This window comes from Danio rerio, chromosome 12 (assembly GCF_052040795.2).
Source record: "Danio rerio strain M-AB ecotype USA chromosome 12, GRCz13ab, whole genome shotgun sequence".
Classification (NCBI taxonomy): domain Eukaryota; kingdom Metazoa; phylum Chordata; class Actinopteri; order Cypriniformes; family Danionidae; genus Danio; species Danio rerio.
Window position 1 is genome coordinate 8,171,662 of NC_141032.1, and position 72,089 is coordinate 8,243,750.

A 72,089-nucleotide genomic window follows, 5' to 3' on the forward strand; every position below is an offset into this window, starting at 1 on the left:
TGGAGGTTCAGCAGTCTTTGACTACATTTGTTCTATTTAAAAGGGAAATACCAGCTAATATGATGCTTAAATTTACATAAGACAAAAACTATTTGTTAATTTTTGTTCTGTCATTACTTTTCAGTATAAAATAATTAGCTGTTTAAATTCCAAAAGCATTTCACACTTATTTTTAAGTCCAAAGATAAATGGATTATATTGTTTTATTTTGTGCTGTATTTGGTTACTGAGCAGCGATAAATAACACTTTAAAATATAAGAAGTTTTCATGTGATTCTATAAGCTAGTAGTATTTTGAAATAAAAGAGCGCTTAATAATCATGATAACCGTGATTATTCCTCAGACTATAATCGTACAACCAAAATCTCTAATCGTTGCATCCCTAATAGTAAGTATATTATTATCCTGGTTTATTGGCGCCCTCTGGTGGCTACAGGTGATGTGTGTCTTTATGTTACAAAATGTTGTGTTTTGTGTTTTTTCAGATCCACTTTAAAGCCAGAGGCTAAATTTTAGGCAGTCGGTAATTATGTTTGACTTTGACTTATTCGCCTCTGTATGAGATCTTTCATTTAGTGTTTATGGAAAAAATGTGTCTCCACTTGTGTTTTCCAAAGCCCAGACTGCAGCTGGATTATTAGTCTTTCCTCTTAGTCAGCTGTTATTTTTATTTCCAACAGACAGATTCTTTTTAACTGAATTTTTTATAATAAGCTGCTCAGCAAATAAACTTCAGAAGCATCAATCTTTCAAACTGACATGCAATTGTACACATAAAATGATTAAAAAACAAGTTGTGTAAAAAACAAACTCACAAACAAAATTCACGATTACAGATTTACAGACTTTTAAGTTGATATCTATACCTCTCTCTCTCTCTCTCTCTCTCTATATATATATATATATATATATACACACACACACACACACACACACACACACACACACACACACACACACACACACACACACACACACACACACACACACACACACACACACACACACACACACACACACACACACACACACACACACACACACACACACACACACACACACACACAAGTGGTTCTCAAACTGTGGTACGTGTTCCACTAGTGGTAAGCAGGCTTCCTTCTAGTGGTACGTGGAGGAATTGCTGAATAATTCAAGTAAACAAATTAACACCCTTTGACGCATACGATAAATCCAATGTGCTCAGTAAATTAATTTTAATAGGCTAAACCTTTTATTTTATTTTCCATTTTCCAATGTTTGTTATGTATTCTAATTCTAGCATTTGAAGCTAATCTCCTCCCCATATTTGTAACGGTTGTTGGGAGCGTATCCTCTATGTTTATATCTCAATGTTGACAGGTATAGTTTAATCACTTGCTTTTCTGACACACAAAGCCTATAACACGCAGTAAGCAGATCTAATTTCTAAATTAAATATGCAAATCAAAATCATAAATTCAAAGTTAATGTTTAGACTTCAAAAGATATACAAATAAGTCATGAATCTACATCTATCTCAAAATGTTTAAAAAACATTTTATATATGAATATGAACACAAATAGCCAATATTTATGAGATCCAAGGAACATTTCCAGGTTTTTATGAATAGGCTACTACATGTTAATACTTTACATTGAAGTACAGCAGTTTTCTTATTACTTTTAGAACATTTCCAATTAACTTTTAGAAGCACATTTGTAAGCACAGGGCAGTGATAATGTTCAAGCTATTTATTATAATAAATAATAATTAAATATTCATAATAATAGAAATTAATCTGCCTCATTTTTTAACTGTGCAGAGCTTTAGCTGCTTAATTAGCCCTACTCGCTACTGTATTTCAATCCTGGTCATTATGGTAGTACTTGAAGAGATTTTTTTTTTTCTGAGGTGGTACTTGGTGAAATAAGTTTGAGAACCGCTGTCCTATCCTATACAATGGCATCATTTTTATGCAAAACAAAGTTAGTTTTTTAATTGTTTTATATTTATAGATGGTTATGAACTTGCTATTATATGCAATAGGGTTGATGCAGAGCTAATGTTTCATCCCATACTGATAAACTTCCGGAGACTTTTTATTTTATTTTATATGGTTCCTTTTACGGTTCCAGCATGGATGTTGTAATGTAATGTAATTAAAATACAATCAGTTAAATAGACTTTGGCATTTATTTAATTTTACATGTGTAAAACGAGACAAAAAGCTGTTTACTCGCACACGCCAGGGTAGCGCAGAAACTCCATTAAATATACTGGAATAAAATAAATGTTCATATTTTAAAGACAGGGCAGGGAAAAATATTATTTAATGCAGTGCTTCTTATATAATCTGAGACCCACTCTATATCGGATATCACTCAGCCAGTGGAGATCGGTGATATTGTAAGAAAACAGACCTTAAACGCGACGATTTTGAAATGACACAGTTCACCGGAAGCTCTTAACCCAGCTTACTGACAAATTAAAAGTCCTTTAGCATACTTCTGCATATACCCTATTGGTATATTAAAATTGAATGCTTTTAAGTCGGTTATCTGCATGCAGTAAAACGCCTAGCTAAAAGCAATATACTATACTTTTATCCATTCACTATGATATTATAATGAAAATATACTACTACAAGGGCGTCACGGTGGCGCAGTGGGTAGCATGATCACCTCACAGCAAAAAGGTTGCTGGTTCGAGCCTGGTTATCTGCATGCTGGTTAAAGGATGCCATTGTATAGTATAGGCAAGGGGTCACCAATCTCGTTCCTGGAGGTCCGGTGCCCTGCAGGGTTTAGCTCCAACTTGCCTCAATACACCTACCTGGATGTTTCAAGTATGCCTAGTAAAACCTTGATTACCTTGATTGTTCAGGTGTGCTTGGAGATAAAATATGCAGAACACCGACCCTCCAGGAACAAGTTTGGTGATCCCTGGTATAGACTATCAACTTAGCTGGCATATCTGTGTTATGTTCTCCCCATGTTCGCGTGTAAGGTCATCCGCTGTGTTAAAACTTGCTGGATAAGTTGGCGGTTCATTCCGCTGTGGCGACCCCAGATTAATAAAGGGAATAAGCCGAAAAGAAAATGAATACATCACACACTCTCCCTGCTGAAAAAAACAGCATATGCTGGTAAGGCATGTTTTGATGCTGGTATGCTGGTCTCAATGCTGGTTTTGCTGGTCTCAATGCTGGTCTTAGTGCTGCTCCTGACCATCATTGAGACCAGCAAGACCAACATTGAGACCAGCAAAACCAGCATCAAAACATGCCTTACCAGCATATGCTTTTTTTTCAGCAGGGCTGTATCTATTAAACCACTTGTTGTTTTACCTATTGAGAGTTTTGCATTAATACCTGTTTAACTGTAGTAACATATATTGGATGTAGAATGAAACTATGATTCAGTGACATGTTATACATCTTCCTATGCAAAATGAGTGTAGATTTTAATCGCCACAGAATGAATTGATACAATACATTAAATTGTTTTGTGATACCTACAGAGGTAACTGAATGTCTTATTTTGAGATTGTTTGTGACGTGTCGCTTTAAGGTTGCAGAAAATGACAAACAGTTTTACTACAGTTGTTGCCAGTCCTTTTATTTTAATTGGCGTTGGCATAAGCAAATTACTTTCACGTATACAAAAATAAACAGAGAATAAAGCAATAAATCAATGTCTTACAAACAGTTTCTCAGTACTAAATGTAATATTGTGCAAGCTTACCGTTCTCATCCGTTCACACCGTCAAGAAGTTTGCTTGACCTGATGCTGCCTCTTCTCCATCACCTGTTAGTAATCAGGATATTAAATGTACAAAATAGCATTACGCCCTCCAGTGCTTACAAAAAGAATTACAAGCAAAAATAAATAAATAAGAACAAATTTATTACGACTCTAACAAGTTAAGTGCAAAAATTTTTACGTTTTTTACACCGTTTTAAAGGGTGTAAAAAAACCCTTTGAGGGTTAAACTCTAGTAATTGGCCTTTTAATCCCAAATAATTGACCTTACTGTAAAATGGTTGGGTTATACCATATTTGGAAAAGGTAATGAGTATTAATGAGCTCTAACCTTCATGCATAGTATTAGGTACTCAAATATACACATGCAAATGTACACTTACGGCCACTTTATTAGGTATTATTTGAGTACAGTGAACTTATTGTCGTGTTCAAGAAACCAGTCTGAGATGATTCAAGCTTTACGACAGGATGTGTTATCCTGTAGCCATCAGAAGATGGGTACACTGTAGTCATAAAGGGATGGACATGGTCAGCAACAATACTCAGGTAGGCTGTGGTGTTGACACGATGCTTAATTGGTATTAATGGGTCCAAAGTGTGCCAAGAAAATATCCTGAACACACTATTACACCACCATCACCAGCAGCCTAAACCATTGATACAAGGCAGGATGGATCCATGCTTTCATGTTGTTGATGCCATATTCTGACCCTACTATCCGAATGTCGCAGCAGAAATCGATACAAATTCAGACCAGGCAATGTTTTTCCAATCTTCTATTGTACAATTTTGGCATTAACAAGCAGTCGAACAGGTGTACCTAATAAAGTGGCCAGTGAGTGTATACTTCACTTTGTACTTAACACTATTTAAAGTTTATTGGTACTTTCACTCCAGAAAAATCACAGTAAAATCTGATGTGACACGAGGCATAAATGTGCATTAAACACTTACGTTCAGAAGTCTACATGTGTTAATTGTGTCATTATAAACAAATGCGGCAATAAACAATATACAGGGTAAATTAACAAAAGGCACGTTTAAACAAACCTTATGCCTATAATCTGTATATCCCGCATTTTGCATTCTCCATAGTCTTTTTTTTTTTTTATTCAAACAAACTTTTATTTAGAAAAGAAGAAATTTACAATATAAATCAGGAAGTAATTTGTACAAGACTGGAATACAAGAATATACAATTGCAAAGTAATAAGAACAATAACTAAAAAGAAAGGAGTAATAAAAAGAATAAAAAAGAGAACGAAATGAGGAAGGGGGAAGTACAAAATTAAATAAAATAAAAAAAATAGAGAAAGCATTAATTACTTACACACTGAAAGCATGATATTTTCATAAGATTCTATTAACTTGCAGAATTTCTTGTTGTTAGATAGCATTCTCCATAGTCAAGCATAGCTGCCTGCTTCACAAAACTGCTCCTTCCTAATAACTTGTTTTCAAAATAAGAGTCACACATACATGGCAAGTATAAAACAATCTTCATTCTTGTCGGCTTAGTCCCTTTATTAATCTGGGGTCGCCTCAGCGGAATGAACCGCCAACTTATCCAGCAAGTTTTTACACAGCGGATGACCTTCCAGCCGCAACCCATCTCTGGGAAACATCCACACACATTCACACACACACTCATACACTACGGACAATTTAGCCTACCCAATTCACCTGTACCACATGTCTTTGGACTGTGGGGTAAACCAGAGCACCTGGAGGAAACCCACGCGAAGGCAGGGAGAACATGCAAACTCCACACAGAAACGCCAACTGAGCCAAGGTTCGAATCAGTGACCCAGCGACTTCCTTAAGTGAGGCGCCTATGCCTTGCCTAAAACAAGCTTACATAAGCTTAAAAATAAGGGAAACTGATCATTGTTGTATTCTCACAAGGAAGCGTGGCATATTAATGATGCTGCGGGGATCCTCACAGTCTGTGTTCTGTTCTGATTGGCCTGTTTTCACTGGGATTTTACCCTCAAAGGATTTACATGAGAATGAGGAAAAAAATGCTGTCTCATTTCCCTGTACAGAGCTCATATTATTCAGCTACATGTAGGTGTATCCAGATTTTCATTCTATGCAAACTTTACATTTCTTCTTAAATTGTATCTGATACATATTGTATTTCAGAGCTTTGATTTAATGTAACACCAAATTTGGGTTCAGCCTTTCCCTAGTTCGATAACGAACATTATGTTTTGCATCCGACCCAAAATAAAGAAAACTTCCTTTCATATTTAAAGTGATCTTTGGACTAGTTTTATGCCCGCACAACACGCGCATAAAAAATTATAAGCCTTTTTAATTAGTGAGGAAAAGGTAAAAGTCCCCACTAGTGGTTCATTTTGATATTACACTATGTATGTGAGGCAAGGAAAACTGGCCACACACACAAACACACATTTCTGTGTAAGGTGTTCCTGTACAACCTTGATCTAAACCTGCAGGTAAACAAACACTGGTGCCTGCATAAATAGACCTCTGATTGCATTCACTATGGTTCCTGTATCCATGGCTGTCAATTGAAACCCAGTGCTAATCTTTAGAGTAACCCAGGCTTTGTTAGCATTTTGCATATAATTAGGCTATATTTAAATGTAAATTCATAAACATTATAGGGGTGGTCCGCTACAATATCATATTTTTAACTTTAGTTGATGTGTAACGTAGCTGTGTGAACATAAACAACATCGCTGAATGTAATGCACTCAAAGTTATATGCAAAGGGAGACATTAGCTTCTACAAAGTTAGCTTGGCAAAGCCTACAGTAAACGAATTTGGGGTATACAAAAAATACATTGGGGCCTGTGAGATCATAAATGCTTCAGGTTAGGCACATTCACCATGCGCACACACCCTGCGCAGTGAAAGGGTGTGGCCAGAGGCGCTGAAATGTTGTAGCAGAGAAAGCTAAAATGGCGTCCAAACGTTGCTATTTCCGCAGAGCTTCTTCTGTTTTTGTATTTAAGCTTCCAAAGGACATGACACAAAGAGAGAAGTGCTTACAGTTTAATTTTAATGATGTTCCAGAGAATTATATAAAATATATAGCTAGCATTTGACAAAGGAGAATCTATCCAGAATCTCTCTCAGTTCCGTGCTGGATTCGGCGAAAAACTCCTCCAAGAGACGAAGCTGTGGATTGTGAGCCACAACCTGCAAGTGTTTTTATTTTGTTAAAATTGATCAATTATATGCACGGTTTCTAGCAATAATGGTATGTTGTAGCAAGGACGTAACCAAGGATGTAAACAACAGGAAATGCTGTTTGGCACCGCTAACAATTTAGCTACAAATTCATATTCATCAGTCAAACCGCTGTAAACACCCACAATCTTCACCAGCGCTGCAGTGTCTCTCTATGCGGACGCTTTTCCTGCGTTTTACATCTCAAATAACGAACTCGCAAAAGACATGTGAACGTTTCATATGACTACCACATGCTTATAACCCGAGTATATGTGAAGAACACTTGTCAGATTTTATTTTAGAGAGCAGGAGTGAGTTTCAGCTGTGTGCTTTTCATTTTTCAGGCAGCTACCCCTCTAACTGCTTTTCTGTTTACACAGCACTAAAGTGCGTGCTTGTAGGGGCATGACGTAGAGCTGATCCAAAAAATCACAGCACATTATGCTAGCTGGCCAATCAGAGCCTCTTGAGGGCGAGTCGTTTTCATATTAGCCAAGTAGCTGTATATAATCAAAGTAAGATATTCATTCATTTATACGTTTTCTTGTCGGCTTAGTACCTTTATTAATCCGGGGTCGCCACAGCGGAATGAACCGCCAACTTATCCAGCAAAGTTTTTTACATAGTGGATGCCCTTCCAGCTGCAACCCATCTCTGGGAAAAAAGTAAGATATATGAAAAAATAATGTGATAAATGAAGCATGAGCACACATTGCTTCGCATCTCAAATACACTCTGGACCACCTCTTTAATATCATCAACAGTTTAATAATAAAAAAACATAAAAAGAAACATAAATAACAATGGCAGTTTCAAAGATCTATTACATCCGAAGGTGCCAAAACCAAATGCTTCCAGTAAAGAACTTCCTTCTTAACAATAAAAACAGTGTTGCTTGAATATTAATAGAATAAATCATTTCAAGTAACATGTCTTACACATACAACAAACAGAAAGCCACACAAACACACAGAGTCTACTGCAAAAATGTGTAAAACAGTCAATAAGAGCTGGTATTTCAAAAAAGTACACAATTAAAAGAGATAAACAGCCATAAAAAACAACCTGACAGCACTTTCACAGAGACATATTGCTTTATCGCATGTGGTTTTTAAACAAATCTGAACGACAGACTAATAAAATCTATAACAAGGCAACAAAACAAGGCATAAACTAACTGAAGCACAGCTAGTCTAGTGCTGCATGTCTGTGAACAGGAGAGACAGCATTTACAAACACAATAAATTAACCCAAAACTTTGGTACAACACATGAATTAACACCCGTCTGAATACTGCGAGACGCCTTTCGGATTGTTGAATGCACCATCAAACAATACAAAGATGACATGTGTAGTATAGTGAAGTCTTAACATGTCCATACAAAAAAAAACAAAAATAATACATCTTGAAAAACGTTTGGTGACACATGGCACTGAGGAATCCTTTCTCTACTGATTTCAATACCAACCTGTACAGTAAACAACGGCCAAAGCATTGCGGATGCAGGACCAGAGCCTCCTAAAACAAGGCCACAGATTAACGAGTCCTTTCCTCGTTTGCTTCAGTGTAACGTTCAGAATCAAGAGCTTTTCATAAGAGGCGAGTGTGAGCTTGATCTCGTGCTTCAGGCTACGGTTGCAACTTTATCATAGTCATTAGTGTATTCTTTGTCTGGCGTCTTGGTTTCTTCCTGGTTCTTGTTCCAACAGGACAAAGCAGAAAGGAAAAGGCCAGCTCCTCCCAGCAGCACGAAGCCTCCGCTGAAGTAAAACGCCAGATCGTAGGAGTGCATCCAGTCATAAATCCAGCCTGGAGAGAGAAACACAATGGAAGATAAGGTTACATGCTGTGTCTCTATTCAGAGGTAAACTACCTGGAGATCGGGATATCATTCAGGATGCCGTTCCTGTTTGAATTCACGTCCTGAATTTGAATATACAGTATATCCAGTGAGGGAATTAAGTAATGGACGCCACCATTTGTCTCAGAAAACAAAATTAATTAGATAAAAATGTAAGGCATGTGTAATAAATTAAATGATGTAGGGGAAAAAGTTGAACACATGAAGGAGGTGTAAAAACACATGGAAAGCCCAGACAGCAGCTGAAATTTCTCAGTATTTCTTCAGCAACCCTCTGCCCTTCCTTATTGTAAATGAATATTTGCGCTCTTCAGAAACCTATTGGCCCATTTCCACAGAGTGGTACGGTACTGGACGCTTTTATGGCCATTTCCATTGTCAAAAAGCGTACCGAACTATACCGTACCCCTTTTTCGGCACCCGTTCAAAAAGGTACCAAACATGAGAAAGAGTACCAAAAGGTGGGGCTACACGCGCAGCTGAACGCTGATTGGACGAGATTTGTCACGATCTCGTGGAGCTAGACAGAATGAAAACAAAGAAACCGCCATGTTATACTACACAGCTGAAAGATTACACGCAAATTCTATGCGCATATAATAACGAGCCAAGGATGACCCTGGCTAAAACGAACCTTGTCGTTGTCTTGATGAACAGCCACAAAGCCAAGAAGATCAAAATCTGCTGTGTCCTGTTGTTATTTTACGAGGCCGTCTGAAAGTGTGAGCGGTTTTTCGCTTTCTGCAGGGATCTTGAGATCGCATCTATATTTGATATAACGAACTTCTTGAGCTGATGATAATAACGTGTGTGTGATTATTGAAGTGTCTCCGTCATCTGATCCATTCAGAAAGAAAAGGACAAACGCGAGAATGAAGCATGAAAAAAAGAAGCTGACAAAACACAGGAGCAAATTGCTTCAGCAACCTGAATCATGAACAAACTGCCATGTTTATCATCGCCTTTTGGACTATTATGAACTCGGAATGACAGAATTACTCTCTAACAGAGGCTACATGTGCCGGTGAAGATTAGAGACACAGATGAGAGGTTTGGTTCAGGGCTATGTTGCGTGTTGTTTTTGAAGGACTAAATGTATGACTGTGAGTAGTTTATCTGTAATTGGTAACATATCAGAGACTGTAAGGGTCTGTGTTCATATATGTCGCATTTATATATTTATTTTATATAATTGCAGACGTTACACTAGGCCAGGGCTATTCAATTAGTTTGTCATGGGGGCCGGTTCATGAAAAGCATCCCAAACAATGGGCCGGAGAGATATGACTTGCAATATGAGTGATGACACAACAGCATATAAGAGCCCATATGCTGTATTTTTGCTCTTTAAGACACCCAGATTGGCTTTTTCTACATTAAAATGTAAATATATTGTATTTTGATTACATAACATCACTGCATTGTACAATAGTTTTTTTTTTTTTCAAACATTCAAGTGTATTTCAGAGCAAAACAAAAGTAGTCTTCTTCATTCAGACACATTCATATGTTGTTTTGAACTGCATAACAATTATGGATGAACGATTATAGATTTTGGTTGTACGATTTTATATAGTCTAAAGAATAATCATGGTTTTACAGTTATCACGTCTAATGTAAATTTAAGCTTTATACTGGGTAAGTGCATAGATATTTAGATTAATTGTTGTTGCCATCTGCGTTCATACATACATAATCATATTAATAATAATTCATCTAACATATGTTTTGTTTGTTGTAACAGATATTAGCCCCTTTCACACAGTGATACCGGTAAATATATGGAAAATTTCCGGAACGACTATACCGGTAAATTAAAAAAAGCGCTGTTAACACAGACGAGGACGTTACAGAATTTTTCCAGAAAAGAGCATTCACACATCAATTCCAAAATACAGGTAATTCTGACATCATTAACCAGAAATGAGCTCTAAACGGCTACGCTTGTATTTGTAAACATTTAACTACATCACAAACTCTGTGGATGGATCAGTGTTGTGAACAACTTCAATGAAAACATATAGAGAAACACTTTCGCATGTCGACATGATATCGGTGTGTGCTGGCGCTCATGGGCTGTTTCACGGGCACACGCAAAGCTTGAAGGTAAACAAACAACGGCTTTTCATAAGCATCTTATCGATAATTATTACACGTTTGGCATTAAGATGAACATATAAACATTATCTGACTAATTTCTAGCAGCTAAATGTGTCTGGAAAAATATTCAAAGGCTTTTATTCTCATAAACCGCGCAGACATGAATGCATCTGAGTGTACTGACTGGCTAAAGCCGACGTCTCACTTTAACACGTTCTAGACGTGCACGCGCTCTTTCCGGCAATCTTCCTTTTGCGTTCACACAGCGCAGCATTCCGGAAAATTAACGGTAATGTTACAACTTCTCGTTCCGGAAAATAGCCAGAACGAATTTTCAAAAAGGGCCTGTTCACACAGAAAAAAGGTGTGTATGTGTAAAAGGGGCTGTTATCTGCTGCGTGTGCCCGGAAAGACGCAAGCGTGTTGCTCCACTTGTGCGCGCGTGTTGTCATATATTCTTACATTAGAAATAACAAACTTGCAAGCAGAAAAGACGTGATATGGGAACAGCCGCTGCTATAGTTAATCCAGTGTGCGTGCGTATCAGGCTCGGTGTACATACTTGGAACTTAAACTAGCGCACAGTAGGCAACTTGGCATAACTTTGTTTAATTGCAGCAGTTTCGTTTTGTTCTGTGCAACAGAAATGCGGCTTAGAGAAGCCTTTACGAGTAATGCGAATTAAAGCGCAGTTAATAGTGCACATCCAAATGTACCACTGGAACGTTTTCGGCAGCCCGCGCCACTCGCTATAGTGACTCACGCTCTGCACAGCCCCTGCAGCTCGTGCTGTATTGAACAGACGCACGTCACTTTATAACTATATCAGCGTTTTTTCGACTGAACTAAATTAATTTGTTTCTGTCTTGGTCACACTATTTGGAGGGCTAAAACAAATTGCCTCGGGGGCCGGGTTCGGCCCGCAGGCCGCCAATTGAATAGCCCTGCACTAGGCTATTTCGTTGTCATTGATCTGCAGTTATAATCAAATCATGTTCATAGAAAAGTTAGCAATAAAAATGTATAAACAAGTATTTATGTGTATAAAGCATCTGTTTTGTGAGAAGTGCTTCTCATATGATATTTGAACTACCTGTACAACTTTACTGTAGACATTTATTAGAGGGATAATGACACTGACTTAAACTTTCTGTTGTACACCACACCCACCAAATGGGTACCCTTGGTAGTGGAAACGCAAGCCTGATTAAGGTGACCCGTACACAAACACAAACCGACACAAACCGACACAAACCGTACCGTACAGCACCACTCAGTGGAAACAAGCCATATGGGTGATGTTACGAATACTAAGTCCAAAGCTTTACAGTCCATGCTGTGAACGCCCTGGTGGAATAAACATTTTTCGGATACAATGACTTATTTTACAAGTGGCTAGGACAGCCAATCGTAATGTTCGGACCGAACGTTTTGATTGGACAAACTTTTTTTGGTGCTACACCTTCCACAGAATATTGAAAACACATACATTTGAATTATTTAATTTAATGACAGGAGGAGAAATTCAACCAGCATAACAATTTGTTTTAGGAGACAATCTTACCTGCGACTGGCGGTCCGAGCATTATACTAAATCCACCAAAAAACATCAAGATGCCGTACGCCTCAGTCAGTCGATCCATCCCCACAACCTTAGTGGTCATATAAGGTATAACAGACCAGTTCCCAGAGAAAAAGCCCAGCACTGCTGAGATGACCTGCAGCCCAGCGTAGTTCTTGGTGACAGGGATGATGAGCAGAGCCACCCCTGTACCCAGCAGGGTGACCGCATACAAATAAATACTGTTCATCCAGCGAACGTCCATCATGACGCCCAGCAGCAGCTTTCCAACTCCAGCAGCGATGGACATGATGGAGACCAGAGGGATGGTGCTGATCCCAGTGATGAGACCCTCGCTTTGAGCCAAATCCTCTAGAAACAGGAGCGGAGTGTACGCTCCCAAACAATACGCGAATAAAGACACGCAAGTGGCCAAGAAGACTCGGTTCTGAAGCACTTGGCCAATGGAGTGCAAGTATTCAGAGTATTGCTTCTGCTTCTTCTTCATGAGCCGCACCAGCGTCACGTAATTGAGGAGTTTTCTCTTTTCGTGCGTGTCTTTGGTGTCTCCTGTGATGAGGACGATAGATTGGGTTTTTTTGACGGGGTCTTCCACCACAGAAGTTTTTTCCAGAACGTTCTCCTCGGCTTTCTCGACCATCGCTGCTCGTTGTTTCAGGTAGTAGGCCGGCAGGTGCAGCGGGCGCATGAGTCCGGCGCAGGCGATGATGTTTAGTGCAAAACAGCCAATTAGTAAAAGGCAGCCGTCGAGTCCGAAGAGTGCAATGAATTCATTCTGCGCAGCAGCGTAAAGAAAACCTCCCACGCTGGTACCTGAAAACATGAGATAAAGGGGAACGAGTGTTATAATGGGATTAAACTGTTTTATTAACCTTTATTTTTAATGGTTTTTATTTTAATGGCTTTACTTTTATTGGTTTTTATTAGTGATGGGTCATTCTTGAACGATTCGTTCATTTTGAACGAATCTTCAATATTACTCGGGAACTACGAATCCTCTCAGGGAGTGATTCGTTCATCCGCGCGTACGCACATTTGTGCAGGTGGTATCAATCATTTCAAGTCTTTTGAGTCGTTTCTCTCGGAAAAGCAGAGGCCAATCATATGCTTTACAGCCGGAAAAATAATTGATCCGTTCATCTCTCGAGTCCTCTATCGGGTCTGAGTCATTCGTTCACCACGGGCCAGTCATATGCATTTAGAGTCGGGAAGAGATTTGATCAGTTCACGTCTCGAGTCCTCGGGTTTGAGTCATGTGATGAACAAACGACTCAAGAACCAGAAGACTCGAAAGGTGAATTAATTATCATGGCTCCTATCGGCTCAGACTGTGTACATTGGTTAGGATTATATGTGACTGTCAGTGTAACGTGAACAAACCACTGACATTTGAAGACATGAAGAGGTGAGCTGAGCAGAGACAAAAATGCCTTTATAGACAAAAGAGCAGGTACACATTGAATTATTATTTTCTCCTTCTTATAGTATTCTATTTATGACTTATTTGTTGTGTGATCGGCCTTTTGGGCTAGTTGTAGATGTGTTTGGAAGCAATTCGCAGCATTTTAATAATAATTTGGCAAATTGAACCAAATGAACGAAATGACTCGAAAAAAAGATTTGTTCATCTTGATGAACGAGACTCAAAGATCCAAGTCAGTAAAATGATCCGAACTTCCCATCACTAGTTTTTATTGTAATTTTATTAGCAATTTGTGATGTGCTTTATTGAGAATAATAAATCATAAATATATTAAAGCTGAGTAACTTTAATGTGCATTTAGACTTATGTTTAGCGTGCTGACGTATTGCACTATATAATAATACAGGGATTTTCTGTGGGCCTCAGCGATCCTGCAGGTGGGCCGCAAGATAAAGCTTAAAATGAACTCAAATATTATACAATAATTTTTGGATTTCAATATTAATACGCTACTACAGTATTTTAAAATGATCAAAGTTATGAAGTTCTCCAGTTCTTTGATTGATTACTTCAAACTTAGTGTAAAAGTAATATATTATTATATATTATAAATTAGATTTTTTAATCGAAAATCAAACAAAAAGTGCTCAGGGGTAGCTTAATTATTGTGTGGGTGCTCTTCGAGAAAGGGATTCATTCCTTTAAGGCTATTCCTTAAAACTGTGCCTATGCGTTTCAGCAAACACTTATATGTATAAATTGAATATTATTTTATATTTTTATAGTAACAATAATTATTATTAAATCATTTAGAAATAATTATGCATTTTAAATATTAAGTATTTAAATATTCTTCAGGACGAAGATAACAGAGGTAAGAATCTCTGGTTATTTATAGTGACTTAGGAATAGTCTGATTGGTGAATCATGTGTTAGTGAATGCGGAATCAGCCATGGCCAGTCATAAGCATGTGATTCAATTAACCACATAGCAGTCACAAATGTACATTATGTACATTTAGCGCATTATGAACTAAGTATATGTAAAAGCAAATTAAATTACAGTAATGAAAGTGGTTCTTTAAATAGTTTTGTACTTGCTTTTGAGCAGTTTTGAGTTCACATTTGAGGCTCATGCGGAAAAAAAAAGCTTTATTTTTGTCAATACGTTTTTATGTGTGCTTTTTGCTAAAAAGATTATTAAAACTTTTGAGAAACATATAGCGTCAAGCATGTCCACACACTCAACTGGTAGTAAATTATATCTGACTGATCATATATTTACCTGTCGTAACAATGCCGAGAGCAAGTCCACGTCTTTTGTCAAAATACTGGCAAGTGATGGTTACAGTAGCAGCATAAACAAGTCCACAGCCAAGTCCTGCGGAATAAAACAAAATTGAAGATGTTATATAAAAGGTTTGTCTGCTTATATAATTTTTATTAAAATCTTATATTCAAATACAGTATAATGAACAGATTTAGGTGGAGGCTTGAGAACAAGACTACACTGCGGGAGAAACTGCAGAATATGTAATAATACATTTATAGGTACTTAAGTGTTGTTACGATACTGGAATATGATACCAATTAGTACTGAAATTTGAAAAATGTCCATTTCCCACTAACATTTGAGCGCTGTTGAGTGAGTTCTTAAACACTGCTGATTTTCCACTCAACACAAATCAGCAATTCACCAAACTCACAGCTGCTTACTGATTTTAAACACAGTTAGAGGAACACTGGAGTGTTTAAAGCTGTGAAGATCAATTGATTCATCAGCGGGTCGCTCATATGTCAGCTTATAAACAGACCAGCTGATCTTCACGGCTTTAAAACACTCCAATGTCCCTGTATCTGTAATTCCTTGGTAAACAGCGGTTGGCCTTCACAGCCAATTACAGTCATTTCTGTTAAGCACGTGAACACAATGGAAAATAAGCAGTGTTTAAGAACATGCTCAACAGTGCTCAAATATTAGCAGGAAATGGAGGTTTTTGAAATTTCAGTATCGATTAGTATCGAATTCCAGTATTGTGACACTAAACACTAAAATGCAAAGTTCGGAACAATTTTTTGTTTTAGAAAGTCGTATGCTTATTGAAGATACATTTATGATTTTGTTTGATCATACAATTAAAATACACTAAGAATTATGTTGAGTAGTGGCAGATGAATATTAAAATCCACAAGAACCGAAAGCTGAAGCCGTTTTTTTTTTTTATAAGGATGCAGTTCTTATATTAAAACAGTGGGCGTGGCTTGTTTTTTCTGCTGCGAGTTGATTGGATGTAGTAAAGTAGACATTTCATTCAGAAAGATTGGGAAATGGGTTTTAGAATTCAATTTAATTCAATTCAGCTTTATTTGTATAGCGCTTTTACAATGTAGATTGTGTCAAAGCAGCTTCACATAAATGGTCAAGTGTTGTTATCACAACATAACAGACACCCTCTTCTCACCATTTCTGTTTGTTGTCAAAACTGACAGTTGGCGGGGCGTGGTTAAGTATGTTAGCCACGCCCAAAACCTCAGACAGACGTAATCTGAGAATTTAACTGAAAACAAACAGGAAGTGAAAAAGTAAAAAAAATTTGGTGGTAAGTAGGGTTGGGCAATGTCGATTAATTTGGCATTGTACAATGTCTAATGAGAAACATCACGATGGACGATGACAGTGAATTGATTATTTATAAATATTTTATTAATTCAAAACAAATTAAATATTTGTAGCCTACCATTTCCATTTCAAGTACCTGACCCGCATGGTCTATGTTTTACCCATAACCACATCAAAAATAAGTAAAGATGTAAAAGTTGTACACAAACTACCACCTGTCATTCACTTTCCCCGCAGGACTCTGGCATGAATAGGCAGAGCAATCTGTGTCGTTATAATGGCGTCAACAAAAAAGTAAAAGGTGCACAACCAATCGGAACCAACCAACAGTATCTGAGGTTTTCGCTAAAATTACTAAGCATAAGCGAGAAAGCGAACGATTGAAGCAGTGTACTGACGCTGTGACACGTTACCTGATAGAGTCAAAAGACCGAAGAGTCATGAGATAGAGACAAGATGAATTAAATATCACGTTTCACACTTTAGTCAGACGCGATCCAGCGGTACACCCCATAAACTGTCCGATGTGCACTGCTCTCTGCAGTAATCTTCCTTGATTATTACACCAGAGTTAAAGTTATTAGCCATGTCTGCCTAGAAGATATTCAATGGAATTTCATTTTCCATTAGTCTTAGTACACGATTTAACTACAGAAGAGTCAAACTTGATATAGGACTTTTTGAGCAAGATGCTAATGGTCTAATTTGATTAAATTATCTATGCAAAGCTAAGCTAAAAGTGCTCCTGCCAGACCTGGAGATCGACTAAATGGATTCAAAAATTGTAAAACTCAACTGTTGAACTCTAGAGACTTGCAAAATGAGCCTAATTTCAAATAAAGTGGAGTGTTGCTTTAAATGTCCACAATCATTCAAAACTGTACAGTTTTGTCAAGTTTTTAGAGCAGTGTTTCTCAACCATGTTCCTGGAGGACCACCAACACTGCCTGTTTTGGATATCGCCTTTGTCACACTTATTACAGGTCTTTCAGTCTTTGCTAATGAGCTGATGATGTAAATCAGGTGTGTTTGGTTAAGGAGACTGGTGCGGAAAATGCGCAGAGTTGGTTGTCCTTCAGGTACGTGGTTGAGTAACACTGATTTAGGTTATCAAAATGCAGCATTGGTTAGCATAAGAGACTTTATAAATGTAAAAACATTCATAAAAATCTTAATAGCTCCAAACATTTTACTGGGACTATATATTTTAGTGTAACCCTGTCCATCGGCCATAGAAGAAAAGTGGGATAGACAACTGTGGGATACTCACCAACAACAATACCATAGGAGAATATGAGAAACTGAACATTGGGTGCAAAAGCGCTAAGCATCAGCCCTCCGGACACCATGACCCCGCTGAAGATGGTCACAGGACGAGCCCCGAAATTCACAACACATGCACTGCAGATGGGACCTGCAAAAAAACATTGCCTTATTAGAGAATGGGAACAGTGAAAACTTTAAGCTGCTTAAAGTGACAGTTCACTCAAAAAAATTCTTTCTGTCCTCATTTACTCACTTTCAATTTGCTTTTTCTTCTGTTGAACACAAAGGAAAATATATTAAAGGATTTTGGGGAAAAAAGTAGCCATTGACTTCCATAGTGTGTTTTGCTCCTATTATCAAAGTCCCTATTTCAATTGGCGGCCATATTTGAAACGCCTCTCAGGCAGCTCCTATCTCTTTGAATGGGAAAACATCAAATTTACCAAAACTGTTTGCTAAGCTTATGATTACATTTTTTTATATTTGGAATTAACAATAAAATTTAACAAGAACTCACTAAAAAATTGTGTTATTAAATGTTCAAATCATGGCCAAAAAACAACATTGTTTAGGTTGCCTAAACTAATGTGCATGCACAGTCAAACTGGGGTGCGCTTCCAAAAACCATCGTTAGCCAGCTGAGGTCGCAAGTTCTGTCGTTACAAAAATAGTTGGTTGATTTGATGTTTCCTAAATCCGACGTTCCAAAGAACATTCGCAAACTGAGTCGCAAACTTACAACTACACCTCTGGAGCTGTAGTTAGAAATATAGTTCCTGGCTGTGTTCTATTTCCATTTATCACCCTATGCCCTATTCATTTGGAACATTCTAACATTTAAATTTGGAATGATTAAAAAAAACAAAACATTTAAGTTATCACTGTAATTTGCTTTCAATGTATTTTTACAGTTAGTTTTAGAGATCTTTATGTTCACAATTGCGCTCCCTTCACAGTGCACTTTGAAAACATTGATGTCATTTCGAACACAGCCGGAATTTATGTTATGTCTCCAAAGCTAGTATATTTTTAATCGTCATTGCTCCAAAGCTTGTTAAAACAAAAAGCATAGCATACGCATATTTTGAAGGAGTTCATTGCATATTTAAAAAAAAGTATTTTTACAGTTTATTTCCAGCAGCTGGGGTGCTGAAAAAAAACAAACCTAAAATACCGGCCGTTAAATAACAGAAATTTACTGTAAAATAAGAGAGGTTGAATTACAGAAATTTGCCAGAAACATAAATTTAAGGAGATTTCGGTAATATAATGTTCGTTATTTATTATTATTATTATTATTATTATTATTATTATTATTAAAGTGTTTTTTTTTCATTTTCAAATAAATAAAAAATATTAAATTTCATTTCTTAATATATCGCCTCATTATTTATTTATATGATTAATATATGATATTAGAATACGTGCTAGCTTTTGTAAGTCATTTATGTTTTAGAATAGGATATAGAATATTCTCAATAACATTTGTGAAGAAAACAGGCTCTGTATGAGCCATTTACATATATTTCAATTAATAAGGAAAATGAGTGCATGTTTTTATCAAATCTAGTATTGGATATTTTTTAAATATGCGTGTAAAACAATATAATTTGCAAAAGAAATTATGGAGTTCTTTCCTAAGAAGTTGTTGCCACCCCGTTTAGAGCATCATTATGGGCGTTTTACATTATAACTAACGTGGTTAAAACGATGGATCTGCTACAGAGAAACTACAGGTTTGGGGAAACACTCGTCACTACATCGTTGTTTCTCAAACTATGCATCGTAAACTATGATAGTTTAGCCGTGAGTTATGTTATTGTTTGGGAAACGCACCCCTGAATGAGATCACAACACAATCACCTTTTTGGCTGTTTCCGAAGGACAAGATAAGATGTCATTCTGTCAATCAAACTATGTAACTAGCATGATGCTAGGTTCACTTTAAATACAAATTCAAAGATCCAGTAAAGAAGAAGAATAAAGTATGACCTTAGACAACCCATTAGATCATGTCATTCGCCAGTTAAAAAAAACTTTATAGTACTTTATAATGCTACAATTGCAAAACTGTACTACATCTAGCACGTTTTTAGTTGTGTAGCAAGCAAAACTTATCATAATGTGCAATTTCATGCATGCAAGGATCACTGGTCTCACTCTAACATACTTTGTCCTAAAGCGACTACTGTATGCTTAGGGGTTGGTCGGTTGTGTGCAGGAATTACACTTACTGCTAAACCACATTTACATGCTATTTCAGACCGAATATTTAAAGTAGCATGATAAACAATATACAGTAAAGAGCACGTCACAGGTTGTCACTGTTCAAAAAATTAACCAATATGATGTGATTGGCTACTTTACGAGAAGACAGGGCTTCCTTCGCTAGTGTCCATAATGACGCTACATTCAAAACTATACGATTGAAATATCTAGTGTTTTCCATAGTGTTTGCTACAATGGATGTCAATGGATTATTTTCCAACAGTCTTCAAAATATCATGTTTTGTGTTCAGAAGAAGAAAGAAATTCCATAAAGAGCTACTTCAGTGTAAGTTACAGATGAGAAAATATTTATTTATGGGTGAATTATTCCTTTAAGTGGAGTAATTTAACTAGACAGATCATCAAAAGCAGACTCTGATTGACTCTTGAAAGCAAAGTATGTGACGTCAAATGGCCCACTGACACAAACAGAAAATCACTAAACAATTGTGGTCCGATTGATTTGACATGCTACTCTTTATTTTAAAATGGTAAACACGTTTCATAACGGAAAAAAACAAGGCCAAGGCCTATAACAAAAGGAGCTTGTTTTTCATTTTAAAATAAAAATTAATAATAATAATACAAATTATTATAATAATATTAATAATAATAATAATAATAATTAACAATAATAACGATAACAAACAATAATTGGACAAGATTTATAGTTTTATGTTTATTTATGATCATATGGAGTTGTAAATCATGGTCTTTATATTCAATGAGGTTAATTGCATATGTGATTTACAATAACCATGATATATTTACAGCGGGTAGTAAATGATTATATGCAATTTGGATGCTTTAATCAGTAGTTTTTATTATTAATGTGGATTAGTTTTAGAAGCACGTTATTTTAAGCTGTTCTTGTAACATATGTAAATGCATTTACTGTAGTTATTACAATTAATTATACATAATTACATACAACAACTAACCCACAACCTAACCAAACACTAAGTATATGTAATTAATTAATATAATGCAGTGGTTAAATGAATAACAAAGACACCATAAAATAAAATGTAACCTTAGTTTTCACTTATTTATTTTTCTGTTTTGTATTTTACATGTCATTATGTTGTTTGTTTTTGTAATTTTTTATACATTTTTTATTAATGTCTATGTGTTTCTAAGTTATTACCTTTAGTTTTAGTTAATTTAGTGCTAAATTTAACTAAAAAATTTTTTTTTTTGCAAACAAGAAAAAATGTAAAGACGTTTTTTGTTAATATTTATATAATTTATGTATACCTTAATTTAATTTGTTTTTTATTTCTATTGAAAAAAAACCTATTTGGCAGCCCAATAGCCAAGCCCTATAATTTTAGTATTAGGTAATTACAATGTCCCTGATCAGATTGCAAAATGAAATGCTTTCTTTATTATTAATATTATAATATTTATTAATATTATAATAATGAATTATTTTATTATTGTTAATAAATTACGTTATTACATACATGGTATTACTGTATTACTACATACACTATTTGTAATGTGTTACAAACAACACCTTGTAAGTAATCTGGATGAGAAAAGCGGAGTAGATTTATTACATTCATTAATATAAATGATCTCATATAAACTTACTAGCAATGAGCCCGACCCCGGACACCAGAGAGCCGACCCAAGCTGTCATGCCTTTGCTGTCCTGAAAAGTGTTCAGCCATTCAGGGTACAGAACCCCCACAGACTGGGGCGACCCGTAGGCAAGAAACTGACCCATGAAAGAGGCCACCACGATAGCCCAACCCCATCCGCCATCCGGGGCAGGCTTAGTGTTCAGGCCACTCATGTTCACACTGGGCTCCTGAGCTGAAAAAAACAATTTAAAAGAAACTGTTCAGTAAAACAGGAACTCCCAAACTTTGTAGCTAGTGACCCCCCCCAAAAATAACGATGCCAATGACTCGCGACCCCCACATTCCTCAGAGGTGGTTATACAGGTATATATACAAATGTTGCACACACAACAGGCCTATATAAACATGAGCATATTGACAAAATAAAAAAGTGCAACAGTCTAACAACCATGTCAGCTTTATAGTCATTTATTCATTCATTCATTCATTTTCTTGTCGGCTTTATTATTTATTTATTAATCCGGGGTCGCCACAGCGGAATGAACCGCCAACTTTTCCAGCATGTTTTTACACAGCGGATGCCCTTACAGCCGCAACCCATCTCTGGGAAACATCCACACACACACTCATACACTACGGACAATTTAGCCTACCCAATTCACCTGTACCGCATGTCTTTGGACTATGGGGGAAACCAGAGGACCCGGAGGAAACCCACGCGAAGGCAGAGAGAACATGCAATCTCCACACAGAAACCCCAAATGAGCCGAGGTTCGAACCAGTGACCCAGCGACCTTCTTGCTGTTAGGCAACAGCACTACCTACTGTACTCAAAAATAAAATAAAATAAAATAAATTGACTAATACTTTCCTTCTTAGACTTTACAGACCTGAAACTTGCCTATAGCACTTATTCATTGTTGCTCTTATAGTTGTGTAAATTGCTTCCTTGTCCTCATTTGTAAGTCGCTTTGGATAAAAGCGTCTGCTAAATGACTAAATGTAAAAAATGTAAATGTGTGGGTGTAGTTATGAATAAAATATGATATTCTGTTAGTTTAATAAAATTGATTTGACTTTTGGAAATCATCAAGCAACCCTGTCATTATCCGCCGACCCCCCAGGAGGCCCTGACCCCCACTTTGGGAACCACTGCAGTAAAACAACGTCCCAAATCCATTTGATTTTATTCATTTTACAGAATGGGACACTTTTATCTCCTTTTTAGTATACAGAAACAGCAAATAAACCATTCAGCAAATATGAATTAATAAAATACAAATGAATAAAAATAAAATTTTAATTAATTCCTATTTTATAGTCTTTCTTTCTACACTCAATAAATGACATTTGCCGTTTGGTAAAACTACTTATTTAAATTGAGCTACACAACACAATTCTAGAGAATTTTTTGGGTCAACTTAATTGTTTATGTTTAATCCACTTAAATTTGTAAAATTTAATATGTTAACTTAACAAATCAATTGTGTGGAACTCAGCATTTTTACACTATACTGCTATGAGGAAAAAATAAGAAACCACTTGAAAATAAATATTAATATTCATTTTATTCTATAAAATATATAAAATTTCTTCAAAAATTTAAATAAAGACATTGTCATTTAGTCATATTGTTTTTATTTTTCCTTAAAATATGCTTGGGGTTTTTTTAATCAGTGTTATTAGACCTATTAATTTCTTAACTTCTCTAAAGTTAAAAATTTTGAATTGTGCTTTTAAAAAATAAACATAAATGCCTGGGAAAAAAACTAAACTAAAAATGAATATATGTGGTCCCACTTTATATTAAGTGTCCTTAACTACTATACACTTACATCAAAATTTAAATACATTGCACATTGCAGAACACTTCTGGTGCTCTTTAGGTGGGATATGGGTATGGTTAGGGACAGGTTTGGTGGTATGGGTAGGTAAGGGTGGGTTAAGGTGTAAGGGATAGCCAAAGTTGTAATTATAAATGTCATTACAGAAATTACAGATGCAATTACAAGCAGGTATTTAATCAAGTATAAGTACAATGCAAAAACATGTATTTACACAATAACCACATTGTAGGAAGTAATAATATTAGTGTAAATACAGACGAGTTAAGGCCACTTAATATTAAGCAGGACCATATAGGTCTATATTATAAGTGACTGAAAGCGAATGGAAGACCATCAGTAGTTTCCAGAACAAAAGAAACATCACGTTTAACGCTTAATTATACAATTTACGCATAACTATGAATTATAAATCCAGATAAATCTGAGAACTTATAAGTTGTCTCTTGTTGTTTTAATATATATCGCATTTCAGCGTCAGCTTACCTCATATTAACTTAATCTCGCCTAAAAAACATCACCGTCAGGATGCGCGGACAGCGCGTAACCAAATCCGGAGACGCGCACGGACGCAAGGCAGCGGAGAGCGCACGCACAGCTGCAACCGTGCGCGCTCCTGGACCAATAAGCACTTCTTAATTTCATTTTCTGCATTTATTGTTTTCATATACAACTTCAAAATTCAACCTGTTGTTTTGAATGTTCTCAAGTAAAAAACTAAAATGAAAACAAAAGCACCTCCAAAAACGATGACGTACGTCGCATTTAAAACCTGTTGGAGAAGTTACACATTCAAGACAAGACTGAATACTCAATATTAAAACAGCATACCACCTCTATAAGACAATAAACACAATCTCTTACCTCACCAACCGGGAAATGATGATGATTTCCGAGGTAAATTCAGTTCAGGATGTTGAACTGGCTCTCTGGGCAAACCCCGCGTTATGATTTCATATGTAATATCATCGTGTCATAATGCGATATGACCGCTAAGATCTATCAGGATGATTGTGGATGTGCTGGGCTCAAACATCCCGGTCTGTCCTTCATCACTGTGCTTTTTTTCTGCTCGAGCTCCGGCTTTTGTTGCCAGGCGTTTAAACCGGTTTGAAGCTGTTCTCGCTGGTCCAGCTTCACATTTCGATGCTCTAACTTCCTTTCTCATTCACTGACAATGAACACGGCCTGACTGAAATGTCAATCAACATCGATTGTCTCCCGTGAAGCCTCGAACGATTCATTTTGATCGCAGTTGGGAATTTTAATACTGGTAAAATATTAAAATGAATAGACTCCTCTTTTTGTGTCAGTTAAAAATGATGGGTGGCTTTTCTGTTGCGTAGGAAATGCATGCAGACATAACGTTTTCTTAGTCTGAACGCTTTCATTTATTTCTCGTACTGTAAATTCAATTGTAAACACATGCCACGTGCAGTCTGTAGATGTGTGTGCGCTGCAGTTCCAGTCCAAACCGGTAAACGATGACAATACAGCAGGGACACGTGTTGCCGGGATCATCTGCCGCCTTTCCCATCTTAAAGGGGCAACAGTGTTTTATTCACTTATAACGTGTCGCTGCAGCAAAAAAGGGTAGTCCTCAGACTGACCATCCTAATGTGGTTCCAATCGTTTGTTTCTTCTGTAGAACACAAAAGGAGATATCTTGTAAAATAGCCATGCTGCTCCATCTGTAGTCTCAGAAAACATATGGCAGCTGCTTTGGCAATTAAGTGGCTAATTTAGATGAATTTCAACAATCTCACTCCTACATTTTCTTTTCTGCTGTGCTGTGGAGGTTAGTTTGGAGGTGTAACCTTACAGATTGCAAAATTCATCATTAACTCTTGTGCACTGTTCAAATTGTCTGCCCTTTTGTTATGAAAACGGAATTAAACTGATGTAAAAGAGTATTGGATTTTTTTTTTTTTTTTTTTTTTTTGCATAAATCTGTTAATCAACCTCAGTCCTGATCAAAACTACTAAATTGTTCAGAAAATTACAGGATTTTTAACTCTAATTGCCAAATTCATAAAATATGTCACTGATTTGGTGAAAAAACACAAAATGACATTTTCATTATGAAAATTAACTGTTGACTGGATTTTAGAACATCTTTTAGCAAAATGTTCAATGTTATAGCTCAATTTTTATTATTTTAACTAACAAATTAAACTGTAAAATGTGTGGCACACATGTTTTTCTTGTATGCAAATGTAATGCCAAAATACCTTACTGGCAATGTTCTAAGATACATAATGCAAAATGCATTTGTTATGATTCTCACACACCGCTCAAAAGACCAAACCATTCCCATGGAATATCCACCTCTTTACTATCAGCTTTGTTTGTAAATATAAACTATAAAATACACATTTAAAACCCTCAATCTTTATCAAAGGAGGCCCTTGAAATTCTGCCAATGGGACAGACATCAGTGTTGTCCTTCTGCTAAATTTCTCACAGCTTCAATCCAAGGTCTTTTTGTTCCAGGGGAATGCCCTGCTATAAAGAATAAAAGGTTCTCACAATACTCTCATTATGTGAAACACCATTAAAGACACGCATAATGAAAGATTATGCTTACATATTTACTTTGCAGAATGTAAAATAATAATAATAATTGAGACTTGTGTTTGCGTAATGTTTCATCGACAACCAGTATATTTTCTACAATGCAACCCAACCAACAGAAACACAAAGTATTTTTAGAGACAGTTTGCCCAAAATGAAAAATTCTCTCATAATTTATTTACCCTTCACCTTTTCAATTGAACACGAAAGATATTTTAAAAAAAATATGTTATATAAAAAAATATGTAACCAACTTGCATAGTAGAAAAAACTAAAGCTATGGTTACAGGTTTCCAACATTCTTCAAAATATCTTCTTTTGTGTTCAACAGAATTTTTTTTTCTAAACTTCCAACTTACAGTACTCTCTTCTGTTAAACAGAAAAGAAGATATTTTGAAGAATGTTCAAAACCGGTAACCATTGACTTCCATAGTAATTGTTTTTTTCTATTATGGATGTCTATGGTTACAGCCAGGTTTTTAGCTTTCTTCAAAATATCTTCTTTTCTGTTCATTCATTCATTTTCTTTTCAGCTTAGTCCCTTTAAACAGGGGTCGTATCCAGCATATGTTGTTTACGCAGCGGATACCCTTCCAGCTGCAACCCATCACTGGGAAACACCAATACATTCTCATTCACACACATACATTATGGACAATTTAGCCTACCCAATTCACCTATATCACGTTTTTTGGACTTGTGGGGGAAACATGAGCACCGGGAGGAAACCCACACAAACACGGTGAGAACAGTATATCTTTTCCAATGCAACTCAACTAATAGAAACACAAAGCATTTCAATTTAAAGAGACTTCATTTTAAACAGTGAAAAATTCTGTCGATTTATTCACCCTTCACCTCTTTTTCAATTGAACACAAAATATATTTTAAAAAATGTTATACAAAAATCTGTAACCATCGACTTCCATAGTAAGAACAAACGATTTTGTTAAAAGTTTCCAACATTCTTCATAATATCTTCTTTTGTGTTCAACAGAAAAAAAATATATAGATTGTAAATAGACCAAAACCATTTGACCTACTTTTTGTCTTGTTAAACAGAAAATAAGATATTTTAAAGAATATTCAAAACCGGTAACCATTGACTTCTATAGTAGTTGTTTTTTTCTACTATGGATGTCTATGGGTACAGCCAGGTTTTCAGCTTTCTTCAAAATATCTTCTGCTGCCTTCAAATGGAAAGAAAAGGTTTGCAATCACTTAGAGGTGAGTACATTTTCAGTTTTTCGTGAGCCATCCCTGCAAATAAAACCCGAAAAGACAGAGATCATCAAGTTCTGATCATCATCAATGTTTTAATAACCAAAAATAACCATGACATAATGTTTCCACTATACAAAAATCACGAAACGCACAGCCTGTACCTGTTTCAAATGGACCGGAAATTATCATCTGCTCGACAAACAAACAAACCACGGAATAGCCGAACCACATTTTAAGGCTTTAATAGTCGGATGTGGGAATAAGCTAGACGACGCTTACATTTAGCAACACTACAGTGAGTTAAGGCTCAAAGGTGTCCCATCGGTTAATGATAGCAGTAAACTGAGCAAACGTTACATTCATTCGTCAACCGAAAAAAACAAAAAGATCTAGTCAGGCCAACAAAATGACTAAAAGGAACGAAAACAAATGCAGAAACACAGAATTAAAAAACAAAGACATGACTATTTACAGTAATACGGTAAACAAGTGAAACGTCAACTTAAATATACGCATCCTCGATTAAATGAACGAAGCTCTAAAGACAAAATCAAACTGATTTAAAGACACACCATGTGCTAATAAGAAGAGCACAGATGTCAAGCTGCAGCAAACACTGTTGTTTTGCATCTATGTACACTTGCAGTGTCCACATGGCCATGGCAACCAATCTTAAACAGCTCACTTAACTAAAAACAAGCTGGTTAGTACCAGGAAAAGAATCATTGGTTTGCTTTGATCTGCAGTACATCTGCATGAAATTACTTATTCACAGTATTTAAAAAGCGCTTTCTTCCGTCTACTTGCTTTCAGCTGCACCAACTCTGGGATTTATTTGGTAACTCCTACAAAAACTGATTACAAGCATAAACTAATGGAGGCAACACTTAAAAAGTGACTTCCATATGGTTTTTGCAAAGCATACAACAAGTTATTTACCCAAGCTTGGACTTGCTTCCAAGCACAATTGTTCAAATGCAGAATTTCTGAAGGTAAAATAAAACTATACATATATAATCACAGTGGTATCAGACACTGTTTGTGCAGAGGTGAGTTTATGAGAAGGCAAACGCTCTACAGAAACACACTCAAACCCTGTTCCTGGAGATCTACCTTCCTGCAGATTTCAGCCCAAACACAGCTGAACCAATTAATTAGGACCTGAACAGTGGCTGATAATTACAGGCAGGTGTGTTTGATATGGGTTGGAGCTGAAATCTGAGGGAGGTGGATCTCCAGGAACAGGGTTGGTCCCCCCTGCTCTAGTCTTCCTTAATCTACACTACAGGCGTCAAATCCAGTTCCTGGAGTGCCACAGCTCTGCAGAGTTTGGCTGTAGCCCTAATTAAACACACCTGATCAAACTAATTAAGTCCTTCAGACTTGTTTGAAACCTACAAGTGAGTGGGTTTGATTAGGGTTGGAACTAAACTGTGCAGAGCTGCGGCCCTCCAGGAACTGGATTTGACACCTTTGATGTACACCAGTGGTCATCAAACTTGTTCCTGAAGGGCCGGTGTCCTGCACATTTTAGCTCCAACCCTAATCAAACACACCTGAACAAGCTAATCAAGGTCTTGCTAGGTATACTTGAATTATCCAGGCAGGTGTGTTGAGGCAAGTTGGAGCAAAACCATACAAGGGACACCGGCCCTCCAGGACCGAGATTGGTGACCCCTGATCTACACCTTCAATGTCTTGGAGAACATATATAAAGCTTCTAGAACACATTGGGAAAATTAAAGTGTGGCATTACTATAGCAGCTGCAAAAAGACAGTCATTTAAACAAGTCACTTAATGTGCAGGTCATATTTCAATTCAAAATCAATCTGAATACACTGAAAACATCTGTAAATGAGCAGTTTTCTGTATTTTGTGATTCATAATTTTTATTTTTCTACATTTATTCATGCTTTTGAATTGCATTATGGGATCTTATTCATTCTTCCGACGACTTTTAGCATTGAAAGGTTTGAAAAAGTGACTTTTTTGAACATCTTTAATAGTTTAAAGTGATATATTGTTTGGGTTGGTGTTGTATGTTACAGTAATATACTGTACTGCTACTGCATTTTCTGTTTTTTACATACTTGTTTCCCGATATATTGTTTCAAACTACTGAAATGTAACGTTTTACTAAAAGAGTAAATCTGGAAAGTTTCGGAAATTGTTTCTCAACTTTTTTCATTTACAATTACTAAGACTTTTGAGAGTGAAATATGCCCTAGATCATAGGTCTCAAACTCTATTCCTCGAGGGCCGCAGCTCTGCACGGTTTAGCTTTGACCCTAATCAAACACCGCTGATTCAACTAATTATGGTATTCGAGAACACCTTGATTATTTGGATCAGCTGTGTTTGATTAGGGTTGGAGCAAAACAGAGCTGCAGCCCTCCAAAAATCGAGATTGAGACCTATGCCCTAGACCAGTGTTTCTCAACCATGTTCCTGGAGGACAACCAGCTCTGCACATTTCCATGGCTCTTTAACCAAACACACCTGATTTAGATCATCAGATCATTAGCAGAGACTGAAAGCCATGTAAATGTACAAAGGAGACATCCAAAACATGCAGTGCTGGTAGTCCTGCAGGAGCGTGGTTGAGAAACACTGCCCTAGACATTTCTTTGTGAGATTTAGCATGATTGGCATATTTTACAGCTATGTTTATGAGGCAACTATAAAACACATTTGCTGTATAAGCTGAATTTAGTTTTTATTCTTGTTCTGAGACAAGATATTAATAATATCACCGAAACATATCAAAAAGTAACATTAAAGTTTAATCTATAAATGCTTTGACTGTGATTTTAACTTGTGGCTTTCTATGATGTTTAGTGACTGACACTTTTAAAGTGATTGAACATGAGAAAATATCCAACTATAAAAAAATATTTGATGCACATTATATTCTTGGTAATATTTTTAGTATTTCACAGCAATTTCTAAGAGATTGCTTGGGTGTATATCATTTGACACACACTTAGAGTACGAAGTACCAGCTAAAAGTGTGCTATAGATTCCCTCTGAATGCCTTAAGAGCATCTCAAGCACAAAATATGAAGAGCACAGATGAATGGCTTATGTGTGAGATGGTGAAGATTACAGTGTAGCAGCTCTGTTTCGAGTCTTTTTCTGATGCTGCAATGGTTTAAGGCTGCTGTGGAGCATTGTGGGAGAACACTGGATGTGCGATGGGTGGAGGAGGTGGCGGCGGCTGGACACCAGCTTGTGTGTTGGGGGAAGGTGGCGGCGTAGGCCGCTTGAATTTGTCTGGACTGTTGCTTCGCCTTGGAGAAGGTCTCTGCAAAGGAAAAGACAATTCAGTTAAATAAATAATCTAATTAAAACTTATTTTGTTTATTTAATTTCATGCTCTCTGCAATCATTAAAAGCAATTTACTAAATGTATTTTTTAAATTATTTTCTCATTAATAAATTTATTTGCTTATTTATTTATTTATTTATTTATTATATATATATATATATATATATATATATATATATATATATATATATATATATATATATATATATATATGTATATATATATATATATATATATATATATATTCTTTTATATACTTATGTATTTATTTACTTATGCACTCATTTATTTACTTAATTTATTTATTCTATTATTTATTTTCTGATCAATTCATTTATTTTTCTTATTAATTTATTAAATTATTTATTCTCTTGTTTATTTATTTACTTATTTACTAATGTATTTATTTATTTATGCACTTATTTACTTTATTTTCTTATTAATTAATTTTCTTATTTATCTATTTTCTTATTAATTTATATACTTATTTATTCTCTTATTTATTATATTTACTAACTATTGTATTTATTTATTTACTTATGCACTTATTTGTTTACTTATTGATTTATTTAGCTATTAATTTATTTAATCTCTTATTTTCTGATTAATTCATTTATTTTCTTATAATTTTTTTTCTATTTATCTATTTTCTCATTAATTAATTAATTTATTTACTCAATGTATTTATTTATTTACTTACTAATGTATTTATTTACTTATTTATAAACATTCATTTACTTATTAATTTATTTATTCTCTTATTTATTTTCTGATTAATTTACTTATTCTCTTATTTATTTAATTATTCATTCACTTAATGTATTTATTTATTTATTTAATTATTAATGTATTTATTTACTTGTCCGTTCAATTTTTTTACTAGTTTTCTTTACTTATTACTACTTAAGCAAATAACTAAGTAAATGTAAATTTATTTATATTTTTTTTGCCACAGCTTTACTTGTTAAACTAACATACAAGAATAAAGTAATTTGCAATTTAAATGGTCAGTTGTACAGTCGCTGGTCACACATCTCAACTGCCAAATGATGTTTATTTTCGTGGATACTGGAACACAAGTGATTTTTTATTTATTTATTTTTTTTTACATTAAATGATCACAAATGTAACATTTGGTTGCTAAACTTTTATGAAAACAATTGTATTTGCTCCAATTGATAGATGCTTGATTAGATTTAAATAAAGAAATAAAGATGTTTAAATGCCTAGTTCGCTACACCCCAGTTGTTAATGAATGTTATTTCAATTTGCTTGAGTTATCAATTACATTTAGAGATATTTTCAGATTTTTATCAAATTTTCCTCTGAATAAATGTCAATATTAAAAGGATTTAACAAAATTAAATCTGTTTTTCTCTTAATGCAATTTAATACTAGACATGCTTATGATAAATTCTATCATATTCTGTTGGATTTATCAATTGTATATTTACAACCAAATTAAATGTGTTATGATTTATGCTTTCTTTCTGTCTTTTTTTTCACCCTCCTCTCCGTTTGCTCAGCCCTTAGGTTTCTTATTGGTTTACCATTCTGTCCATCATCATGACATTTTCGGTTCCACGAATCCCAAGACGAGCCGCAAGGATTTAAAGCCCTGACAGACCAGTGTGTGAGGTGCGCTCTGCCTCCGCGTACCATTTGTGCTCCACGCAATTTGTTTGCAATGCTTTGTCTATTCAGTGATTTATTATCTCAGTTTACTGTGGTAATTCAAGTCTGCTGGTTGAACTTCGTTGGCTTTAAGTAACATAATGTGACGGTTGTTGTGTGATTCTAAACTAAGCTTTGACAGACTTATCCGGTTTGTTTTAGTTTAGATTGATGTTTGTTAGATTAGCTTGAGTGTTTTGCCACCTGTGTACTTTGAGTTTTGTAGTTTAATTTAGTTCGGGTGTCGTGTACACTAAATATCTCTGTTTTATTTGTGTTTCTTTTTTGACGCCTAGTTTAGACTTTAGATTTAAGGATTGTTTTGTTAACTTCTTTGATTTGGCTTACACTCGTTGTTTTTGTTTTAAGATAATAATTATAAATGTTTATTTCTTTTTTTCCCCCATTTATTATTGTTACATATTGTTTCAACTATTGAGTAAAAAGCTTAAATAAGATAATTGATTCTTGCCTCATTCTGGATCTGTCGCACAAACTACACCTGTCTCACCTAAAAGTTACAGCATCCCACTTTAACATCTTAAACACGTAACAAATGACTTCACATATTAAATGCAATTTAATGCTAGATATGTTTACTATAAATACTAATACATTCTTGTTTTTTTGTTTTTTACTATAAAAAAATAGATGTTTATAATTTTACAAGACAAGAATAATTTAAATGTTTTGATATCAACTTAAAGTATAAAGGCTACAAAGCGTGTATTGCGATTTTGTAACTATTGACATACATTTGAGCTGTGTAACATGGATATTTTCTGAAAAAGCAGGAACTACAAGATCACTTTTAAAACTGGCAATCATAAACAGTTAGTAAAGCTCAATCTCATCACTTGGATTGTAAACTACTTTCTATAAACTGCTGACATTTAAGCTTTAATGAGCCACAATTATCTTTTGTGCAGGTTATGTAACAATAAATAAGTTATGTAATCTTAGATCAAGCGGAAGAACAGGCTGGTTTCTGCAGATGGCAAACGTTTGAAATATAACCCGACTGACCTTTCACACATAATAAACACAATAAAACAAGATAAAGGCCCACATTGAAAAAGTGCTGATTGTATCTGCAGAAAACGGTTCAACTGAACTGCTCTATGAAATGTATATTAAGATGCAGTCACTGTCATTTCAGTCAAATTTAGCAAGCTATTAAAATAAACTACTAACTGTAACATTAATAGCAACATGAATGATTTCTTATTACATATTCTTTCAAATTAACCTGTGTGTCATACACTACCTGAATTTTTAAGAACAAAAAAATAGTAGCTTGACTTCAAGTTGATCATTTGGTATCATAAGTGGCTTATATGAAAGGCAAAGGCCTCTAGATTACGCTTATTTTACCGAAATAAAACATGATCATGCCTTGATTTTTAATGATTTACTGAGGACAGTAAGGTCTGACTTTGCTTAGACAAATGTCTTGTTACTTAACAGAAATAATGTACAGTAGAATATAAAGTAATGCTGCAGTGGACAAAGAATTAATATTGTGTATGACTTGTGTTTATTAAAGACCTGTAACATGAAACAATGGAGACAACGCACCATCAGAATCACAATATCGTAAACATTGTACTGCTGACTTAAAGAATTAATATAAGATTATGTCGTACTTTGATGATTTTAAACAGAAGCATAAGCAGAAAGCTCAGATCAGAAGGAACTCACTGCAATGCCGTGCGAGGCTCCTACATGTGCATGCAGGCCGGGTGAGTTGTAGTAGGACATGCCTGCTCTGGTAAGCGTAGTTGGTGGAGTAAAGCCCACTGTGTGACTTACATACGACAGTCCTGCAGAATAAAACAAATGAGGTACGCACAGTCAGCAAATTCAACAAGCAAGTTCAATATTAATGCAGAAAATATACACCAGTAAGTTCATACTGTAAAACAATGTGTTGTGTGGTTTACAGTGCAATTCAGGTATAACTGGTTGAAAATATTTGAAAGAACAAAGAACAGTCAGTCTCAAACTGCCCACTGCTACACAAAAAAATTGAGGAATATTAAGTCTTTTGTGAGATGAAAAGCCTTAAATCAAGCAACTTTGACACAGAATATATTAAAACTAAATTAAAATAATCCAGTCCCCATTCGTATTCATTACCCAAAAAGTACCATTTGGAAATTATTCAAGATTCTCACCTTATGCTCCACTTGAAGAGTCTTACTGAAAAGTAAATGAAGTATTCAAAGCGCTTTACTTTTTTCCACTTTTTTAATGTTACAGCTAATTACAAAATGGATTAAATTAATTTATTTCCTCAACATTCTACAAACAATACCCCATAATGACAATGTGAACAGATTTTTTTTGTTGCAAATTTATATAAAAAAAAAAAAACATCTGTAAAACACATGTACATCAGTATTCACAGCCTTTGCCGTGAAGCTCTAAATTGAGCTCAGGTCAGAAGGTTCCAATGAGCACAGTGGCCTCCATCATTCATAAGTGCAAGATGCTTGGAACCACCAGGACTCTTTCTAGAGCTGGCCGGCCATCTAAGCTTAGCGATCAGGGGAGAAGGGCCTTAGTCAGGGAGGTAATCAATAACCCGATGGTCACTCTGTATGAGCTCCAGCGTTATTCTGTGAAGAGAGGAGAACCTTACTGAAGGACAACCATCTGTACAGCAATCCACCAATCAGGCCTGTATGGTAAAGTGGCTAGACGGAAGCCACTCCTTAGTAAAGTGCACATAGCAGCCCGCCTGGAATTTGCCAAAAGGCATCCGGAGGACTCTCAGACCATAAGAAACAAAATTCTCTATTATGATGAACTCTTTGGAGTGAATGTCAGGTGTTACATTTGGAGAAAACCAGGCATCCCTCACCAGGCTAATACCATCCCTACAGTGAAGCATGGTGGAGGCAGCAAGAGCTAGAAGACTAGTCAGGAAAGAGGGAAAGATGAATGCAACAATGTACAGAGACATCCTGAATGAAAACCTGCTTTAGAGTGCTCGTGACCTCAGACTTGGACGACAGTTCATCTTCCAGCAGGAGAATGACCCAAAGCACACCACCAAAATATCAATAGAGTGGCTTCACAACAACTCAGTGAATGTCCTTGAGTGGCCCAGCCAGAGCCCAGACCCAAATCCTATTGAACATTTCTAGAGAGATCTGAAAATGGCTGTACACCGTCGCCTCTCATCCAACCTGACGGAGCTTGAGAAGTTCTGCAAAAAGGAATGGGCAAAAATTCCCAAAGACAGGTGTGCCAAGCTTATGGCATCATATTCAAAAAGACTTAAGGCTAAGAAGGCTAAGAATTGAGCAAAGGTTGTGAATATTGATGTACATGTGATTTTTCAGCATTTTTATTTGTAATAAATTTGCAACAATTTAAAAAAACATTTTTTCCCACATTGTCACTATGAGATATTATGTGTAGAATTTTGAGGATATAAATTAATTTAATCCATTTTGGAAAAAGCTGTAACAAAAAAAAAAAAAGTGGAAAAAGTGAAGTGCTATGAATACTTTCCGGATGCACTGTACACACTATTTTCAGTGAACTTCAACCCTACAACTGCCTCACCTACGAATAATGCATGTCTTGATTTTAGTCATTATTTGGCATGTTATTTTGTCTCAGTTGTGTTTAGACTGCAACATTCCCAATGACACAAAAACCCGCTTAAGCGTCCAGTTCTTTTTTCGGTTATTTGCAAGTCAATTAATCATTCTGTACATCTGCTCTACTTTGGCAAGGAATGCTAGACAGACCTGTTTTTCGGGACAGGTGTACGTCGAACCTGACTTCAGTCGAATAATATTTACAAGCTCCGATTCAGTTTATGAACAATTAAAATGATCCGATGTAGAAGTGTAATATGCATCACACTAAAAAACAACAACAAAACTTATACAGTATGACAGCTGCAATAGTGCTTCGTTTGCGTTTGTCTAGTATTTCTAAATAATATAGCTAAGAAATATCACACAAGCAAACACACGGTTGCAAATGTGATACCTTTTTTCACTCAGATAAAAAAATGTTATTTATTTTTATTTTATTTATTTTTTATTTTGTTGTTTGTTTTCTGTTTTGCGCTCTTCTCTCTTCTCTCTCTTGTTGTGGATCCTGTCCTGTTTCAGGTGTGCTACCATTGGTCGAGTGAGCTGTCAATCACCTTCATCACTTAATCGGCGTGCCAATGAGGATTGGGTCCGCGCAGCATAAAAGCAGTGCGCTTGCGCTGTTCTGGAGGAGTGCTTGGTTTCCCAGTCTCCTCACTTGTTTCGGCCGGACTGTTTACTTGTTTGTTCCGCTTGTTTCGTTTGCGAGTGCTGTGTTCTAGTTTTCTCTTTGTTGATATTGATTTATCAGTTAAACTTGTGCTGCTCAGGCTAATGTATAGTGAGAATTTGAACGATCTTTATGAGAATTGGATTACCCGAGATCTTGTTTTGCTAATGGCTAACAGTGTGTACTTTACGAGAATTCTAGTATTGCGAGCAGCTTAGTATAATTTTGTATTAGTTAGTTAATGGAGGCGTTGCCACATGTGTAATTATGTTTGTGAGTTATGAAGTTTAGTTAAGCTATGTGCTGAAGATTACGGTTTTGTTTCTGCATTTTTCTTTGATCAGTCAGTTTAGTGAGTTGGGGTTTAGTTAGTTCGTTTTGTTATATTTATTTCTTTGTTTTGGCAACACTCCTATTTTCTTTATTTAATTCGATTATTTAAAATTGCATTTATCTTCCATCTCATATTCATTGTTTGACATTATCCATTAATAAATACTTTTTGTTTCACTTATCAAGCGGTTGTGTCTCCTCATTCTCCCAGCATCAATAGACTCACTGATTGTTACGTATCATCCATTTAATTATTTAAAGGGCCATGAAACCCCCTTGTTTCAGCAGGGTGTTTTCACACCTCTACTTTGGAAAAAGTCAGAAAAGTGGGCGTGTCCAGCTCTGTTTAGGGGGGAGTGTCGGAGGAACTAAAGTGGGAGGGTGTGGGAGTGTCTATTTGGGCACGCGCGAGTTTCAGTCAAAATACTCACACACAGTAGAAAGTGATGGTATTTAACTTACATGGACATCTGTAGTGGAATTATTTGCCAAATTATTAAATGGTGGACTTTAACTGCAGTTTGGCTCTTTCATTCAGGGAATTCATTCATGCCCCTCGCGACAAACAAGATATTTGATTCGAGGATCTGCTCTAAGCGTGTATTTTTCATGCAATGTTTGATACCGCACGGCGAATGAGAGAAAAAAAACCTCTGCATTTTCCGGAAACTTAGATGCACACGGCAGGTAGCGTCAGAAAGCCGCGTGTGTTATTCCGGTCACTAAATGCGGTTAAAAACCCTACACGAGGTTAAAGTTTGGTTGTGGTCCTAACATGTTACGGTGCAATAGTTAACTTAGTTCGATACGAACAAACTGAATAAACAAAGAGCACTGGTCGCTCACTTACCAAATCTGTAGAGACAGGACAATCCACAGCAACTAGAGCCGCATCTTTATGAAGAGAATACTACAAGCGTATCCGATCTCAGCGTTTGCAGATGAGAACAGCTCTCAGGTAAACAATAATCCTCCTTAGACACGCAAGTTATTGTTGTCGAGTGTCGCGTACACTGTTAATCCACACGTGACTCTGAGCTCTCACAGAGAGAAAAAGAAAACGAAACTTAACGGCAGCAAACTATAAAAGCAACACTTTACGCTTGTTTTGCCAACACAACGTGGCGTCCATGTCGTGTAAACACAGAAATGAATATTAATGAAGTTGCACAATAGAGCGCGCTGATTGGTTTGAACCAAGCCTTACTCATGCATTAATGCATCACACTGTAAGACGTAATAAGACTCACTCTGGCACAGACGCCCAGTCTGCACGCTGGAATACAGGCTATTATGTCATGACCGTGACGCAGCTTCAAAAATTCGTTTCAAACAGGAAGTACGAATTTGGTTGAAATAACGCAAAAACAACCAATTTACACTTTTAGTGAAATATAGGTGTCCTAATAGTGTTTTTAGCAGTGTGGGACACATATACGACTGTCAACAGCTCAAAAAATGTGTTTTGGTGTTTCGTGACCCTTTAACATCTTAAACACGTAACAATATATTTTGGACTCATATTATGTGTGTAATCTGTACGTGCATCATTTATTTAAGTACCAAAAAATGTGTGACCCGTAAACAAGAATAACTTGCTGGTTAAAATAATTAATGAATCAATGAATGAAAATGAATTAAGAATGCTGCTTTATGTTTTTTATCCAAGTAGACATGGTTTACCTGGTGAGATGGGTCTGCTGGAGGATGGGGATGGGCTGTAGGGAATGGGGCTGGATACGGTTCGAGGGCGCAGGCCTTGAGCAGACATCTCATTGAAGTACCTGCATAAAAATAGGTAGAGGTTAGGGCTGCACAATATAACATTTCAGCATGTACATCGCATTGAGGCGCTGTATTCACATGCTGAGTTTATAAGTTAGGGTTTTTAGTTGAGTAGGAGCCAAAGTTGAGAACACAAGATTTTTGGAGTCACAGAAGACTAATTCACTCATAATGGAGTGAAAGTGTCTCATACATATGTTTTTAACGCCTCTGACTGTGTAAGCAGAGACTTTAAAATATTCAGGCACATGAAAGTGTACTGTTTGTAACTAATAAAGATGTATTTATTGAATTATTTATACAATGAAGACTATACAGTGTTTGATTATATAAATAGCTACATCTTGTTGTGCAGTCAGTGTTGTTACAGTGTTTGTACATTTGATTATTCTGTACCTGAATAATGTGATCTAGAATACTATTGGGAAGATAAAAGTTTAATATTTTATAATAATCCCATTAATCATCCGGAATAATCCCAAATAAGTCTAATTTAATCAATTTTTTCCAAAAAGAGCTATTCAAGCTATGTGGGCGAAATTGTTTTCATATGGCAGCAAACAAAATTTCACAATGTCTAATTTTTCCAATATCATGCAGCCGTAGTACAGGTTCAAATGTTTACCATTAAAATGAACTGTTAAAACAAACTGCATCAAGTGAAGTAGTAGGTGTTGCATGAGGTATACACCAATAACCAATTAAATTTCTTCTTTTGTGTGTTTGTGGTATTTTGCGGTTACATAAAAGATATTTGAGTGTGTTTTTGTGCTGGAATTTCAGCTGGTTTAGACCTGTCATGAACAGCTGACTGCCAACGTTTTATTATCTGCATATTTTGTGCAAAGGTTAGTCCATAGCACTGACAGAAATTAATTATAGGAACACTCCATTTATATATTTGTGTTTGTTAAAAGCTAAGCCAACTTTACAACTCCCCTTGAGTTTTTTTTTTTTTAAATCCATTTAGCAAATCTCCGGGTCTGGTGAGTGAACTATTAGCTTGGCATAAATAACTGAATCTGAGGTTTATAATGACATGTAAATATCAATTAAAATAATAAGACACAACAAAGCAGTCAGAAAATAAATTTAGAAGCAACTAAACATTTTTTTTGCTAGAAATGACTAGTCTAACCTAAATCATACTGATGCTGCTAACAAAGACTACATATTTTTATATTTTTTCTGAAGGTAAGATTTAACAGTTTACAGTACATTTAAGTTTTTCTTCGTAGTTTTACAAGGGCTGAAACCAAAATACTTGCACAATACATTATTTTTTATATATATTTTTTCATCAGCAAAACCGTGTCAGTCTTGAGTCTTTCAAAAGGACATTGGTTTTGCAATTATCATAAAAATACAACAACAAAAATGCTTGCTTTTGTGATATTACTTGGAAATATTTAATTTAGAGCTATATCATATAAGGTCTGTGCTGATGCATATTTTTATAATTGGAAAAAAAAGCATTTTTAAATCATAAAATACGTGAAAGCATGGACTTGTGAAATTATAACGTCTTCTTTCACTTTATTAAAACAACTCTGAGATGTCGGCACAATAGCCTAGTGGTTAGCGTGCAGACATATGGTGCAGTAGCACGTCAGGGCGTCACGAGTTCGAATCCCAGCTCGAGGACATTTCCCTACCCTACCCCCTCTCTCTCTCTCTCTCTCTCTCTCTCTCCCACTTCGCTTCCTGTCTCAAAAACTGTCCCATCTAATAAAGGCCAAAAATAAAAAAATAAATAAAAAAAACAACTCTGAGATTATTGTAGATTGTACAACCTAATCGGGCATTCAAACTTAAAGTGTGAACATTGAGTTTACTCACTTCATTCACTCATTAAATTTGCTTCACAATAGATGCAGATTCGCATCATGGGTGGAGCATCTGCTGTCTGCCCGGTGACTTTAGTTTTATTGCTAAATGGCTAACATGGATTTTATGGCCCGTTTCCACTGAGTTGTGCGATACATTACGTTTTATGGTCATTTCCACTGCCAAAGGGTACCTAAAAGCAAACTATAGCGTACCACCTAGCACGAAAAAGAGGTACCAAAAGGAGGAGCTAGACATGCAGCTGAATGCTACTGGTTTACAGAGATACGTTACTTGCAGAAATAGCAGAATGAAAACAATGAAAGCATCATTTTTAAATACACAGCCGAGACATTACACCGTAATAATATACATGGTTGACCCAAGCTCAAACAAACCTTGTCGTCGTCTTGATGTACAGCCATAAAGCCAAAAAGAACAAAATCTGCTGTGACCTGTTGTTGTTTTATGAGCCCGTCTAAAAGTGCGAGCGGTTTCATTTTGTCCAGAGAGTTAGCAATCGCGTCTATATTTGAAATAACGAACTTCTTGAGCTCATATTAATCAGGTGCCCACGATTATTAAACGCACTCTGATATCCAATCCTTTTAGAAAGACACAAACGCCAGAGTGAAGCACGAAAAAACATAAGGAGAAGCCGGAAAAAAAAACAGCAGCAAATTATGCTTTCTGCAACAAAGCATGAAGAAACTGCCCTGTTTAACTATTATCATCACCTTTTGTACTAATATGAACTTGGAATGACAGAATGACTCACTAACAGAGGCTACATGTGCTGCTGAAGAATAAAGACAGATATGAGAGGTTTGCACTGGGCTATATGTTGCATGTTGTTTTTGAACCTAAATAAGGATTAAATGTCTGTTGTGTGTAGTTTATCTGTAAGTGGTAACATCTCGGAGACTGTAAAGGTCTATATACGTTTATATATACTGCATTTATTTATTTCTTTTATATAATTGCTGACACTACTGTAGGATTTTTTTTTCGCATCATTGATCTGCAGTTACAATCAGATCACGTTCATAGAAAGGTTAGTCATAAACATTTATACACAAGTACTTTTGTGTATAAAGCATCTGTTTTGTGAGAAGTGCTTCTCATATATGTGAACGACCTGTACGGCTTTACTGTGACATTTCCTCAAGTAAAAATGACGTTGTCTGAAACTTTGTTGTACACCACACCCACCAAAAGGGTATCCTTTAGGCAGTGGAAACGCAAGCCTAATAAAGGTGACCTGTACCACTCAGTGGAAATGGTCCATTATTGAGAGAGTAGCTGTGCTTTAGATGTGCTTTAGAGGTGCCGTGTCAGAGTCCACTACATTCTTTCAGAGGTGCACCCAGCTCTGTGAGTAAATCAACTCCTCTAGAAATGGCATCTGGATGATGGAGGATTTCAACGGTGCTTCCGACTGAGCCAAGCCCAGTTTGATAAGCTATAGTCCAGTGTCTGCAGGAGGATTTCCCCCCATGACACCAACAACAGACGAAACATCATAATCACGCCCCTACTATAACAAGCTTCTGATTGGTTAATGTGATACTGAAATTTGCTAAAGTTGTAAGTGGCTTTGGACAAAAGCGTCTGCTAAAATGACAATGTAAAGTTCAGATTTTCCAACTCGGGCGATTTGAGAGTTAAGCGTGCAAACAAGCAAAATGACCAATTTGTACGAAATGCATCAATTGCGCTACCTCATTCACATCTAGTCACATCTTATCATTGACTTAACATGTAAATAACTCACGATTGATGCTTCATCCGCGTCTGCTGTGAACGCTCTATTGGTTTTACACATGACGTTTGGGCTGTGGGTACTAGGGTTGTCACGATACCATAAATTAATGTCACGATACTACTTCAGCTGCAGTATCACAATACCAAATAATATTTATTCATAGTTCAAATCTAAAAAATTAATCAAATTGTGTGAAATACTTATGTTTTATATGTTATAATACTTGCATTTAATTTGTAATGACCTTATTATCGAATTAATTCAATTTATTAGTACAGGCATTCAGCTTTATTGGTATATACTGTGACGTTTGTTGTTATTACAATAATAATAATAATATAAATAATAATAATAGTATTAATAATATAATAATAATAAAATAAATAAAATCACTGATTGATTGATTGATTGAACTGTTAATGATGATACTACAGTTTAAAAACTACAGTATTTTGGAGCCAGAGTATCGCGTTACTACCATAGTACCAGTTAACAGGTACCTCTCATCATCCATCTCCAGGCTGGACTCGCTCTCAGAGAGCTGTCGGCACAGAGCCTCTCTGCGCTCCACCTCCCTCTGGAGCTTCCTCTGCAGGCGGATGTTCTCCTCCCGCATGTGACGCTCTTCTTCAATATACTGAGCCCGCTTCTCTGTATCTGAACACACACACACACACACACACACACACACACACACACACACACACACACATTAATTAGGTGAGCTTATCTTTATGGCGACACTGCATTGGTTCACATGAGCAACCAAATGAGGTCAACATGACATAAAGCATGTGAGACAGCTTGACCAGTTTATGGAGGAGTCATCTGCCATATTAGGCTAGAGCGTGCGCAAGCAATTTAGAACAATTTGCCATTTAACATTCATGTACAAATGGCATCACAGAGTTCGTGCCATGTAGTTGACTTATGAGATTTGCTGAACTTGTGAAAAAGCCTTGTGATCATGCATAGGCATACCTTGCGGCTTTAACATATTTGTTAATGTAATGGTGCATAGATTATCACATAAAGGATTAAGATTTAATGCATCACAAATATTAAATGGGAGAGATTACAGTTCCATAAACGTACAGACGAGCACCAGTACACAACAAGTGTGCACTTAAGGCCATGAAGAATACTTCAACTATTGAAAACGATGATACTGCCATCTAGTGGCCATGAATAGTAGTGGCATCAAAATCAGGGTACAATGTGAAAATCGTTGTTTTAGTAGCAACTTTAATGACAATGTATACATGTGTGTATTACAACGTTACAGTCTTAAATCAGTCTATTTTAATAAACTGATATGGTGTTCAAAAAATAAACTAGAAATGAAAACATACATTAAAAAATGTCCTATTACAAATGTTTTTGTCAAGTGGGCACTGCCATTTGAGTCTTTTTGGCTCGAGACAACCGGTCTCATTCACTTCCATTCATTTTTTGACGTTAAAAACTGCTCGTTACGCTGCTTGATGTTGCAATTTGTTATTTTCTTATTATATTATTCTACTTGGTCTGTATAGTCATGCAAACATTTGTTTGTAGAGCAAGTAGTTTGACCATTTTTTGCCGTTTATTATTCCTAGTCATTTCTCCAATAGGCGACTGAATCGATAGTTCTAAGACAATCGCAAAAAACTAGGGGTGTCAAAATGAATTGTTTCTTCGGTGCACCGCAACGCAGACAATTCTGTATTGGTTAAGTAATAATTATAACCGGTTATTATGTACTGACGTCATTTATCTCCTATGCGCTCTGTCGCAAGGGAGGTGAGCGCTAGTATTTACAACACTCAGGGCCGGCCCGTGGCATAGGCACCATAGGCATATGCTAAAGGCGCTGTACATCCATGGGGCGCCAGAAATGAGTGCGGTTCAGTTGGTTTTGTTTTCGATTTTCCTGACACACATTGCGTTGTAGATGGCAATAACTCAAAAACCTCTTACCCTAAAAAGATCTAAAGTGTGTTTCCTACAAAAAGACAAAGCTGGTTATGTTTCACAGCTGTCTTTCTTTTTTTCGCTCGACATTACGAGCACTGCTCCGTTTAAGCCCTCGCAATATGTGTTTAGCTGGGAGAGCTCACGCTGAGGGGAACTCTCCGTAAGGGACCGTTGGAAAAGTGTAGGGGTGTCAAAATTAATTGTTTCTTCGGTGCACCGCGATGCAGACGCGGACAATTCGGTATCGATTCAGTAATAACCATAACCGGTTATTAAGTAGTGACGTCATTTATCTCCTATGCGCTCTGTCGCGAGGGAGGTGAGCGCCGTTATTTACAACACTCAGCCAACTCAGGGCCGGCCCGTGGCATAGGCACCATAGGCAAATGCTTAGGGCGCTGTATATCTAGTGGTGCGCCAGAAATGAGCGCGCTTCAGTTGGTTTTGTTTTCGATTTTCCTGACACACTTTCAGTTATAGACGGTTACGGCAATAACTCAAAAAACGCTTACCCTAAAAAGATCTAAAGTGTGTTTCCTACAAAAAGACAAAGCTGGTTATGTTTCACAGCTGTCTTTCTTTTTTTCGCTAAACATTACGAGCACTGCTCCGTTTAAGCCCTCGCAGTCTGCGTTTACTTTAGCCGGCATAGCTCGCGCTGAGAGGAGCTCTCTGTAAGGGACCGTCGGAAAAGTGCTTATTTTTTCAGTTTTTTTTTCGTTTTTCTCAGCGCGAGCTCTCCCTGTTGCAAGGGCTTAAGTGTGTTTGTTTGTGTGTGTGTTTGTTTGTTTGATGCCGTCTATGTTTGTGAATGTGTTTGAATGAGAGACTGTGTGGTGCTGTGTGTCTGTGTGTTTATACAGACAGCATGTTATAGCCTCCCCCCAAATTATAACACTATATATGCAAAGCATCGTCAATGCACCGTGATGCACCGAGATATCGAATTGAACCGAGTCGATGGCATGATAATCGTAACCGAACCGAACCGTGAGACCAGTATAGGTTCACACCTCTAGAAAAGTGCTTCTATTTTTTCGTTTTTTTTTTTTGTTTTTCTGCTCCGCTCAGCGCGAGCTCTCCCTGTTGCGAGGGCTTAAGTGTGTGTGCGTGTGTGTGTGTTTGTTTGGTGCTGTCTATGTTTGTGTATGTGTTTGAATGAGAGACAGTGTGGTGCTGTGTGTCTGTGTGTTTATACAGACAGCTTGTTATAGCCTCCCCCCTAAAATATTACACTGTATTTAGAAAGCATCGTCAATGCACCGTGTTGCACTGAGATATCGAATTGAACCGAATCGAAGGCATGATAATCGTAACCGAACCGTGAGACCAGTAAAGGTTCACACCTCTAGCGAAAACAGGCTCACTTCCGCATATTAGAATAAGGTCAATATTACATCCTTGTAGAATCCATAATACACATCTCTGGTTCAAGATTCAATTTGATGAATAGAAAGTTTAACTAGTGAAAATTTACTCAAAAGTGATTAAAAAAAGTTAACTCTTCAGAGAGTCCAGAGTTAGTTTAGAATTTTTTTTAAAGCATATGAAGAGGTCAGAGTATGTGTAAGAGTGTTTATCTAGTGCAATACTGCGACTCACGCTGCAGTTCTGAAGTGCGGAGGTTTTTCTTCAGCCGCTCCACCTCACTCTTGAGGAATCGGATGTGTCGCATCATATTCTCAGGTGAGTCGATCTCCATGGAGATGGTGTCTCTCGGGGACGGAGGAGCAGAAACAGGCTGGTCCAGCTTCTCCTGAAGAATCCTGCAGAAAACATGACGGTTAATCTCTTTGTTTCTATCTACAAATCAGAAAATATTAAGTAGTTTATAGATAAAACTGGCTGATAATACACACAGGCAGTATTACGCTTTAAATATTCAACCTGGTCTCACTTACAGGGCAGTGTTTATACGTCTGAGCTGTGGCAATGTTACTCAAAGTAGCAGCTACTGAAAACGGAGAGCACTGACCTTTTTTCTGCTTCCAGTTTGTCCATACGCTTCCATAACCGATTCACAAGTGCTTCTTGTTCTTGCTCTAAAGTGTTTTCCAAGTCGATCTTTTCACGTCTGAGCTAAAAGGATATACACAGTTGAAATACATACAAAAATGGAAAAGAATCATCTAGGACTGAAAAAGGCTTACCTGTTCTAAGGTGAGCTGCTTGGAGATGGTGTCGTTCTCCAGCTTCTTGATCTTCTTCATCAGTTTGTTGACTTGAAACTCCTGCTCCTGTTCTAAGTGCTGCTCCAGTTCAGCTTTTTCATGTTGGAGCTGAGCAAGAAATGGACAACAACAAACTTTAAACTGATACGCTTGAGAGTGTGCCAGACTGAAGGGGCACAAGATTCATATTGCAGTCTGTATTATAAAAAAGGCCAGAAATCAAACTAGGTTCTGATTCAAATACAACACTCAAAATAAACTACAAGCTTAATAGAGAGAGAGAATTTTGAGTTTATTGCCATATCAGCTTCTCTGGCTGTCATGACATTAAAACATGTTTTAACCACGTTTTATAAACACCACTTTTCTATAGTTATAAAATAATTCTAACAATTAAAAGTCATTAACAGCAATAAACTACAAGATGAATACAGTTAACACTTATGCAGCCAAGATGCAATACATTTATCAAAGTAGTGGATAAAATAAAGAAAATATTACAAAATGTCTCCATTTAAAAATGATATTTAAAGAATCCTAAAAGAAAATATAAATATACATTTCAAATAATAAAAAAAAATTGTAAAAAATAAATAAATAAAAAATACATGAGTAGAATACAAATAAAATAGAATGAATAAATTAATTAAAATAAATAAATAAGTAAAAAATATATAAATAAAAGAAAAAGAAAATTTAAATTTAATGAAATTTAAATAAAAAATAAAAATACATAACAAATACATTTATAGATATAAATAAAACATTTAATAAACAATGAAAAATAAATAAAGCAAATGAATAAAATGTGTATAATATAAAAAATAAAAAAGTAAAACTTAAAAAAATAAATAAAACAAATAAATTGTGTAGATATAAATAAAAATGTAAAAACAAACAAAACAAATAAATAAAACAAATAAGAAAAATTATAAGTAAAAAAATTATAAATAAAAACAAATACATAAATAAACAAAAATATTATTAAAAAGAAATAAATAATGTTTAAATTAAAAACAAAAAACAAATGTATTGTATGAAACAAATTTGTATGTATGTAACAAACAAATATATATATTTTTACAGTTATAAAAACTAAAAAATATTTAAAATACATTTTTAAATATTTTACAACAGAAAGAATTATTTTAAATTGCAATAAAGTAGTTCAACATTAATTTTTTTTTAATCTGTACTTGTAATCAAAATTTGCAGGCTCGGATACAAAATACAAAATTGAGATTTTTTACTTTAAACTTATGTATGAACCAATTTGATCAGGGTCAACATTTTCATTTTAGTTGACAGAGGAACAGGTCAGACCGCAGACTATTCTGATAACATTGATCTGCACTTCCAGTCGAAACTCAAGAATCAGATAATAGAAATCTATTTGAATTTTACATTGAATGTTATATTTTAAGACTCTTTAGACAGTTGAGGTTAAAACCTTGTTTTTCCAAAGCTCAACAGCTAAAGTCCAGTTGTGACAAACTAAATGCTGTTGTTATTTTTTTTAAGGTGGTAGACCGGCTCAAAATTACTCATCCCAGCTTTTCGTTTCACTGAAAATCAAATGATGTTGCGTTCCTTTAAAAAGCATTTCAGGTGAACTTTATAACATCTGAACAGTGTAAAAAAGCCAGTAATTACAAGTAAACATCATGGAAATCATTTGGTTCCAGTTTTTTTTTTTTTTTGCTTTCCTTCCCGCTTCCTGATTTCCAGACTTAGCTCAGAACAACATTTGTTGAGTCTGAATGCTTACAGCTGCATTTCCACTAAATTTGCAACCATGACTCAACATTTTCCCATCTGTGATGAAGTGGGTACACAGATGACCATATGCTTCTCTGCAGCTCTCTTCCCCACTCCATCTTTGCCTCTTTCTCTCTTATTTCACAAGAAACAGTGGGCATACAAATTCCCCCACCCATTTAAGCCTTGATAAGTTCCTTAAAAATGGCATTGCTAAAACAGTTCCTATAAAAAGCATGAATCACTGCCTCAAAGCCGGATGAATTTCAAGACTGCACTGAAACTAGAAAGGGCTTAAGGAAGCTTTTTTGTTTTTTTTGCATGTAGTTACCACAAAAACAGCCATCTATCACTATAAGCAAGCGTGTGTGCAAGTTTAAATAAGAAGACTTGGTCAAGGCTGCTAATAGAGCAGATCTCGAACAGCATTTGCTGTACTACCAACATGGCACATGAAGCTGGGAACTATTTTCTTTTACTTACTGTTGAAGTCATTATTAAAAATATTAACCCTTCTGACTTTTATTTTATTTCATTTTTTTTTTCAAATATTTTCCAAATCATGCAAGACATTTTATTGAATTTTTTTTTACAGTTTTTCCTAATAATATTTTGTCTTCTGGAGAAAGTCTTATTTCTTTTATTTTGGCTAGAATAAAAGCAGTTTTAAATTTTTTAAAAACATTTTAAGGTCAATATTATTAGCCCCTTTAGCAATATATATATATATATATATATATATATATATATATATATATATATATATATATACACACACATATACATATAAATAAATATAAATATAAATATATATATATATATATATATATATATATATATATATATATATATATATATATATATATAAATATATATATATACATAAATATATATATATACATATATATATATATATATATATACATATATATATATATATATATATATATATATATATATATATATATATATATATATATATATATATATATATATATATTTATTTTTTTTTTTATATGTATATAAAATATATATATATTATATATATCTGGTAAGTAGGCAGACCATTGTATAATGACGGTTAATTCTGTAGACAATTAATGTATATTATTTGTATAGTAGTAATTATACATATACATAAAATTAATACACATTTAATTATCTACAGAATAAACCATCATTATACAATGGTCTGCCTACTTACCAGAGCATATGTAGGAATCATAGAGTGAAATTCAATACCCTTTCCATAAATTTTAAGACCTTATAACCGCTTTTTAACCAGAAACACTAGCAAGATTTTAACTTACAGTATATTTACTAAATATTAATGTAAGATACTAATCCAAAACTAAAACATTATTCATATACTGAATAAAAATCTATTAAAGAGCCCCTATAGTTTTTGAAAATGAGCTTCCATGCAGTGTGTAACACAGCCCTAAGTAATTAACGAACATCCAGCTGAGGTTTAAATCTGAAAGTGCAGCTTGTTTAAAACTATTAACTCTTTAGCAAAATAGTCAACTTAGAGTCGAATAAATGAATAGAGTTGGGATCGAATCTTTTGTTTGATTGCATCAGCATCGACACGTTACATCACCAAATAGTTCCAGTTCCAGTAAAATGTAAACGCGCTTTCACTTCAGACACTAGCAGAGGCGCGGGGAATCATGGGACTGATCATGACACGAAGATGACGATCACTGACAGATGGAGATTCGGCTGCAGGGAATAAAGGGTTAACGTTCATTTTCATAACACTTTTTTTTTCTAATTTGCTTTGTTTGAACAAGTGTCTAATCGAATTCATATCCAACATACAATCCATTGTGGGCAATATTAGCAGTTAGAGTACAGACACTTCTACACTTCAAATTATTTTTGACCATGTGGCATACTCTTTTCAACATTCTATGGTTTGGGACATACCAATTCTATATTCGAACAAATATTTAGGATGGATAGTATGCGAACTGGCACACAGCACTTGACTACCTGGCTTAGGTGTGTCTGATTGGGATTGGAGCAAGACTATGCAGGACATTGGCCTTTTATGACCTAGTTTGAGCTTAGCTTGAGTATTTCAGGCCTGTATATTACAGCAAAATGAATCCCAGACAGTGACTGAACAACAGCAGAGCACTTACTTGCATAAGTTTCCGAGAGAGCTCATTGGTGAGGAACTCCTCTTCCTTCTCATAGTTGACTGCTAGTGTTTCTTTCTCTTTCTGCAAGGCTTGAATCTTCTTGAACAGGGTATTACTGATGAACTCTTCTTCTTGTTCTGCTCTCGCTTGCTAAAAAATTAATATATATATATATATTTTTAAAAGCACAACAGCATTGCCGCCACAAATTGCTATGTTTTCGGTCTATAAAACATTTTTTTCCACTATGAAATGATATGATGAAGGGACAAATAGTAACAATAGTAATACAATTAAATAACACCTTTTATTTAAAGCCCCTTTCAAGAAACCCAAGGTCACTGTACAACATTATATACACAATTCAATAATTTAAAAATAAACAGACAGTATAGAAATATTCAGACTTGGTTACATTAATTGATATGAGACTGGAAAGAAAGCGAGCTGTCGAGGATGACACTCAAACTCTTAACCTGAGGAGAGGGGGAAACTGAAGTGTCATCTATAGTAAAGGAAATGGAGTCATATTTAGAGAGTGTAGATTTGGTGTCAACAAGTAGTTTTATCACTGTTAAGAAATTCATAGTGAATTTGAGGTGGTAATAAATAGTTGATAATAAAGTCCTGACTTTAATTAAACAAATGAAAACGTTTGTTACTGTTAATGGTTTGTAATAACCATTCTGAATACTAAAAAAATAATAGCTCAAAGATATTATATTCACTTTTTACTATTATCTCTTAACTTAAAAAAAATATATAATCTAAAGTTTTACACATTTCCTTAATTTAACCCTTGTGTGCTGTTGGGGATGTTTTCATCCACTCAGAGGTGATTTTGAGGCTCAATCTGGTCACAAAGTTCTCTGTGTTTCAGCAAATGGAATGATTTTCCCAAAAAAATTGACACCTTTTTGTGAAGATGCTTTGAAATTTTTCAAAAACTCAATACACTTTAGGCAATTTACAAACAGTAAAATTTATAAATGTTACCTCTTCTTAACACAGGGCTTACGCAGGTTAAAAAATATAAGACACTTTGCTTAGATATTTCACAATAAGGGTGCTTTCACGCTTGGTTTAACTGCCTGGACCAAACCCAAGTTTGATTGTCCCCGTCTTGCCACCTTCTTGGCTGGTTTGTGTTCACACCGTCTTTTTTCCTTCTGAACCCCGGTACGCTTGCGCCATCAAGCTGCTTTTTTTTGTACAGCTGTTGCTAGATGACGGCCACGAAAGCAAAGTGCCAAAATGGAGACATCCGCAAATCATGGTCATTCTGCTTTTACTGAATCTTTTGGTTTTGTTAGCAAAATCAAAATACAGAGAGCCACTTACGTCTACCTGCTGCACAAAAAATAAATAAATAAATAAATAAATTTAAAAAATTTGAACATCACGCGATGTCTGCAGACGTCATTTTTGGTGAAGACAAGCAGACATTTTCACTGTTTGCACTGGGTCAGACTCAGTCCCCCTTGTCGCCAAGGTATGTGATACACAGACACACACACACGAATAAACGTTATGAAAACTGAAGTTTGTTGTACAGTTGCCAGTTCACTTCCGTTATTTGGTACGATTGCAGTTATATCAGAAGTAACCCATGCCAGAGTTTGCACAAACTGTACTCCAGACCACCTTTCAGGCGGACTCGGGTATGGTTCACCCAAGTACAGAAGACACGTTTACACTAGCTAAACGTACTGTACTTTGGTGTAAAACTACCAAAAGTACTAGTGTGAAAGCATCCTAGGTGAAGAATCAGATTGATTTCCTACAAGCATCTAAAGTAAGTTGCCTTCTGTGACTTATGAATAAGGGTTGTTTTTTCTAAACGAGTCTACAAGAATTCAAAGCAATGCAGAGGGCAGTAAAATTAGACCTGTTTGAGCAGTGGTTTTACACATCATGAATGAGGATGTAATCAAAGGAATTTTAAGACTGTGGTTTCATTATAATGTATAGGGAAAAGCTAAGTTCAGTTGTGTAAAAGCAATTTTCAATGCACTCCAAACCTCAATTTCATAAATGAACTGAAAGTCTAACAGAAACCACGTTATTTCTGCATCCAGGTGTTGCCAAGTCTGCAAGCCTTAACCTTGAGGAAATAGGAAGTGTATAAAGATAAAGGGCTTTATGCAGATAGGGATGACTAAATCGGACTAAGCCAGAGACCAGCTGCTTTTTCTCACATTTGAGTATACAAATAAACATTTGCTCACGACATGAGAACAAATGTCATATGATCATCAAATATTAACTAGCAAGACAGACTGTACTGTACTGTACTTTACAGAACTGCAGCAACAACACATCAATATTTCATGCTCACAGGTTAATCAATTCATCATTCGGAGCATGTGACTGTTTGTGTTACAAACTCATTGAACTAAATGCCAGGTTAATATGCAATCCTATTAATCTTATAGTATCATACAAGATATATTAGGGCTTTTAATGAGCAACCTCATTAAAATGTACAGCTTTAATGATTGCATTATTAATTAGCAATTTTAAAAGTAATTTACCCAAAAGTGAAGTGAGCCATTTGGGTAAAGTTGGTTTTATATTTGCACATTTTGTCCTAATAATGTAATTATACTATAGTATTGTCCGCAAATTCTAAAAAAAGGTATATTAGCAGCCAGCTACTATCAGAGTCCAACATTGTTCACAGTCAATTAAACAGTGCTAATGTTATTTTGAAGGCATTCTTACATGCCATCTCAAAGCGAATTATTAAAGTAACGTGGCAAACAATATAGTGAGCGTGTTGTCTCTGTTCAAAAATGAACGAATGTGCAGATACAAAACCAACTTTACCTTGGTAAGTGAGCCTTGTCCATGTGGAAAAGTGCATTTTATACTCTTTTGTTAGCTTACTCATAAAAAAACATTTATTTAAACCAAACCAAGTGACCCAGCAAGCCTTTTTTATTTTTAAAAGATGTCTAATAGATGTCTAAACAACATTGTCTTAGCTAAAACAAGGCTAAATCTGGGCTGTCAGTGAAAATCGAAGACATCTAAGAATAGGCCAAAACTAGACTAATCATCAAATAAACAGAAATGAATGACTACACATGTAAAGCCTGTCTAATCTGTCTATTTTACGACTAGTCTACTTTTGGGCTGTTCTTAGATGTCTATTAGATTTTAATTGGCAGCCCAAGTTTAGCATTGTTTTAGCCAAGCTGTCTATGTTTAGATGTCTATTAGACATCTATTAAACACAAAATTGTTTGCTGGGGAGTTGTATATAAAAATAAGACTCACTTCCCACAGGTAATTAATATAAAACCAACTTTACCTCAGTAAATGAGCCTTATTCATAACATAACATATCTTTTAATTTTTATGCAGATGACTCTCAGCTGTATGTTCCCTTAAAATCTCAGAACTCCCTGCAGTCTCTAATTATTTGTCTTGAGGATATTAAATGTTGGATGGCAAAAAACTTCCTTCAACTTAATAATGACAAAACTGAAGTTATTCTCTTCGGCCCCTCAAAAACAAGAATGTCGTATATTGGGGGCTTGGGAAGTCTTGCACCGTATGTTAAATCGCAAGTAAAAAATCTAGGAGTTATCTTTGATTCTGAGCTTTGTCTAGAAAAACAAATTAGCTCAGTGGTTAAGAATAGTTATTATCAGCTGAGGATCATCTCCAGACTCAAATCCATTCTTTCCTTTCAAGATCTGGAAAAGGTCATACATGCTTTTATCACGTCCCGCCTAGACAATTGCAATTCTTTATATGTTGGTCTCCCCCAATCCTCATTGGCACGGTTGCAGTTGGTTCAAAATGCGGCAGCTAGACTTTTAACAGGCACCAAAAAACATGCTCATATCTCACCAGTTTTAGCATCCCTTCATTGGCTTCCTGTTAATTTTAGAATTCAGTTCAAGATTTTACTTATTGTTTTTAAAGCACTGAATGGGCAAGCACCTTCTTATATATCAGAGCTTATTAACTTACAGTCAACTCCTCGGTCTCTTAGGTCCTCAAATAAAATTTTACTTCAAGTTCCTCGGTCACGACTCAAACTGAAAGGGGATAGAGCCTTTGCAGTCGCTGCTCCTCGTTTGTGGAACCAGCTACCACCGGATATTACAAGTGCTTCTTCTCTCTCTATTTTTAAGTCCAGACTTAAGACACATTTTTATTCTATTGCATTCCCAGGCTTTTAATCTTTATTGTGGTTGTTGCTGTAATACTTTTATTCCTATTATTACTTTTATTGTTATCTTTTACTCTTTTAGAGTGTGTGCTATGGTTTTGTTCAGCACTTTGGTCAGTGCCAAACTGAAGTAAATGTGCTTTATAAAAAAAAACTTTACTTTACTTTACTTACTATTCGCAGGGAAGCATGCATTTTATACTCTTTTGTTAACTTAGTCATAAAAAAACACTTACTTAAATCAAACCAAGTGACCCAGCAAGCCTTTTTTGTTTTTAAGAGATGTCTAATAGATATCTAAACATTGTCTTAGCTAAAACAAGGCTAAATCTGGGCTGTCAGTGAAAATCTAATAGACGTCTAAGAAAAGGCCAAAACTAGACTAATCATCAAATAAACAGAAATGAATGACTACACATGTAAAGCCTGTCTAATCTGTCTGTTTGACGACTAGTCTAGTTTTGGGCTGTTCTTAGATGTCTATTAGATTTTAACTGGCAGCCCAAGTTTAGCATCGTTTTAACCAAGCTGTCTACGTTTAGATGTCTATTAGACGTCTATTAAACACAAAATTGTTTGCTGGGAATTTGTATATAAAAATAAGACTCACTTCCCACAGGTAATTAATATAAAACCAACTTTACCTCAGTAAATGAGCCTTATCCGCATGGAAGCATGCATTTTATACTTTTTTGTTAACTTAGTCATAAAAAAACACTTACTTAAATCAAACCAAGTGACCCAGCAAGCCTTTTTTGTTTTTAAGAGATGTCTAATAGATGTCTAAACATTGTCTTAGCTAAAACAAGGCTAAATCTGGGCTGTCAGTGAAAATCTAATAGACGTCTAAGAAAAGGCCAAAACTAGACTAGTCATCAAATAAACAGAAATGAATGACTACACATATAAAGCCTGTCTAGTCTATCTATTTTACGACTAGTCTAGTTTTGGGCTATTCTTAGATGTCTATTAGATATTAATTGGCAGCCCAAGTTTAGCATCGTTTTAACCAAGCTGTCTACGTTTAGATGTCTATTAGACGTCTATTAAACACAAAACTGATTGCTAGGGAGTTAAATATACAAAAATGAGACCGACTTCCCACAGGTAAATATTATAACCAAACACAATTAACGTTATAATATTGTGTTGCTAACTTAGTTGACATGCTATGATTGGTATTTCTCTGACAGTTTATTTCACTTTAAACGCAACCAGAACTTCAAGTCAAACATTAAGATGTGAATTAAAATGTGTTTGTTGGTTATTTTACTAATTCTAATAATAAATCTGAAAATCAGCATGACACACCAGACAACAATATGAGCTAATCATTAGCACATTAGCTTTAGAGAACTAAATTAACTGCAACAGCAACTCTAAATGTGTTTACCAGCACATGAAACACATAATCTGGTTATGACCAGTGTTTGCTTCCATTAGCATTCAGTTAATCAAGTATTAACAGTAAAAGTAGTCATGAATGACTCACTATGGTAACGCTGGCTTTGCGCAAGTCTCTGTTCTCCTCCTGCAGAGCTTTACACTTCAGTTTAAACGTCTCGAGCTCGATCTTCAACACTTTGTTTTCCTGCTGCAAAGACGCCAGGCGGTTGGACAGCTCCTCAAGACGAAATGAAGAGATGAGGATGGAGGAGGATGAAGATGAGGAGCAATGAGGGGTGGCTCCGTCAGTGTCGCTCTCACTCGCACTATCCGCCATCATTGAGCATCAGTGTGTGAGTCAACGTGAGGATGAGGGGGAATCAAATACTGCTGTGGCACGCGAGTCCCTGCAGCGACCCCTACTGATTCGATTCACTTGAAAATGCATGGGCGGGAGAGATTAAAAGTACGATTGGGGTTGATAACAATTCTGCGGCTTTAGATTGTGTATTTCAAGATTAAAGCTACAAACTATAGCTGTACATGGTTCAATTATTGATTAGACAGCCAGCGTTTTCGTGTGTTAGCTGTTAATTTTCTCAGCGCTGATTCGGTTGGACCAATCACAGTGAACTGTTCTCTCCCGTTTAATAAGAATTCACTTTATAGATTACTGTGGCGCATGTGGTCCGTAGCAGTTTAATTAATTATTCAACATTAATTATTATAATATTTATGAGTGAACAAATATTTAAAAATTTATAATGATAATATAATAACATAGTTGAAAACTTTAGCTGTTGCGTACAACTTATCAGGCCTTTACCAAACATCCTCACTCGCAAAAACAAATGAATTCTCACAATTTTCTAGTTCACGTTAACATTTTTGGTTTGTTTTAGCAGAAAACATCTTCATGGCGACAGCAGTCGAGCCTGATATAGAAAGCTGAAGACCCTGGATTCGGTTAGTTTGTCAGTTAAAACAAAATGGCCACATAAGCAAGATAGGCTATATGTTTTCTACTAAATGACATAAAATGTTCAACTGTTTCTATGACAAATTAAAGGGTTAGTTTACCCAAATATAGGGAAATTACCGGTTTATAAACATTGAGGATACATGCGCATCGAGGTTGCAGAAAAAAAAACGGGAGCGCTAGCATTTACAGCGAAGGAATTCAATTCAATTAACCTTTATTTGTATAGCGCTTTTATGTAGATTGAGTCAAAGCGACATGGGAATGACAGCGGAAATGACATCTGATGCGGTACAGAGTTTGTTGTTGTATTAGAGAAAAGTTATATTGATTACATATTATATATTATTATTATTTACATAATGCTTTCAGCATATTATAACAGCTTGTCACCCAGTTAAAAGCAGTTATTCGGCAAAATTATCGTTACAGTCAGCGTCTGACAGGTCCATTTGCAATAGCACTCTCCCAATGGCTATTGGATAAGATAAAATGGCCAAGTATCCAGCCCCAAATATACAACTATTTCATTGAAGTAGCCTATCCCTTTAGGCTACTTCTGGAAACGCAAGTTTATGCGTCAAGTTTCGCAGTTCACTGTGTTGCAAAGTTCAAGCTTGGTGAACTCTGACCTGCATGAGACCAATCGAGGATCAAAACATGACCTCTCTGGACAGAAATTTAAAATATGGACCAATCGCTCGCTTTTATAAATGTCTAATTATCTTGTTTAATCTCGCCCCTTTTTGCAGTGCCGTACTACAGAATTTCGCAAGCTCAAACTCTAGTGTGACTCTAATGAGTTCTATGCTAATGAGAGAGATCTTCACTAGTGGGCGGGGCTTTCCCACTCTGATGACACGTACAAAAGGAGAATGTCAATCAAAGTGTTTCTGCAGACTGTTTTTATCAAGTGTGATTATAAAAAATTCAATTAACACTTATTTCCCATTAGAAGCTGGTTATATTCACAGACTGTTGACATGCAACTTTAAACCCCTTATAAAAGTGATTTTTGCATAAGAGCTCCCCTTTAAGAATAAAAAAGTTTATCAGTATGCATTTAACAAGAACATAACACACACGGAGGGTTTGAACACAATTTATTATAAGCTTAAATAATTAATTTGATCATCCAGTGTATGTTGTTTTTCTCATACATAATGTTCGTTACCAGATCTGTCATCCATGAATGCTTGAGTGATTTCTCAAAAATGCACCAAAAACCAAAGTAAAATTTCCCCCAAAACCACAGCAGCCTGGAAAAAAGTAGTAATACACTGCTAGAATGATTACAAACGACAGGCTGACAGAAAGACTTCTACATCTTAGAGCCGGTACACATGAGAACAGGTAAAAGTGCATCACGCCGTTTGATTTCGGTGAGCATTTCAGACTGCATAGGGAAACCGCCGCCGTCATGTGATGGGACACAGTGTATTTTAGTGAAGCTGATGTGTGATTCTGTCGTCTTTCTAAAAATAAATCAAATAAAAAATAGTGTGCATTTGCAAGGCTGTAAAGCGTACACATACAGAACATCATTTCCCCTTCTCTTGTGTGTTAGAAAACAAACAAAACTCAAAAATAAAGTGAATCACATGCATGAAAATATTAGTACTCTGAAGAAAACTACAGCTGCTCCAATGTTCGTACCACTAAGAGACCGCAGTAGGTTTAAAAGAAATATCAGTTGTTAAAATCAAGCTTTTTTTGTGTTTTCATTTACAAACATTTGTTTTTTTCCCCGCTAATAATTATACAAGTGCATGTGAAGCGTTCCCTTAAAATTGGAATCAGAATTGGTAGTTCATTCCTACACACTTGCCAGTGCATTAACAATGTCGTGAGCCACTTTCAAATTTATACAGTGTCATTTATGTACATCGTAAGCTCCAACAGCATTATACAACCCCAACATTATTGGATCAAGAGGGAAAAAAAAAAATAGTAAGGCGAGTGTAGAAGGTGATTCAAACGAGTCCATCCATTCCTGTCAATCAGCAATATGTTTAAGTGGCCTCTTTGGTCGAAGGAAGTGCTTGGGCGCTCGTATTGTACAACGCTGCACCAACAATGTCCCCTCTTGACCGTTAGCCATTCCGTGTTATTGACAGAAACAAGTTTTTTTTCATGCTCATGCGAAATCAAAAACCGTCAGACCCGAAACCATTTGTTTTTATGAAAGCTGCTGACACACAATCCTCATCCCCGACCTCCTGCACGTTTCCAGTGATCTTCCTCGAAAGGAAAATGGTTTTGTAGCACTTTTAAATCTGAAACACAATGACATACAGCGATATATCAACTCGATGAACATCATAGTTTAGCTTTTCTTTTTACAGTATTGGTCACCTTTTTTTCTCAGAAAACATATTTCTAAAGGTGCTGTTGATTTGAAATCTATATGTAAAGAAAACAAATCTAATTGGTTTACAAATGAAGTTATGTGTAATGAGATGACGCAGGGTAAAGTACTGAACACATGAAGAAAGGGAGCTGTAGAAAGGCAGTGAAAGCCCAGACAGCAGTTGAAATCTCTCAGTAGTTATTCAGCAATTCTCTGCCTTTCGTTATTGTAAATGAATGTCAGCTGCTTCAGTCCAACATCTACATTAGCTCTCAAATGCTTTCAGAGAAAGAAAATCAAGCTGTAGAATGGTCCAGCCAATCACCTGAAGCGAATCCAATAGAAAATACAAAATAAAGATCAGATTTTAGATGAGACTAGTGGTGTAGTCCTAAAAAAAGGTGGTGTACTATTATACCCAACCAAAATTTTAAATAAAAGTAGGCAAAGCATGGACAAAAGTCAATGTTTCTTTGATTCATTAGCTATATATATATATATATATATATATATATATATATATATATATATATATATATATATATATATATATATATATATATTTTTTTTTTTTTTTAATCAGCTCCCTATGACTATTAACTTCAACAAATACTATGTTAATGTAAGTCAATGGTTACAGGTTTCCAGCTTTCTTCAAATTATTTTTTGTGTTTAACAGAAGTAAAAAAGACAAACCAGAACAAGTAAAGGTTGAGTAAATGATGACTATTTTTTTTTTTTTTTTTGGGAAAACTATCCATTTAACAAAAAATAATAAGAATAATTTAAAGCTCAGATTTGATAGACGAGACCCACAGAACCATCAGCTGAGCAATTTATGTGACTTCATTCTTCTTATAAGAGGCATCTTTAAGCTACCATTATTAAAAAAGGCTTTTATATAAAGTATTAAATACATTTCAGCAGTTCAGCACTTTCTCCTTGTGTCATTCCATTGTTATTACACATAACTCATTTTTCAGATTTGTTTTGTTTTATTTTTCTGTTTGGATTTGAACAAAAAATCTGGTTCAATTCTACGTCAACAGCTCCTTTAGAAATATTATTCTCAGGAAAAAAAACATGACGTGTTCAATTTTTACTTTCCCCACTGTATATGACATCCAAACATCTCGGAGCTTCAAAAACTACATTCATTTTTAAGTCTGAAAGTTTTAAGATTAAGATGTTATGACTAATACATAGGATTCTGTGCTAGCTGCAAGTGGATTATGAGTTTCTTTTGTCTGTTTAAAACAACAAGAAGTAGTGAAATATGTCACACACAGTAATAGCAGTGGGAAAATGCTACACTGTCAGAAATAAAGGTACAGAATCTGTCACTGGGGCGGTACTTTTGCAATAGGTACATTTTTGTTAAAGGTACATATTAATACCTAAAAGTACAAATATGTTTTAGAATTCTAAACATAAGTTTCTATCAGGGTACGCATATCGGTGCCGCAAGTTGGCAGCTGTCCGTGGCTTCCAGCCATTACTCAAGACACTGTTTATATTTCTGCCGAGCCACAGAGCACCATCTGAATATGCAATCATTTTAAATTTAACATGTGAAAGGTACTCTAAAGGTACAATGTCCACCTCTATGGTACCACCTTGAAAAGGTACCACTCCAGTGACAGATTTTGTACCATTAAATAATAATTAAAATGTTCATTAAGATATATATATATATATATATATATATATATATATATATATATATATATATATATATTTTTTTTTTTTTTTTTTTTTTTTTTTTGCTTTTCAATGCATGTGCATAATCTACGAATTAGGTAATTTCAGGTTAGCCACATAATTTTGAAAATACATCAGGTTTTATCAAAACACATTAAAAAAAAGTGTTGACAGTTGTGTACAGTGTTTCGGTGATGAAAAAAAATCTAAATCAAAAACCTTCTTAATTTAAAAATAAATGTTATTTTAGAATCTCAAGTAACTCCACATCACTGTTATTAAACCTTTTTTAAAAAAATGTCAAAATGAATTTGCTTTTTTGACAGAGTCTATTTTGCAGACTGTTGCGGTAATGAGATTTTTTTATTACTTGTTTTGGAAATTATGCTCAAAAAGGTACTAAATGATATGTATATCATTTTAAATTAATGTTGACAAATACTCCAGACTTTGCTTCAGTTATCTGCAAAAACAAATGTAAACATTTTTTAAAAATTCATGTTTGAAAATGTTTAAACTATGTTTTCGTGAGAATCACCCTATTGCTGAGAGTGTAAGGAAGTTTGCATTTTTCTCTCAGTATTTTCTCTGTGTGCAACAGAGGAAAGAATCTCAGGCCCTGTTCACATGAATATGAGTATTTTCAAGACCACAGCTTTTCCTACACACTTTGGTCGTTCATCCACATTCAAATGGAGTAGGGGATCACTGAAACTAAAACTTTTTAAAAGCTCAAAAAATATCAGGGTCTGTGTAGTCATGCAGTTAATTTGCAGCTGGTTTCTTCAGTTGTTTGTGTTGTGACTGATTTGCAGCTGGTTTCTTCAGTTGTTTGTGTTGTGACTGATTTGCAGCTGGTTTCTTCAGTTGTTTGTGTTGTGACTGATTTGCAGCTCATTTCTTCAGTTGTTTATGTTGTGACTGATTTGCAGCTGGTTTCTTCAGTTGTTTGTGTTGTGACTGATTTGCAGCTGGTTTCTTCAGTTGTTTGTGTTGTGACTGATTTGCAGCTCATTTCTTCAGTTGTTTGTGCTGTGACTGATTTGCAAAACGTGTGCTGTCAAACCGATGACGATTGTTTCTTTGTTTGCTGGTGTCTTTTGTAATTGCATGTGCTTTCTTAAATTTCTTAAATTGCAGCGCGTTAAGCTCTTTCACCCACCGTACTTATAACATGTATAACATGTTTCGGAACAGATGTGTCATGTCAGAATGCAGTGCTATTTTGACAGACAACTGTAATTCGTAATCATAACTCTTTTTTTTGAGGTTTCTGATTGGCCAACATGACTTTACTTCATAAGACGATTTAGTGGTTTCATGTGGACGAAGATAAAATCTGTGTTTGTGTGGACATGGCCTCAAACTGGTCTGAATCAAGCAGAGGGTGAGTAAATAATAGAATTTTTCATTTTTGGATGAACTTAATTTTTTTGAGCAAGATGCTAATGGTCTAACCCAATTCAATAATGCTAAGCTAAGCTGAAAGTGCTCCTGCCAGAGATTGGCTGAATGGATTCGAAAATAAAACACAATTCTTTAATCATACACTGCATAGTTCCTTTAAGATAAATGTACCCTAATCTAAAGAAAAACAGTGCTACATGTCACATTAGTCATTTCATGTAGACTTTCGATGTTCATTTAACGTATACTTTTCCAAAATGTTCTGATCTGAATGCAGTTGCGTCAGTAAGAGGCTAATTTGCTGTGTCTGCATGTCATCAGTGGGCTGTGTTTCAACTGTACTAGAAGAATCCCTGTAACAAAGCCAATTTTGCTGGTCACTATTGTGTTGATGACGAACACAAAAGCTACTGCCTGATGCAGCAGGATTCCACTCAGCTCTGACATCCCTTCACAGTTTAATGACTTACCAAAAAGAGCACAACTGTTATGATTGACCCTTTTTCTCCTTTTGTCTTCCCTCCTTCTTTTTGCCCTTCCCTCCTTCTCCAGCCTGAAACAATAGAGGCACATGAAGCATGAAGTTAGAGATGATTTTATAAGTTGTTATACACTACCTCGTCTGTAGAGATATTGTTACTAATGCCAATCCACAGTAGCACAAAACAAAAGCTCTAGGAGATTTCTCTAGGGACATCAACAATTTTCCTCTTTAAATAATTTATTCCATTTACATGTATTACTATTTATGCATCTATCATGACATCCATTACTGCTACTTTTTGTTAGTTTACACCAAAGATGCGTCACTCGTATACTTTTGAATGGGGAAAAGTGTAACTGTCAATATCGTAAATGAAGCCCCGCCTTCTAGTACAGGAACCAATCAGCGATCGCTATATAGCGAATAAAACTCACCTTCTAGTACAGGAGCCAATCAGTGATCATTATGGAATGACAATTCTCCGAGGGAGGGCCTCAGACTAAAAGTGAGTTTCTGCAGATTTTGTGTAATACGAACATTTAGAAATTAAACTAAATAGACAGGTATTGTTTAATTTTATTGGTTATTCGTAATATAAAATTTAATCGTAAGCTTGGCAAATACTTTTAGAGAGGTTTCCCCATTCAAACAGAATGCCCAAGCATACTGCCCGAGAGGCGTTTCAAAGATGGCCCCTGAGTGAAGGGATTTGCCTTAAAGGGACTTTGTTTATACACTCCCTGACAAAAGTCTTGTCGTCTATCTAAGTTTTAGGAACAACAAATAATAACTTGACTTCTAGTTGATCATTTGGTATAAGAAGTGGCTTATATGAAAGGCAAAAGCCTCAAGATTACGCTTATTTTACCAAAATGAAATATGATCATGCCTTGATTTTAATTAAGACCGTAGGACAGTAAAGTCTGACTTTGCTTAGACAAAAGTCTTGTCACTTAACAGAAATAATGTACAGTATAGAATATAAAGCTCTCATGACTTCCATGAGCTTGGAGGACTGCATTCATCTCAGCAATGACTCAAATAACTTATTAATAAAGTCATCTGGAATGTCAAAGAAAGCCTTCTTGCAGGACTCCCAAAGTTTATCAAGATTCCTTGGATTTATCTTTAATGCCTCCTCCATCTTACCCCAGACATGCTCAATAATGTTCATGTCTGCTGACTGGGCTGGCCAATCCTGGAGCACCTGACTTTCTTTGCTTTGAGGAACTTTGATGTGGAGGCACATCCTGTGGTTTGTTATGTAATGGGCAGCACAAATGTCTTGATACCTCAGGCTGTTGATGTTGCCATCCACTCTGCGGATCTCTCGCACACAAACTTGACTGATTTCTGTGAGAATGTTGGGTTCATGTGGGTTCCAATAGGTCTTCTGCAGTATTTGTGATTATGGGGATGCAGTTCAACAGATGATTTATCAAAAAAATCGACCTTCTGCCACTTTTCCAAATAATCCAATAGTATCTGGATGCAGCCTTTATGATGCAAGCTGAGACACAATGCATTTAATGGAATGAGTGACATCATTGTGACGGGTAGGGTTAGGGGTGGGGTTAGGTGAGAGCATTAAAAAGCATTGGATGCAGCTCAGATTGCACTGCACCGAGTCTGCAGCCAGACCCCTCTCAAATAATCAACTAAAAGTTATTTGTTGCTCTTTTGTCAGATAGTGGATGCAACAATGTTTATTTAAAGTTAAAGTCAAAGTAAATCACGCTCATCATAAAGACTATTAAACATGTATAAAATGTGCATTCTTTGGCCTTAGAAAGTCATTAACTTTTCATCCTTTGGTTTTAGTATGCAGCCTAAAGTAAGGCCTGTTTACACTAATAACCAGAAAAATAGCTATATTAACATCTACACATTTATTCTTTTTTTTTTGGATTAGTCCCTCTATGAATCTGGGGTTGCAACAGCGGAAAGAACCGCCAACCCATCCAGCACGTTTTTATGCAGCGGATGCCCTTCTAGCCGCAGCCCATCTCCGGAAAACGACCATACACACTCATTCACTACAGACAATTTAGCCTTCCCAATTCCCCTGTACCACATGTCTTTGGACTGTGGGGGAAACCGGAGCACCCGGATGAAACCCACGCGAACGCAAGGAGAACATGCAAACTCCACACAGAAATGCCAACTGAGCCGAGGCTCGAACCAGCGACCTTCTTGCTGTGAGGCGACAGCACTATCTACTGCGCCACTGCATCGCCCAACATCTACATAAATGAGTTAATTCTATTGTTTACGATGACTGTTGTTTTTTACTTTATATTTGGGAATATTTTTGAACTTTATGATTATAGTTATTGTTTTTAGTGTGAATGACTTGATCCTTTGTAGCTTTAGCTTTGACTGAAAATCAATAGACATAAAGATGAACTTCAGCTGAAACAGTGAAGCTGACTCAAGATTCCACACATTTAGAGTCTGTTTCCTACTCTGTTTTGAGTTCTGTGTGGGAGAAACATTAAGGGCTCTATTGTGACGGTCCATGCGCAGAGTGCAAAACGCAGGGCGCAAACGCTTTCAGGGCGTGTCAGAACGCGTTTTTGCTAATTTAAGAACGGGAAAACCTGCTTTGCGCCATGGCGCATGGTCTAAAAGGGTTGAGTTTATTTTCTTAATGAGTTATAGGTGTGTTTTGAGAATAAACCAATTAGAGTCTCATCTCCCATTCCCTTTAAGAGGCAGCTGCATCGCGCCAAGAGCGCATTCGCTATTTACAGGACGCAAAGTAAGTCTAAGTGGAAAAAATGAGCATTTCACAAGCAAACAGTTAACAGTTTTTTAACAGAAAACTGTTAAACAGAGCATCTACTGCGTGAGAATGAGAGATAATGGATCTACTTTCACATTCGCTCTTGGATAGGGAAACCTTTACGCTCAGACATCAATTAGTCTATAAATAAATAATTTTGTTTGTTAAGCGCAAATATTCGTTTCAAAACTATTTCTAAATTCAGTTCTAATTTCCAGCAAACAAATAAATGAACAATAATAACAAAATGTGCTCAAAAACCTGAGTTATATCCTAAAACACATGATGTGCCCCATATGGTCTAAAACCTGACATGTGGGCAAATCTAAGCTTGTTTTTAATAAAACAAATATAAATATGGATATAATAAACAACACTGCTAATAATAATAACATTATAAAAAAGCAAATTGTTATGAATTAACTGAAAAAGCCTCCCAAGATGAAGAAGGCATAAAAGCAGTGATTTTTCATATTTATGTAGGCTAGAAAATAATATGTTTTGTAATATTTTAATCCTTTATATTTATATCCTATATCTATTCTTTTCATATCCTATATATATATCCTTAATATTTAAATGTTTTCATATGTAAAGATATTTGCCTATTGCTCTCTTGTTGCGTATTAAGCAGTGTGTAAGCGAGGTGTAACTCTGCGCCGGAGTTTAGACCGAATTAGTTTTGGTCTAATGAAAAATCTATTTTAGTTTCTCAAAATAGCAACGCGCCAGCGGTCCGCCTCAGAACGCCTCCCTTTTTAGACCAGAACGCCTCTGGGCACACAAATGAGCGCTAATGCATTTGCTATTTAAACAGCGTAGCGCAACGTCTCAAAACGACTCTTGCACCAAGCTGAAACTACCAAAAGACTACTGCGTCACGCCACACTGCGCCGGGTGTATGATAGGGCCCTAAATGTGCATGTCCACACACACACAAACACACACACAGCTAGACAGAACAGAGCATATCAATCCACAGACGTTTACTTTATTAATAAAGCCACTTCAAACCAAAATCCTGAGTTAGATTTCTAAATAGAGCAAGCTGTTCCACTAGTATAGTCCAGTCCTGCATTATACTAGCATGAGCACTGCACACAAGTCCAACCTCAGTGTGCTCTCTGTGGGGCCCCGGGCCACTCTCTTCCTCTAGCTCGGCCCTACTGGCCTGCCGGGAACGTTTCCCACGTTTCCGCTTGCCTTTCTCCTCCACACCAGCTGAACGACGCACCACTTTCCGGATGACCTAAGACAAGGGTGTAAATGTCTCAAGGCACTGTTTGTACCCACACATGGGCAGATGGAAGAGGACAGACATGGTAAAGTTAAGATATGTTAGAGGTGAGCATGGACATTACTTTTCTGGTGACTAAGTTTCCATCTTCGTCAGTGTACTGCTCTTCTGTGACAGTCTCACCAGGGATGTTTTTGGCCTGATCACCCTACAGAGTTAGGATGCATGATGAGACATTTACTTTGTACTGATTTTCCACACAGACACGCAGAGTCTCATTCATTAAAAATGCATAGACACACGTTTTATATGTGTATACAGTAGAAATCAGAATTATTAGCCCCCCTTTTAATTTTTTTTTCTTTTTAAAGTTTTCCCAAATGATGTTTAACAGATCAAGGTAATTTTCACAGTATGTCTGATAATATTTTTTCTATTGGAGAAAGTCTGATTAGTTTTATTTAGGCTAAAATAAAAGCAGTTTTCAATTTTTTAAAAGCCATTTTTAGGACAAAATGATTAGCCCCTTTAAGCTATTTTTTTTTTCCGATAGTCTACAGAACAAACCATCGTTATACATTAACTTGCCTAATTACCCTAACCTGCCTAGTTAACCTAATTAATATAGTTAAGCCTCTAAATTTCACTTATATACATTTATATATACAATTTTTAATCGCAAAATTATCCACAAAAAGTTCTGGGAATTACCACCACAAAAAATATACATACAGTAATAATTTATTGCAAAGAAATGACAAATTTTTTTTCAATTATTAGTGAATGAAACCCACTGTCTGTGAAGAAATCTATAAATGCTGTAGTTCAGAATTAACAACAAAACAAACATCTTTCAAACAAACATACAAATAAAATGGTGGATCAAACACTACAGAGAGAAAAAAACAGCACAAGCTAAGTGTGTCATCTTTGAAATGACACACCAAAAGCAGCATTTTAAATGAAACTATTAAAAAATGACTATTAAATATTGACAAATGACCACAGAGTATTTAATGTCATTGAAATGAAACCAAACCTGTAAAATCAGTATGCACAAATTGAGGTACAGTGCAACCGAAAAGTATTCATAACGCTTCACTTTTTCCACATTTTTTAAAAATTGTACAGCCTTATTTCAAAATTGATTCAATTCATTTATATCCTTAAAACTCTACAAACAATAACCCGTAATGACAATGTGAAAAAAGATTTTTTTTTTAAATTGTTGCAAATTTATTAAAAATAAAAAAGCTGAAAAATCACATGTACATCAGTATTCACAGTCTTTTCTGTGTTTGCAGTACCTTTCAAGCTCTATAAGGTTGGATCGGAAGCGACAGTGTACAGCCATTTTCAGATCTCTCCAGAGATGTTCAACAGGATTTAGATCTGGGCTCTGGCTGGGCCACCGAAGGACATACACTGAGATGTTGTGAAGCCACTATTGATCTTTTGGTGGTGTGCTTTGGGTCTTTGTCCTGCTGGAAGATGAACCATCGCCCCAGTCAGAGGTCAAGAGCACTCTGAAGCAGATTTTCATTCAAGATGTGTCTGCATTCATCTTTCCCTCTATCCTGACTAGTCTTCCAGTTCCTGCTGCTGGATAACATCCCCACAGCATGATGCTGCCTCCACCATGGTTCATGCTATTAGCCTGGTGATGAGCGGTGCCTGTTTTTTTTCCAAACGTAACGTCTGACATTCACTCTAAAGAGTTCAATTTAAGTCTAATCAGACCAGAGAATTTTGTTTCAGATACCTTTTGGCAAATACCAAGCGGGCTGCTATGTGCCCTTTACTAAGGAGTGGCTTCCGTCTGGCCACTCTACCATACAGGCCTGATTGGTGGATTGCTGCACAGATGGTTGTCCTTCTGTAAGGTTCTTCTCTCTCCACAGAAGAACGCTGGAGCTCAGAAAGAGTAACCATCAGGTTATTGATCACCTCTCTGACTAAGGCCCTTCTCCCCTGATCGCTAAGCTTAGATGGCCGGTCAGCTCTAGAGTCCTGGTGGTTCCAAACATCTTCCACTTATGGATGATGGAGGCCGCTGTGCTCATTTGAACTTACAGAGCAGCAGAAATTTTTCTGTAACCTTCCCCAGCCTTGTGCCTCGAGACAATCCTGTCTCGGAGGTCTACAGACAACTCCTTTGTCTTCATGCTTAGTTTGTGCTTTGACATGCACTGTCAACCCTAGGACCTTATATATAGACAGGTGAGCTGTATGCCTCAAATCATATCCAATCAACTCAATTTAGAGCTTCACGACAAAGGCTGTGAATACTGATGTACATGTGATTTTTCAGGCTTTTTTATTTGTAATAAATTTGCAACTTTTAAAAAATATATATTTTTTCACATTGTCATTATGGGGTATTGTGTGTAGAATGTTGAGGAAATAAATTAATTTAATCCATTTTGGAAAAAGGCTGTGACATAAAAAATGTGGAAAAAGTGAAGCGCTATAAATACTTTCCGGATGCACTGTATTACTTAGTATAGCTTAAAGCTAACATGGAGGATTAGTAGTGCTGCTAACTTTAGCCGGCACCTTTAATTAAATTAATTAAAGAGAAAGGAGGACGCATGAAAGAAGAAAACAGAGAAAAAAAACACTCTAGAAATCACAGCAACTTCTTCATAAAAAGAGGCAGTGCACTACTCACTTCATGCCCTTTTAGCACACAGGCTAAAGCACACAAAAAACTTTTTAGCACACAAATCCGGCCCAAATATACAAGAGTACTACCCGTAGTACCTTCAGAATCACTCTCCGCCGATACACCCTGGTAGTGACAGTCTCTTCCTCATCAGTGCTGGAATCATTCTCTCTAAGAGCTTCCTGCTAGAGTCGGGTCAGCACATTACATCGGTGCATGAGCCATCAAGCTCATATGAAGTGACCTTCAACTAATGTTTTTCAAGTTACAAGCCTTCGCTGTGTTCAAGAATGAATTGTGACCCTTGAAAGTGGTTATTATTTCATTTGATGTAAATGTGATCCCATTTACATGTGTATTTATAATCAGACTAATGTCTTCTTATGTAGTCAAGTTATAGTCTTTGTAGATTTATATACTTTTGATACAGAATTGATCTAAAATATAATATATATAATATACATCATTTACCTCTGTTGTTAGCAAGATTAGATTTAATGTGCATATAAACTGGAAGATGTCAACTTATGTTATTATTTTAACTATTCCTGTTAGTCCCAGTACCTGGACTTTAGGCTCGGAGACGCCCTCCTCCCTGTTGTTTGGTCCTCTGTCCTCCAGAACCTCCCTGCTTGCTTCCTCTCGCTCAGAATCTTTCCTTGCTTTGCCCTTTGGTTTGCTGGAAGACTCACTGGCGTCTGGCGACAACACCTCTGGATGTTCTCCATTTTGCCTCTCAGCTTGCACTCCAGGCGTTGAGGACTTCAGCTCTTGGCTGCAGAGGCATAGACATTTGGAATATGTTACTTGATTGATACCTAAACTGCTGAGCTTGTAGAATAAGATGATTACAGTTTGCGATAGAGGTCACAGTTCTAACCTGGTCTCTCTTTGCCCTTGTGTCTCAGTACCCAGTCCTTGGCCAGTTGTTGTCTTTCCATTTGCACCAGACGTCTCACTCTGCAAACCTGAAATTGAAGACATGTCTTTTTCTGCCTGCTGTACTTGAGAGAGGATCGCTTGCAGCCTCTCCTCAGTCATCTCCTCATCCTCTGAGCCTTCCTCCAACTTAATAGTCTCCAAGAGAGACTTTATTTTATCTTGAGTCATCTCTTCGTCTTCTTCGTCAAACCCAGACTTGCCACACTCTTTAACAGCTTCACTGGCAGAGGCGCAAATGGGAAGCATAGGCTGGGCATCCTTTTCTTTTACCGGGCTGCTTGGGAAGACATCTGATTCTTTGGAGGTTTCCTCACTGTCATGCTGTTTTGAGGGAGCTACCAATTCCTGGTTGACGCCAAGGTCATCTTCAGCAGACCCATCTTCGTGGGCAACAGATTCCCGGCCTCCAATAGTTGTGTCTTCCGCCGTGACGGTAGGCGGCTTAGTATCTGTAGACACTGGGCCACTAGAGGTTGGCAAGGACAGTTCACTGGGTCTAACAGGGGCACTAGAGGAGAACTTAAGCATACTGTCTTCACTAAAGAAATCATCATGACGTAGAGGGGTAGGGGGTTCATAGTTCAGCTCTGTGGGACTCTTGAGCTCCAGCTCAATGTTGTGGTAACCTGAGTGATACAACACAGTGAGATGGAGGCGAATACCACATGTGCACAATGCCACAGCAACATATGTTATGACAGAGGCCTTTGAAAATGTCATGGAAGAGAAAGTGTGCTTGGTGATATTAAGGATTTGTTAAGCAATTACACTTGTTTAAAATGAATATTCTGGGTTATTTCCTTATCAAAAGTAGTCCATTTTAAAGTTTTAATAAACAAGATTCGTATTTCAGCTGTAAAGCTTCTGATAAACATGCATCTGATGGATTCCCATTGTAATTTGATGTTCACCAATTTGGGTTATTTTCTGTGATATCCCAAAACACATCAAAGATATTCAATAGCAAATTGGTAACCCAGAATATTACAGATATACCATTAGGTTAATCAACATGTGGTACAATTAGTATGGTTTTAGATAGCTTATCCTTTAGATTACCATGTAATTTTCAAAGGCACATACTTAAAACACTAAATGTATAGTTCAGGAACAGTGGGATCCTGACGTAAATGGAGGAAGATGGAAGAGGATGAAGAAGAGGAAACAGACTGAGACTGTTTGGTCAATTCTTTAGGGGTAGGAGACAGAGATGACGTAGATAAAGTAGGAGTAATAGAAACTATCACTGACACCAGGACAAAAAGAAAAGGAAAATGAAGCAGAACAAGATGTTAGATAACATGAGACATCAGGATGATGCTACTATATGAAGATAAGAATGCAGTGTTACCATAGCATGAGTGAAGAGCTTTAGCAAGAGCTAGCACTGATTTACTCCACCACATAGAATTAAACTATGCTAAACAGTGCTGCCCCACTGTGTTTTGAAATGAGGCAAAGGTGTTGCTATGAAAGAAGTTGAAAGGCAGTGAAGTAGAAGCTGGTCTGAATTTGAAGCAGAAGCACTCTATCAGGAAGGTTCAGAGGATTCTGGGATACTGGAGGATCAGGCAGTTTGACAGCAAGCAGACATTCCATAGTAGCCAGAGCCATGCTATCGATATAGCC

The 72,089-nt window shown here is 36.1% G+C and overlaps 4 protein-coding genes and 2 long non-coding RNA genes across 85 annotated transcripts in view; 2 read left to right on the forward strand and 4 right to left on the reverse strand.

The window, feature by feature from the left end:
- fam13c (family with sequence similarity 13 member C) overlaps window positions 1–3,782 on the reverse strand; it is a 168,475-nt gene extending 164,693 nt beyond the window's left edge. For all 8 annotated transcript variants that reach the window (XR_015503244.1, XR_015503241.1, XR_015503242.1 and 5 more), the window contains 1 exon segment: window positions 3,725–3,782. The gene's annotated coding sequence lies outside the window, so the exon portion shown is untranslated.
- A 3,915-nt stretch (window positions 3,783–7,697) lies between these two features.
- Window positions 7,698–24,563, reverse strand: slc16a9b (solute carrier family 16 member 9b). Of its 2 annotated transcripts, none has more exon segments than NM_001003552.1 (6): window positions 7,698–8,760; window positions 12,477–13,307; window positions 15,203–15,298; window positions 17,808–17,951; window positions 21,668–21,892; window positions 24,369–24,563. In NM_001003552.1, coding segments are annotated over 5 exon segments (1,461 nt in total). In that variant the 5' UTR covers window positions 21,873–21,892; window positions 24,369–24,563; the 3' UTR covers window positions 7,698–8,575.
- A 2,812-nt stretch (window positions 24,564–27,375) lies between these two features.
- Window positions 27,376–56,270, reverse strand: ccdc6b (coiled-coil domain containing 6b). 21 transcript variants are annotated; one of them, XR_015503335.1, is made up of 12 exons: window positions 56,017–56,265; window positions 50,339–50,488; window positions 46,410–46,538; window positions 46,235–46,338; window positions 45,862–46,025; window positions 42,804–42,960; window positions 38,610–38,710; window positions 34,008–34,129; window positions 29,926–30,608; window positions 28,992–29,739; window positions 28,565–28,607; window positions 27,376–28,404 (listed from the first exon to the last, which is right to left on the reverse strand). XR_015503335.1 is itself a non-coding variant. In NM_200241.2 (9 exon segments), coding segments are annotated over 9 exon segments (1,314 nt in total). In that variant the 5' UTR covers window positions 56,251–56,270; the 3' UTR covers window positions 27,376–30,455.
- LOC147834390 (uncharacterized) lies at window positions 49,579–53,658 on the forward strand. The gene is made up of 3 exons (XR_015503868.1): window positions 49,579–50,848; window positions 50,938–51,679; window positions 51,978–53,658. It is a non-coding gene; the product is annotated as an uncharacterized LOC147834390 (long non-coding RNA).
- Window positions 56,271–57,975: 1,705 nt separating the features above from the next.
- Window positions 57,976–72,089, reverse strand: part of ank3b (ankyrin 3b) — a 339,224-nt gene continuing 325,110 nt past the window's right edge. For 14 of the 52 annotated variants that reach the window (XM_087274470.1, XM_087274483.1, XM_087274471.1 and 11 more), the window contains 6 exon segments: window positions 70,399–71,086; window positions 70,083–70,293; window positions 66,978–67,061; window positions 66,728–66,865; window positions 62,818–62,900; window positions 57,976–59,165 (listed from right to left, as the gene is read on the reverse strand). In XM_087274470.1, the coding sequence (XP_087130596.1) occupies window positions 62,835–62,900; window positions 66,728–66,865; window positions 66,978–67,061; window positions 70,083–70,293; window positions 70,399–71,086 (1,187 nt within the window). In that variant the 3' untranslated portion in view covers window positions 57,976–59,165; window positions 62,818–62,834. 52 annotated transcript variants of the gene reach the window in all.
- LOC141376756 (uncharacterized) lies at window positions 67,081–71,729 on the forward strand. Its single transcript, XR_015503857.1, has 2 exons — window positions 67,081–68,523; window positions 69,314–71,729. It is a non-coding gene; the product is annotated as an uncharacterized LOC141376756 (long non-coding RNA).

What these genes read in the sequence shown, in the direction of transcription:
- slc16a9b (XM_087274921.1), bottom strand. Translation starts at nt 21,872, where the DNA reads ATGAGTGGCCTGAACACTAAGCCTGCCCCGGATGGCGGATGGGGTTGG. An exon ending in CGGGGTCGGGCTCATTGCTA is followed by an intron (nt 17,952 to 21,667) that starts GTAAGTTTATAT and finishes GTTTTTTTGCAG; the next exon opens with GTCCCATCTGCAGTGCATGT. An exon ending in GCTCGGACCGCCAGTCGCAG is followed by an intron (nt 8,761 to 12,476) that starts GTAAGATTGTCT and finishes TTCTCTCTCCAG; the next exon opens with GCTGGATTTATGACTGGATG.
- ccdc6b (XM_087274749.1), bottom strand. Translation starts at nt 56,250, where the DNA reads ATGATGGCGGATAGTGCGAGTGAGAGCGACACTGACGGAGCCACCCCT. An exon ending in TCTCTCGGAAACTTATGCAA is followed by an intron (nt 46,539 to 50,338) that starts GTAAGTGCTCTG and finishes TTTCTTGCTCAG; the next exon opens with CTCCAACATGAAAAAGCTGA. An exon ending in AAACTGGAAGCAGAAAAAAG is followed by an intron (nt 46,026 to 46,234) that starts GTCAGTGCTCTC and finishes TGTTTTCTGCAG; the next exon opens with GATTCTTCAGGAGAAGCTGG.